General features: G+C 37.9%; 2 protein-coding genes, 2 long non-coding RNA genes and 1 pseudogene across 20 annotated transcripts; 4 read left to right on the forward strand and 1 right to left on the reverse strand.

Annotated features, from left to right (window-relative positions):
• LOC149640147 (uncharacterized) overlaps window positions 1-1,510 on the forward strand; it is a 2,566-nt pseudogene extending 1,056 nt beyond the window's left edge.
• A 22,001-nt stretch (window positions 1,511-23,511) lies between these two features.
• LOC149640148 (uncharacterized) lies at window positions 23,512-24,008 on the forward strand. The gene is made up of 3 exons (XR_016372197.1): window positions 23,512-23,607; window positions 23,691-23,839; window positions 23,938-24,008. It is a non-coding gene; the product is annotated as an uncharacterized LOC149640148 (long non-coding RNA).
• Window positions 24,009-24,317: 309 nt separating this feature from the next.
• On the forward strand, window positions 24,318-25,417 carry LOC149640149 (uncharacterized). Its single transcript, XM_089850644.1, has 2 exons — window positions 24,318-24,619; window positions 24,771-25,417. The coding sequence occupies exon 2, from the start codon at window positions 24,779-24,781 to the stop codon at window positions 25,415-25,417; it is 639 nt and encodes a 212-aa protein (XP_089706770.1). The 5' UTR covers window positions 24,318-24,619; window positions 24,771-24,778.
• A 39-nt stretch (window positions 25,418-25,456) lies between these two features.
• LOC149640150 (DNA nucleotidylexotransferase-like) lies at window positions 25,457-27,195 on the forward strand. The gene is made up of 5 exons (XM_089850645.1): window positions 25,457-25,503; window positions 25,632-25,723; window positions 25,880-26,494; window positions 26,648-27,061; window positions 27,137-27,195. The coding sequence occupies exons 1-5, from the start codon at window positions 25,457-25,459 to the stop codon at window positions 27,193-27,195; spliced, it is 1,227 nt and encodes a 408-aa protein (XP_089706771.1).
• Window positions 27,196-31,037: 3,842 nt separating this feature from the next.
• LOC149640151 (uncharacterized) lies at window positions 31,038-32,246 on the reverse strand. Of its 17 annotated transcripts, none has more exons than XR_016372257.1 (6): window positions 31,854-32,243; window positions 31,688-31,766; window positions 31,510-31,602; window positions 31,414-31,436; window positions 31,158-31,342; window positions 31,038-31,087 (listed from the first exon to the last, which is right to left on the reverse strand). It is a non-coding gene; the product is annotated as an uncharacterized LOC149640151 (long non-coding RNA). The 17 variants fall into 17 exon arrangements; XR_016372247.1 differs by lacking the exon at window positions 31,688-31,766 and having other exon boundaries at window positions 31,056-31,087; window positions 31,158-31,236; window positions 31,293-31,342; window positions 31,854-32,245; XR_016372260.1 differs by lacking the exon at window positions 31,688-31,766 and having other exon boundaries at window positions 31,510-31,605; window positions 31,854-32,246.
• Between the last annotated feature and the right edge of the window lie 39,843 nt (window positions 32,247-72,089).

A 72,089-nucleotide genomic window follows, 5' to 3' on the forward strand; every position in this document is an offset into this window, starting at 1 on the left:
CCCCAAAATTTGAAGCGGGCAAGAGGGGTACCCTTCACTTTAAACGTCAATATTAGCAAAGTTTCGAAAGATAATAGGAACAACTTTATTTTAAACGATTTAACTATTTGTAAAGTTATTTACTGGCGAATAAAATAATTAATATCATTTATATTTAATTAATTATTTAAGATAAACTTATTTCTATGAAATGACACAAGTGAGAGTTTATATAGAACGAGTAATGAAGATTGCATCCGAATCGAAACCCTACACGCACATCAAAGTTAATATAAAGCGAGTAGGATGATAAGATCTCTTACAAAACGATAACATTTCCTTTTTGCAGAATATTAAATGAAAATATTTTAAATATTTTTCGGCATTACGATTCTTTAAGTAGTTGTGTAGCTATAAAGCTCTGTTTCATCTCAATATTCCAAGAACATCTTTTGATATTAATATTTCAAATTTGGTGTTTACTTTTTAATTCAGCTTTACTACATTTATATATAGTGTAATCGCACTTTTTATGTTCATTAGATAATATGGGTGTTAATTCTTCATCTATCCACAAGTGTTGAAGCGATTGGATCTGTGAAATAAGATACCCTAGATTTAAACTAGAAATGACCTTGTTTCGCCTTCTCTTATAGGGGGTGTTAACGGTTCAGAGTGAGCCGAAAGTTAAATAAACCCTTCAGTGATACATTTAGGTCCTCATTAGAACTATTGAGGATACAAAGGAAATTGTTAAAGACCTTGGCAATATTTCGCCAATTTGAACTATGTATTTCCGGTTTTTCTCATGGGCTGGTGGACCTGTGTTTAGAAAGTAAATTCGTCTCGGCTCGGAGGGGTTTATTTTGGTTTCCCAACTTGTTATATTTTGCACCGAACCAAATTTAAAACTATTGGGGCAGTCTGAAAATTGTTACGCAGATGGCACTTTTAAAACAGTTCCTCCGTTATTTACTCAACTATATACCATACATGCCGCTATTTTTAATATTGTGACGCCATTAGTTTACGCTCTTTTACCTGATAAGAAGGAAACTACATATATCTTAAAAACCTGGATTCTAATTTGAATCCTAAAAGTGTTATGACAGATTTTGAACTTAGTGCCATTAACTCATTTCGAATCGCGTTTCCTGAAGCAGTAATGAAGGGGTGCTTCTTCCATCTTTCTCAATGCGTATACCGAAAGGTTCAGAGTTGCGGACTACAAAAGAAATACGAAACGGACGCTGACTTTGCACTCGCTATAAGGATGATACCAGCATTGGCTTTTATACCAGTAATTAAATTGCTTGAATCTTTTGAAACATTAGCATCTGACAGTAATTCTATGCCTGAAGAAGCTCAGCCTGTACTGGACTATTTTGAAGACGTTTGGATAGGGCGTCCAAATAGAAGAACTCGACGGCCTCCATTATTTCCCATGATCTATGGAATTGCTACGATCACGTTGTCAATGGAACGCCCAAAACAAACAATTCAGCAGAGGGATGGAATCGTGGGTTTTTGACATTAGTCGGTAGACATCACCCTTCAATTTGGAAGTTCATAGACGCTTTAAAGCACGAACAGAGTGTAAATGAAATCAAAATTGAGCAATATTTATCCGGTCAGAAACATCATTTGAGTAAAAAGAAATACAGGGATCTTAACGAAAGAATTGCGAGGGTTGTCATTGACTTTGAAAATCGTGACACAATTGATTATCTTCGCGGCCTAGCTCATAATTTTGCTTTTTAACATTTTTTAATAAACGATCTAAAACATTGGCGAACTTATTTTCTAGCGAACTGTTTATTTACTCTAACTATTTGTGTGCGTACTGTTTGTGTTGTCGAACTATTTGTGTGCGTACTGTTTGTGTTGTCGAACTATTTGTGTGCGTACTGTTTGTGTTGTCGAACTATTTGTGTGCGTACTGTTTGTGTTGTCGAACTATTTGTGTGCGTACTGTTTGTGTTGTCGAACTATTTGTGTGCGTACTGTTTGTGTTGTCGAACTATTTGTGTGCGTACTGTTTGTGTTGTCGAACTATTTGTGTGCGTACTGTTTGTGTTGTCGAACTATTTGTGTGCGTACTGTTTGTGTTGTCGAACTATTTGTGTGCGTACTGTTTGTGTTGTCGAACTATTTGTGTGCGTACTGTTTGTGTTGTCGAACTATTTGTGTGCGTACTGTTTGTGTTGTCGAACTATTTGTGTGCGTACTGTTTGTGTTGTCGAACTATTTGTGTGCGTACTGTTTGTGTTGTCGAACTATTTGTGTGCGTACTGTTTGTGTTGTCGAACTATTTGTGTGCGTACTGTTTGTGTTGTCGAACTATTTGTGTGCGTACTGTTTGTGTTGTCGAACTATTTGTGTGCGTACTGTTTGTGTTGTCGAACTATTTGTGTGCGTACTGTTTGTGTTGTCGAACTATTTGTGTGCGTACTGTTTGTGTTGTCGAACTATTTGTGTGCGTACTGTTTGTGTTGTCGAACTATTTGTGTGCGTACTGTTTGTGTTGTCGAACTATTTGTGTGCGTACTGTTTGTGTTGTCGAACTATTTGTGTGCGTACTGTTTGTGTTGTCGAACTATTTGTGTGCGTACTGTTTGTGTTGTCGAACTATTTGTGTGCGTACTGTTTGTGTTGTCGAACTATTTGTGTGCGTACTGTTTGTGTTGTCGAACTATTTGTGTGCGTACTGTTTGTGTTGTCGAACTATTTGTGTGCGTACTGTTTGTGTTGTCGAACTATTTGTTCGCGAACAAATGACGCGCGAACTATTGCTGGCGCACTATTGACGGGTTACCGTTTCGGCCGTGATGTCCGCAATAGGAATCGCTTCAGGCCATCTGGTGAAGCGATCGACGCACGTCAGACAGTAGGAGTACCCTTGCGAAGGAGGGAGAGGTCCCACTAAGTCGATGTGGATGTGTTCGAACCGTTGGCTGGGAACGTTGAAGGTACCGAGCGGGCTAGATGTGTGGCGGGTTATCTTAGAACGTTGGCAGGGCAAGCAGGTGCGCGACCAGGATGTGTAGTCGGCGCGCATGGAGGGTCAGACGAAACGGTGTCGAACGAGCTTGAGAGAGGCCCGAGCTCCCGGGTGGGAAAGGTTGTGCAGACTTTCAAAGACGCGGCGCCTGAGGTCGACAGGAACGTAGGGGCGAGCGAGACCGCCGGCTAGGTCACAGTAGAGAAAAATGTCTGGGGAACCTTCCACCGGAAACCGTTTCAAGTCCAGGCTGTGTGTGGTTGGCTGGGCGAGCAACGTTTGGAGCTTGGCATCCATTGCTTGAGAGGTGGGGAGCGCCGCGTGGTCGATGGCTGACGGCATTGAGATGGTGGCGATCCGGGACAGCGTGTCAGCGACAACGTTGTCAGCGCCTTGGATGTGGCGAAAATCGGTGGTGAATTGGGCCAAATAGTCCAGCTGGCGCCTCTGGCGGGGCGAAGCTTGTTCCGAGCTTTGCTTGAAGACGAAGGTAAGAGGCTTATGATCAGTGAATAAAACAAACGGCCTACCTTCCAACATGTGCCGGAAGTGTTTGACAGCTTCATAGGCGGCTGTGAGCTCATTGTCGTACGCGCTGTATGTTTGCTGTACGGGGAAAAACTTCCTGGAGTAAAAAGAAAGGGGCTGAAGTCCGTCGGGAGTGTGTTGCTGGAGTACGGCACCCATGGCAAAGTCAGAAGCATCGACCATGAGGGCGTAGGGGGCAGACGGCCGGGGATACGCTAAAGTTGAGGCGTTGGCCAGCTCCTGCTTGCAGCGTTTAAACGCCAGGCGGGCGTCCTCGGTCCAGGGAACAGGGCGTTTATCCTTCTTCGTAGAACCTTTGAGGAACTCGTTCAGGAGAGCTTGATTGTGAGCAGCATGAGGTAGAAACCTATGATAAAAATTTACAGAACACAGAAAACGTCTCAGTTCAAAGATAGTGGACGGTTCTGGGAAGTTCACGATCGCATCGACTTTCTCTGGCAGCGGGCGCAGTCCATCCGCGGAGACACTGTACCCGAGGAATTTCTCAACCGGTAAAACGAGGTGGCACTTAGACGCGTTTACTTTTCACCCGTATGTACGGAGGCGTTCAAAAATTTGGCGTAAGTGATCGAGGTGTTCGGCGTCGGTTTCGGACGCGACGATAAGGTCGTCAATGTACACCATGGCAAAGTCGAGTCCTCCCAACACCTGGTGCATATAGCGTTGAAAAGTATGCGCGGCATTGGAGAGACCGAAAGGCATCGCGGTAAATTCGAATAGCCCGAAAGGGGTAATGACCGCGGTTTTGGCAACGTCGTCCGGGTTAACAGGGATTTGATGATAGGCCCGTAAAAGGTCGATGACAGAAAAAATCTTCTTACCGTGGAGACGTTGCGTACAGTCCTGAATATGGGGAACGGATACCGATCCGGCACAGTCGAAGCGTTCAGGCAACGGTAATCGCCACAAGGGCGCCAATCCTTATCTCCCTTAGGAACCATGTGGAGAGGGCTGGCCCAAGGACTTTTGGACGGGCGGCAGATACCTTGGGAAACCATGTACTCGAACTCTAGTTTCGCGACCTTGCGTTGCTCAGGGGACAGGCGTCTCGCCTTTGAAACCACCGGTGGCCCTGTAGTTTGGATGAAATGGAGAACCTAGTGTTTTGGTGGTGATGCAGTGGCGGAATTCGGCGACGAGAGCTCCGGGAACTGCCTCAGGAGTTGTTCCCCGGGAGAGTTACCCTGAACAGCGGAGACCCGTGATGAATGACCGGAAAATACTGTGGCAGAAGCGGTGAGAGTCGTTAACCTGTCAATCAGACGTTTGTGTTTGACGTCGACGAGAAGTCCATATTTTCGGAGAAAGTCCGCGCCGATAATTGGTTTTGATACATCCGCTATAACGAACGGAAAAGGAAACGTGCGGCGTAAGTTAAGATCGAGCGTCATTGGTCGTTCGCCGTAGGTGTGGATAACTGTACCGTTAGCGGCAAATAGCTGAAGCTTCCCGGGTTGTCTGCGCGAGTCGTGAAAGGAGGGAGGGACGACAGAGATGTCTGCCCCGGTGTCGATCAGGAATCAGAGTCCTGTGGAGCGATCAGCGACTACGAGTATGGCTAACGTTTGGCCTTCGTCACTCGCAGCCTCGAGCGACGGCCGGGTTAGTTTCCCGAAAAGGAGCAGGGACCCTGGCACTTCTTGGCATCCGCCCCAAAGGTCCGGTGGTACCAGCAGTCTGTATAGGCTGTAGCGGAGCCGCTGGACTGCTGCGGAGTGTCCTTACCGGCAGATGCATGAGAACGAGAGTTGCGGCGGCGCGCAGTCGAAGAACGGTCTCGCGAACGGGAACGGCTAGTTTCGTTGAGCTGCAGGTGCCGGTCGAAAAGAGTAGCTAGTCTGTCCATTTGAGCCTGTAGGAGGGCAAAGGCATATGTGGGCGGGGAAAGGGCGATGGCGTTGATCCCCGGCGACGAACATGTGACTTCCGAGATTTTGTCGGCCATAGCTGCTAAAGTGGCCAAGTCCCCGGTGGTCACGGACAGGATCTGCTGTATACCTGCGTTGGCAGGCGCTGTAGCCATAGAGATTTAAGGAGGTCGTCCGGAACGCCGGATTGAGCGAGGTCTCTCATCTCGCGAAGGGGCTGAGACGGGCGGCGATCTCCGAGCTCGACCTCTTGCAAAAGTTTTTTTAGTCGTTGGGTTTCAGAATCCGCAAATTGAGCGATTAAGCGCGTTTTTAAAGCGACGAACTTGTCAGTAGTAGGCGGCGAAACGACGGGATCGCTGACCGACGAGAGAATATCGCTCTCCATTGCTGCCACCACACAATGAAATTTCGTATCGTCCGCCGAGATTCCGGAAGTAATGAATTGAGATTCGATTTGTACGAACCATAATGCCGGATTAGCTTTCCAGAAGGGAGGGCTTTGAAAGAAACGCGAGCGATAGCAGGACATACGCACCTGGTGGGGGAGTCCCAGGCATGTTGAGAACGCGAGCGGCGGACTAAAAAAAATGGCGTTGTCCTCATGGGTAGCGAACATAAAGGAAACCGAGGCTTCGCGAGGTACAGCGGGAAAAAGGCGACAGGCGGTAATTTTAGCGCGAACAAAGTCACGAGCTAAGCGAAAACGGGCGTACATTACCGCGGGATAAATACTGTCCGGTGTAGCGATCTTGGCCCCATAGAATACTGCGTTGAAATCGACGTCCGGGTCACCAATGAAGGGAATCGTAAGATCCCTCAAGTTATGTTATTTTATAGTTGGGTCGAGAATCAGTGGAGGCAGCATCATTAACATTAAAGAAAACTAATTAATTGTTTATTGAGCATACATGTTATTAATTATTAATGATTATTTTAAGGTAACAAAAGATTTCTTGGGCCACGCGGCGGGCCTAGGCTTACGAAAAACTCTGGTACGCGGAGCGTTTAAATTCCATGCTTACCAGTCGAGAGTCCGGGCGAGAGAGTTTTTTTAGAGGTGTGCGGTTAACCGTTTCAATCGAATAATTCGATCGAATACCGAACCGAATTATTCTATCCGGTATTCGATAAGCTTATTTTCACTATTCGATACGAATATCGAATACTGAACTGACTATTCGGTTAAAGTTCGACTACCAAGAATTTAGGTCCTTGGCACTACAGAGACCCACCTTATTTTAAAAATACCATCCCGATTTTAATTGTCTGAATTCAAAAACTACCAGCAAGTGCCAAGGAAAATTTTAAGAAATATTTGGCCACCAATGACTAGAGGTATTTTGAAATTTCGGAGCTTCTAAATATTTTTCTCCTTGCTTTGTACTAAATATTCGCGAGTATTAGGGTTACCACCCGGTTAATCGCGAATAGTTAAGCCTAGTATTCGCGAGTATTAGGGTTAAATATTCGCGAATACTAGGCTTAACTATTCGCGATTAATCGGTTAGAAAAAAAATTAAGCAAGGGCTAACTATTCGGTATTCGATTTGGAATAAATATTCGATTCGGTATTTGATAAGAAAAGCTTTTTAGTATTCGATAACAGGTTCGATACCCAAAAAGTGGTATTCGCACACCCCTAATTAATATATCATTCACATGCTAAAATAGGCAATCGTGTATGGCATGCACATGCCCTCATAGCTATCAGAAACGCGTGCGAAGAACGTACGTTATTATTTCAAGGGTCACCCTCTCCACCCTGTAATGATGGCTTTTGAATTGGGTACTTAATATTGTCCACGTTATATTCAAGGAGACGATTAACTGCTTACTCTGTTTTAAGAATCTCGTCTTCATTGTTAAAAATCTATATTGGTACATTTTTGATTTGGCTCGAGATTGGGTTGGGAATATCCGAAGTATTTTCTAAAATTCATTACCTAGATTTGGTTTTGCCACATTTCCTTCTTCAGTCTCTGTTGCGTTTGATCCGACGATCATGAGTTAGGAGAAATTTCGTAAATCATAAGTAAAATAATCGCAATAAGTATGACACTTCAAATATCCCTAATGCTAAATGCTTCCCTTTGGGAAGGTTTCTCCCGAGGGAATAAGAGGGTTCCAGGAAACTCTAAACTTTATTCTCCATGGCGCCTTAAAAATGGTCGCTTCTACGACAATGTTTGACAAAAAACATCGCTTTGGTGGAAATGATGTTTTTCTCAGAAACAGACCTTCGTTAACCTTTCTCATTTAGTGACATATTTTTTGTTGCGAGATGCTACTTAAGGTTGATTATCGGTTATATCTGGCATAAACATGTAGGCTAAAAATTGTACTGTGAATAAAATTGTTATAACTTAAGTTTAGGAAGCATTTTCCCGTCTCATGAATTTTTTAGTAAGTATATTTTCAATTTGATTAAATGTAAAACTTGTTACTAAACGCAAATTCAAGACATTGTCATTTTTGTTGAACATAATATTTATTGTGTACAACAATTATTTTGACCCTACCCCTTTGTTGAACATAAATAATTATAGTGTAATATAACTACTTTGACACTACCCCTATATTGAACTTTAATACTTATAGTGTAATATAACTATTTTGGCACTAACCCTTTATTGAACATAAATATTTATAGTGAACTATAACTATATTGACACTACCCTTTAATGAACATAAATATTTATAGTGAATTTTGACACTAACCCTTTAATGAACATAAATATTTATAATGTAATACACTTTTAAGCTTCTGAAACAGTATTTTATAGACTATCCCTTTAAACTGGCACTCCCCCTTTATTTTTCTAGCCTGGCTAGTGGTTTTATAAATTTTACCCCTGACGTCAATGGAAAACCCGAAGACCATGAACATCGTGAAGATGGACCCACGAGTGGTCCACCTGTTTGTGCGCGCAAATACAAACGCGCTCGCACTATAAAAAGGGTCCCCGACCTTTGTTTAAGAGGGGAGTCCCAAACCCCGCTTTTGGTTACTTCCTAGGCTAATTTAATGGACTTCTGGTTGTGGTAATATAAAGTTCCTTTTAAGCTAAAATCTGACGATAACGAAAGCGACAACCCCGGCCACTACTACTACTACTACGGCTCGGGTCAAACTAAGAGCCTATCGTATACTACGATATGGCTTAAAATCTCAAAGGTCACTTCTGTCATGCCTTTTTTAACGAGTCATGACATTTTTCGCCTTCGGTAGACAGCTAAACAGACGTAAGGGGAGTAGCTACACTTCTTGAAAAAGAAGGACTCGCCTTATGTTTCCACCATGAAGGGTACAACAAGAGCCTCCTTAGCAATTTCAGCCCGTCCAAACATTCCTGCCCGTCCAAACATTCCTGCCCGAACTTGATTCGAAATTCATGTATTAGCAGAAATTAAATCTTTGAGATTTTGAGAATAACTTGAGTTAATTTAATAATTCCAAAATTCATTAAAGTCATATTGCTCCTGGCAGGAATGTATGGAGGGGCTATAATGGCTTCCTTGATGGTGGAAACATAAGGCGAGTCCTTTTTTTTATAAGTGTTGAAAGATTACATATAAAGAAATACTTCTCAGAACCAATGACTTGTTATATTCATTCATTTCATGCGGAAATAATATGGGTATACACATTATTCATTACCAGTTATGCGAAGAAGGTCACACTCAACTCCGACGCCCCTTCCCCTATTTTCCCAATATAAAAAATTTTAAAATCACCAATGGTTCCAGTGTATGGGTCATCTGAGCCGTCGCAACACACTCAGCCAATAATACCATATAGTTCGAAACCATACGGTACATGACTCTCCGGACTTGCCCGCCAACCTTAACCTAACACTATAAAACATTCGTGTACATGAATGATTACGGTTGTGGCTTGACACTCGCTAGCGCCTGAAGGACCGATCACTCAGTGTAATCGGTGTACATTTGTAAGTCTTGGAAATTACATACAGAGAAACTGAAACACAAGAGTGATGCAGCCATTGGGATCTCTCTCTCTCTCTCGTCTAGAAGCACGGCTATAGGCAGTGCGAGTTTACTAGCCTCCTGCCTGTAGTGAATTTTGGAACCGTCTGGCGGTGACCCTTGGTGCTAAGGAGTATACCCCAATGGTGGCCTCGCCCCTGTGTGTTTTCCGAAATGGTCTTTAAGCGTGCTAAAATGATTACGCGTAATACGTAACCGGTGTACAAGTAACGCCAACAAGGTAGAAAGGGATGGTGACGTTACAAATGAATACTGAGTTATGACCAAGAAATTCTAAAGCACGGAGAGGGAAATTGCAGTGCAATCTTTTCTTCATAAAGGCGACAAATGTAGCATTTGGGTTAACGAAATTAAATGTGTAAATTCGCGCAACACCCTTGTTTAGCATCCACTATTAAATATCTACATTTTCCTTTCGAATTATGTCAAAGTTCGCTTGCTCTTTTTAGAAAGTCAGTAAAATATTTCAAATATTCAATATTGAACACTCAACACGTACTCCCTTCAAAATAATTAATTTCATGATAAAATGTTTTCGGGAAATGTAATTGTTCTTGAAAAAGCGTAGATATGTAATTTTTAAATTAATTTAGAGGGAATAGATCGATTAACAGTAAAATCCATTGAAGGAATTTAATATTGATTAAGGATTAAATGGATAAAAATAACTAAAACAATTACGATATCTGAACTTCAGTCAAATGATAAACCTCACACATATCGTTTGTTTTTTCGGCCTTGGTCCAAACCAAGACGTTTTTTATAATAATAACATATGCTTCTATCAAGGTCTTAGGAAATAAGAGGGAGTGGCAGCCCCGAGACTAGCGCCATGCTTTCAAAAATACCCATGAAAGTCCATCGATGATTGGCCGAAATTAACAAAAAAGTCGAGCGTGCCCCTCTCGAATTCAATATAAAAGGTCACCTTTTCAATTTTGATAATTCGATCTCCAATTTTCTCCAACGATGTAATCAATATTCAAAAAAGCTCAATACTTATCAGCGAGTCTTTATGAAATAAAGTTAGTTTAGTTTTATTTAGTTTAAACTAAAATCTGCATCAATAATTCCAGTTATCTTTAAACAGTGTAAGTTAAAGTCAAATTAACACGCCACAATTAACAAAATTAAACTGAAATAAGGACGTTCGTTCAATTCATCAAAGAATTTTGTTTCAGTCCTGAACACTGATATTGACGTTAGAGAGCTGCAGAGAACAAAATATCTGTGTCCGATCCGTTTCAATTCCGTAGCCATAAGATATTTTTTCCTTTTTCCGTTCCGTTTCCGAAACTCCTTCATTAGGTATTCCGTTTCCGAAACTCCTTCATTAGGTATTCCGTTTCCGTTCCGTTTCCACAAAATCGTTCATAAGCTTTTCCGTTTCCGTTCCGTTTCCATAAAATCGTTCATTAGCTTTTCCGTTTCCGTTCCGTTTCCATAAAATCGTTCATTAGCTTTTCCGTTTCCGTTCCGTTTCCATAAAATCGTTCATTAGCTTTTCCGTTTCCGTTCCGTTTCCATAAAATCGTTCATTAGCTTTTCCGTTTCCGTTCTGTTTCCGTTTTAATCCGGCGGAACGGAACGGACTCCGCGGAAAACGGAAAAAATTCCTTTCGGTGCAGCTCACAAGAGAGCTGCAGAGAACAAAAGATCTGTGTCCGATCCTATTCAATTCCTTAACCGTGTATAAAAAATGTGCGTGAGGAAATTTCTTTTCACGCTATAGGATAGGCAACTCCCTATCTCGAAGGACAGCTTATTCTGTACATACGCTGTTACAAGATCGGTTATCAGCACGCGCATTGCTAGGTCTCTATGTAACCTAGCTTTGTGCGCGCTGACAAGAGACGAAAAACCTCAGGCCTTAGATTCAAATACGTGCAGTTGGCTGTAGGCAATTTCACACGCATCGAAAACTAAGACCTTGAGGTCCTTACACTCGCGCTTAAAAAACTCGCGGATACATTAAATCCTGAAGTTTTTCGTCTCGTGACATCACATACAGAGTTAGGTTACATAGAGACCTAGCTTTGCGGTTGCTGAAAACCGATGCTGTAATAGAGTATATACAGAATTAGCTGTCGTTCGAGATAGGGAGTTGCCTATCCTGTAGAGTGAAAACTCCTCACGGGTATTCTTTATCCCTGCCTTAACCATTACACATTTTTTTCCTGTTTCCGTTCCGTTTCCATAAAATCGTTCATTAGCTCATCCGTTTCCGTTCCGTTTCCACAAATCCTTCATTAGCTCTTCCGTTTCCGATCCGTTTCCACAAAATCGTTCATTAGCTTTTCCGCTTCCGTTCCGTTTCCATAAAATCGTTCATTAGCTTTTCCGTTTCCGCCCCGTTTCCATAAAATCGTTCATTAGCTTTTCCGTTTCCGTTCTGTTTCCGTTTTAATCCGGCGGAACGGAACGGACTCCGCGGAAAACGGAAAAAATTCCTTTCGGTGCAGCTCACAAGAGAGCTGCAGAGAACAAAAGATCTGTGTCCGATCCTATTCAATTCCTTAACCGTGTATAAAAAATGTGCGTGAGGAAATTTCTTTTCACGCTATAGGATAGGCAACTCCCTATCTCGAAGGACAGCTTATTCTGTACATACGCTGTTACAAGATCGGTTATCAGCACGCGCATTGCTAGGTCTCTATGTAACCTAGCTTTGTGCGCGCTGACAAGAGACGAAAAACCTCAGGCCTTAGATTCAAATACGTGCAGTTGGCTGTAGGCAATTTCACACGCATCGAAAACTAAGGCCTTGAGGTCCTTACACTCGCGCTTAAAAAACTCGCGGATACATTAAATCCTGAAGTTTTTCGTCTCGTGACATCACATACAGAGTTAGGTTACATAGAGACCTAGCTTTGCGGTTGCTGAAAACCGATGCTGTAATAGAGTATATACAGAATTAGCTGTCGTTCGAGATAGGGAGTTGCCTATCCTGTAGAGTGAAAACTCCTCACGGGTATTCTTTATCCCTGCCTTAACCATTACACATTTTTTTCCTGTTTCCGTTCCGTTTCCATAAAATCGTTCATTAGCTCATCGGTTTCCGTTCCGTTTCCACAAATCCTTCATTAGCTCTTCCGTTTCCGATCCGTTTCCACAAAATCGTTCATTAGCTTTTCCGCTTCCGTTCCGTTTCCATAAAATCGTTCATTAGCTTTTCCGTTTCCGCCCCGTTTCCATAAAATCGTTCATTAGCTTTTCCGTTTCCGTTCTGTTTCCGTTTTAATCCGGCGGAACGGAACGGACTCAGCGGAAAACGGAAAAAATTCCTTTCGGTGCAGCTCACAAGAGAGCTGCAGAGAACAAAAGATCTGTGTCCGATCCTATTCAATTCCTTAACCGTGTATAAAAAATGTGCGTGAGGAAATTTCTTTTCACGCTATAGGATAGGCAACTCCCTATCTCGAAGGACAGCTTATTCTGTACATACGCTGTTACAAGATCGGTTATCAGCACGCGCATTGCTAGGTCTCTATGTAACCTAGCTTTGTGCGCGCTAACAAGAGACGAAAAACCTCAGGCCTTAGATTCAAATACGTGCAGTTGGCTGTAGGCAATTTCACACGCATCGAAAACTAAGGCCTTGAGGTCCTTACACTCGCGCTAAAAAAACTCGCGGATACATTAAATCCTGAAGTTTTTCGTCTCGTGACATCACATACAGAGTTAGGTTACATAGAGACCTAGCTTTGCGGTTGCTGAAAACCGATGCTGTAATAGAGTATATACAGAATTAGCTGTCGTTCGAGATAGGGAGTTGCCTATCCTGTAGAGTGAAAACTCCTCACGGGTATTCTTTATCCCTGCCTTAACCATAACACATTTTTTTCCTGTTTCCGTTCCGTTTCCATAAAATCGTTCATTAGCTCATCCGTTTCCGTTCCGTTTCCACAAATCCTTCATTAGCTCTTCCGTTTCCGATCCGTTTCCACAAAATCGTTCATTAGCTTTTCCGCTTCCGTTCCGTTTCCATAAAAACGTTCATTAGCTTTTCCGTTTCCGTTCCGTTTCCACAACTCCTTCATTAGCTCTTCCGTTTCCGTTATATAGATCTTTCTTTCTTCCGATTCCGTTTTAAGCCGGCGGAACGGAACGGACTCCGCGGAAAACGGAAAAAATTCCGTTCCGTGCAGCTCTCTAATTGACGTAACGTTCCAAAATTGCTCTCCCACAATTAAGCTCAAAGTGTGAAAAATAAGAAGAAATAATTTAAGAATAGAAATTATTATTATTTTTTCTTGAATATTTCCCTATTTGAAATTTCGAACTTGGTTTAATTGACTTGGTCAGGAAAAGAGGGAGGACAAAGTGGGCGTGGCATCCTACTCCTCCTAGTACAAATTTCCCCTTAAGACACATAATACTTGTCATTTCATGCTCAATGTTAATTTTATTTGATCAAACTAAGCTCGCAGACACACACATTCATCACCAGCTTTTGCAGGACCTGCCTGTTCACTTATTTCATCCCAATACCAAATTTAATGTTGAAATCATAATCTTCAATCCAACGTGATTAAACAATAGTACCTGCTCAAAGTATTTTTCTGTGGATGTAGGATGGACCTTTCTAAAATAAACAGAAGCCAAAACCGGGAAAAATCATGCACAACTTTGAAGTATTCAAAAAACATCCAGTGAATACTTTAAACTATTTACATGCCCTTCTGTAACTTTCTCTACTTGACAGATGCCCATTATAATCATTTTCCCAAGAACGGATTCATGCTGATGAGCATGAATCCGTTCTTGATTTTACCCGATCGTTATTTCTTCTAACTTAATACTCTACTTGTATCCGACAACCCGGAAACAGTTTGGGCACACCCCTACCCTCGGAATCCCCTACAAGCAATATTTGTTTACTCGAACCCGCACACCCTTATAAGGTAAATATTTGAAATTTTGAGAATAACTTAGATAATTTGAATCATTTCATAAATCCTTGCAGTCACAGTGTTCATGAATAATGATGGTAGGTGCCCATGAGGATGTTAATGTTACACTAACGGAAGCTGAAATGAGCGTCTTTGGTTTTGGGCAGACAGAAAAATTATGTCGGTATTTTTAATTTTTGTTTTAAAAGTGAAAGTATAGATATAAATAAGCAACGGCCAATAAGTTTCATAAAACCATAAATTGAAGTACACAAACGATAATAAGTTTTGTTTTCAGATATCGAATTTTCTTCGCAAAGTTTTGTAAGAATGATTCTGCACGCCATTTTAGCTATAAGTACGTAAATAAATTACCTTAAGCTAAACAAACTTTTACCGCAAAACCAATCAAACGTTACGATCTTTATATGCTTTGTAATATGAGGTTAACTATAGTATAGAATTCAACCTCAGAAAGGATAAAAATTCTCGTAGAAAACCGATTTTTCCCTGGCTAAACTTTCTAGTGACTAACTCTTCTAATGTTGGGTAGCAAAATTATTGATCAGATTCTCCGGGTTAATTTGTCGCTCAAGAATAAATATGTAACTCAATTTAGGTTATATAATTAAGTCAAACTTTGTTATCTACATCTATATAAATCAAAGTCCTGACTGACTGACAGACTGACTGATAATCAACGCCCAGCCCAAACCGCTTGCCCTAGAAGGCTGAATATTTGCAGGAACGTTACTCATAAGTAGTAGGCGCGTACTAAGAAAGATTTTTCCAATCCGCCGCCATCTTAAAAAATGGCGCCCAAAAATGTAAAAAATCTTCTCTATGCAGCAAAGTCCGCGCGTTTCAACCGATTTCGCAAATATTTAGTACAGATTTCCTTTAAACTATAGACGGGCTGAATGGTCTTTCGGGTTCTTTTGGTTGCCATCTTTTTAAATGGCGGCCAGAAATTAAAAAAAACCATTTTTATGGAATAATGTCCGCGTGAAAAGTAATAAAAAATGTCCCGACGGGCTGACGGGCAAGGCCGAGTGCCTTCGCTCCTAGGGTGCTACAAAAATGTTAGTCATCAGTAAAATCTACCCATTCTTTATGTCATTTTGATGGAAGTTCTTATTACACGCGAGCGACGCCGCGGGCAACAGCTAGTTTGTTTATATTGCAACATTATACATAATTTATGAAAGTGGAAAGTGGTTAACAGAAAGCGCAGATCACGGGATGCGAAGAGTCGCGTTACGCAATATCCGTATTGTATAACTGCGACTTACAACTAAAGAAACTCTGGATTAAAAATAGGAATGAAAGGCCAGTACCAAATTTTCTTATAATTCTGCTCAATGATTATCCCTTATGGATTAGAAGCTAAAATCGGTAATTTACCGGGTAAATTACCTATAAACCTGACGAACTACCCTAAGTTACCGTTGAATTACCGGGTAAATTTAGAGCTCGGCATTTTCTATCAATTATCCACAAATTGGTGGATAACCGATTGTTTATAAACTAATTAGTTGTGAATTATAGTACGATTTAACACGTAAGTTCTGTGGATAATTTTCGATTATAAATGGATAAAGATAAAATAACGTGGATAATGGATAGACAATGCCAAGCTCTAGGTAAATTTTAGATTAAAATTGTGGGAAATGTAATATTACCGAGGGGTCGGACGTTTTGGAAAAAGTGTACGGTATTTCGAAATCCAATTTGATTTAATCGGATTTCGTTGGATTTTATTTGATTTCGTCGGACTTTGTTTGAATTCAGAATTCGATAAAATCCAATGGATTTCGTCAAATTTTGAGATTTTTAAACAGATTTTGCGACATTTCAATTGATGTCGTTGAGTTTTAAGGTATTTCTCGTGATTTCGTCGGATTTTGAGATTTTTCTCGTGATTTCGTCGGATTTTGAGATTTTTCTCGTGAATTCGTCGGATTTTGTGATTTTTTGATTTTTTATTTCGTGAATTTTATAATGGATTTCGTGATTTCTTTAGTAATTTTGTTTTGGATTTTGTGATTTATTTAGTAATATTGTTTTGGATTTTGTGATTTCTTCGTCAATTTGTGATTTTTTACTAATTTTGTGATTTTTTATTGACTTTGTAATTCCTTTGCCGATTTCGTATTTTTTATGGGATTTCGAATTCAGCAAAGATACGTTGATTTATTTCCGATTTTCGGATTCTGTTATTGATTTCGGATTTCTTAAGTTGGATTTTGCGGGTAGCGTAGGGGATATCATGAAAAGTACCCCTCGAATATACCTTATGTAGTCTATTAAACCAGGTTAAATTGCTAGTACTTAATACCTTGTTCAGATGCTTTTAATGGGAAATTGCGGACAAACTGGACTCCGAAGTAAATTACTTTGCTAAAATATTTTTGACTATGCGGGCGCGAAAAATTGGAAATTTTTTGCTAATTTACAAACGATAAATTACATATTCACATAACTAAGATGAAAGAGGTACGTTTTGGTATCTGATAACGAAATCTCATCAAAACATTTTTTAAGAAACGCTTATTAAACAAAAAAAGGTTCCTTATTTGCCATTAACTATAAGTACCTTAAGTTAAACTAACTTTTATTGAAGAACCGAGGTAATTATCTTTAAATGTTATATAATATGAGGCTAACTATAGTAGAATTCAACCTCAGAAAGGGTAAAAATTCTCGTAGAAAACCCATTTTTTTCCTTGTTAATCTTTTGCGTGACAAACTCTTCTAATGTTAGTTAGCAAAATTACTGATCATATTCTCCGGGTTAAGTCACCGCTAAATAATAATTACGGAATTTCATTTAATTTCTGTAATTGAGTCAAGCTTTATGATTTCTTTACTTTGCTCCATTATATTTATAAACCCACGGTATAGTTTAAGAAAGTAGAGAGTGGTTAACAGAAAGCGCAGTTCACGGGATGCGTAAACAATTAAAGAACGAACGATACTCAAAATCAATCAAGTTAACTATCTTGTTAATGGCAGGAATGTATGGACTATGGAGGGGCTGGAATGGCTAAAGGGGTTCTTGTTTTTTAGAAGTGTAGCTCCTCCCCCTACGTTTGTTTAGCTGTCTACCGAAGGCGAAAGGTGTCATGACTCGTTAAAAAAGGCATGACAGAAGTGACCTTTGAGATTTTTTAAACTTAAATGCGCTGATTCGCCGCCGTTCGCGTTCATATTCGATTCTCTCATCCTAGGCAGAGGACCTAGGGTAGAGGTTGGAGAATTATAGCAGACAAGTTTTTTGGCAGCCAATGATTGAATGAATGAATGAAAAAAATTTAAATGGTAAATACGATTTTTTACGTCAGGCTATGACGTCACTAGCGTAAATTAAGCAACGCCAGTTGTTTCCAAGATCATTTCACGCCGATTAAGATTTGACCTTAGCCATTCCAACCCCTCCATACTTCCTCTTAATGGCAATTAAAAACCATTCGCGAACCGTTTCAGCACCGCGGGCACCAGAGAGAATTTATAATAGGGAGTGGAAGCTCTTGCCCTTGACAGCGCTAAATACAATGTAGCTCAAACAAGTAGGCTGCGACGTTGACAGGATAGACTCGCTGACTATGGCAGAACAATGAATAAAAACATTCTCAGGAGACTGCAAGGGCTAGAAAACGAACCGTCCAAAACAGGCGGTTTGGAGAGCGAGTTGGTTCTTTGCGTTGGCTGCAGAATAATGGTCAGAAGGAATATCAGTTTTGAAAAAGGCGTTGTAAATTGTACGATGGGTTTCGTAACTGGGTTCAAGAAGGACGAACATGGAAACGTTACTGGTATTTTCCAAAGAGTAGATCGCGAACCGAATAACGACGACGCTAACACTGACTTTTTAGTTGAGAAAATTTGCGTCAAATTTTTGCTCATGGCAAACATATACGTTAAACGCTCCCAGTTTCCCGTCATCCTGGCGTACGCTATTACGATACACAAAAGCCAAGGCATGAGTTTAAAATGCGCCATTATGGATTTGGGTCCGAATTTATTCGGAACGGGCATGGCGTATGTTGCTTTATCGAGAGTGACGTCCTTGGCCGAACTCCATCTATTACAGTTCGATCCGACTAAAATTAAGGCGGATGGACGAGCCATAATGGAATATAACAGGCTTCGCAAAAAAATATAGGCCAGATCTGCCTCTTTTGGAAATAACGGAGTCGAAAGAAAGTAGAGGTGGGAAAAGAAGTGCGCCTACACTATCTTAAAGCCTTTTAGAAGGCGAGGAAGAGAGATGTGCAGAAACACTGAAGAAGAAAAGGAAAGCCCAACAGAGTTCGGATAGTTTGCCCTTGAAGGGTTTAGCTAACGATGACCAAGTAACGTGCTATTCTAATAGCGTTTTGCAACTACTCTTATTAGTGCCGGAATTAAGAGAATTGGTTAAATCTTACAATGGATCATTCGTTGAAAAACCAGTTTTACGTTGCCTCCATAACACGACAAACGACATCGAGAGTTCTCAAGGAAGTTTCAGTCGTAAAGGGTTGGAACTGAGAATGGCTGTCGGAAATCATTTTACGCAAAACGATCAACAAGACGCCAGTGAATTTTTGATGGTGCTCTTGACGACACTAAGCCAAGAAATGGAAGGCGATTACTCTAAGGCTCTAAAAGATATTTTTGGTCAAAGTCGTGAAACGTTACCAAATGCCCCAAATGTCAAGTTGAGCAAAATTCTGAATTTTTTGTTAAAAGCAACATTTTCAATCTTCCACTAGAAAACCGAGATAAAATTGATTGGAAATCTCTAGAAAAAAGGATGAGATTAACAGAGGTGTCATGCCTATTTTGTAACAAGCCAAAAATACAAGAGCGCGATGTATTGATATCCAGCGGAAAGTACGTTTTTCTGTGTCTTCTCCGTGTCGATTACAAAGATGGTCATACAATTAAGATTTCGACCAAAATATCAAGTTTTGAAAATCAAAATGTCACTTTGAGCAAAGATGCTTTTTAAAACTAAAGGGGTAATTATTCATAAAGGTATATCGTTGGCCGAGGGACATTATGTGAGCTTTGTGAGAAAAGGTAAATGTCTTGGCCTCCAGTGATGTGGATTGTATTTGCGTTTGTGAAACCTGGGCTTTAGAAACCAGAGATGATGCAACTTTCAATTTACCTAACTAGTCTATACCGTAAGGATCGTCTTACCCGTACTGGGGGTGGAATCATGATGTTTTTTAAAAGTTCCCATACATGCCATGAAGTCCCTTTAACTATACAATACCCAGAATCCCTTTGGGTTGAACTTAAAACGTTTACTTCCCTAACACACCTCGGGATCAAACTAAAACTCTCTTTGCCGACTTAGAAAGTATTGCCACCTCTAAACTGAATTTAATTATTACCGGTGATTTTAACCTTCGGCACATTGACTGGGATACCCTATCTACCGTGAAACATGCCTCCCCTCAATGCTCAATTTAATAACCTTCTCACTACCTCGGCGCTAACGCAACATTTACGTTTTCCCACACGTATTCGGTCCTCCGCTTCAATACTCTTGATCTGGTTGCAATTATTCCGCAACTAAACGATCTCCCACCCCTTGGTGGTAGTGATCATCTGGTTATACGCACCTCCATTCCCTTACAGTGCTCAACTATACCTGGGCAACACTTTCGTCTCGACTACGACTATACCCGAGCGGATTACTCTGCCCTCAATCGTCTTCTAAGGGACGTAGATTGGTCACCTATGGATTGTTTACCTGGAACAGTCTTGGCTGTACTTTAAAGATTATCTTGTTCACAGTATTGACATTGCCGTTGCACTGTATTGCGCTCCTGTGTTTTATCGTTGAAGTATCACTTAAAAATAGGAATACTGAAGGCTTCAACTGCTTAAAGCTGAAGTCGAGGGTCGTTCTCAAAAGAAATTGTGATGAACACTGCCTCAGAAACAAGTTCCAAATTAGTCCAGGGAGAAGAAAATGAGTAGAAACCAGAGGAACTAGGTATAGTTTTACCAGAATATTTAAAGTCTTTGATTTTTCAAATGGAGCAATTAACTCCTGACGAAAATTCTCTCGTAACAATTAAAACCCTATCTAGGGCTATGATTGGTGGCTATATTGTGAAGATTGCCGAAGACAATAGAGTGCCAGGATTTTTTAGATAAACTAATTCAACCAACCTAAAATACGCCTTTATCAACCCTTATTTAGTCCCAGGATAGGGAGGGTTGAAATATTCATCAACGCTTCTTATAGCCTATCTTGCGATTATAAGAGTTCATTCAATGGTCACTGAAGTTGTTTCCTCCAAAAAATGCACTTAAATTACATCAATACAATTTATCCCCATGTTGCAAAGCCCTTACAATGGAAATGTGAAAATAGTGCATTATTAAAAAAATTATTAGCAAAATTCCTACGGCCGCTGTTAAAGGGACTCTAAACCGGTCGGCGGACCGTTGAATGTTTTTAAAAAAGTCCTTCGCCCTTTCTTTTGACGTCAGCTGCTGACGTAAAACGCGTCAAAAAGGAATAATTTCTTGCTAGTAAAGTGGTTTCTCACATACGGCCAATCTCTCCTGTGATTGGTTGTTAGCCCCCTTTCTATTCTCTCTATTGGAATAGCCTGTCCAGTCCGCACTCCAGTCGTGTTTCGTAGCAAAGTCTTAGTGAAATAATTAAAATGGAGACTGTTGCCGTGGTTAATAACCCAAAGCCAATGGAGTGGCGCGTTGTTAAACCAAAGTCGATTATACAAACAGCAAAGGTAATTATTTAAAAACAATTGTTTAATTTAGGCGTACAACTTTAATTTGCGCCTAGATTATGAAGATGCCCATCCCTTTCTTTGTGAAACTTTTGATGGAGTTTTGGAAAAGAGTCCAAAAATATCTTTCAACAAGGCGTTGAAAGATATTTCAAATATGGCAGACCAGGATAACCCCGAAAGACCATTATCATTAATGAATGATATGATGATATTGATACCTTGGACAATGTAATCATTCCATGAACATCTCCGCCTGATTGTCCGTTAGCGCCACCTGATCAAGGTGAAAGCCCTAGTTGGTGCAAATGTAGGAATTGTACCGAAATGCCTACCCCTATAGAAAGGGTATGCTGTGCGTCTAGACAAAAGTTGACTTAGAAAAATTACCCATTCAGATAATTTACTAATTACCTAAATTATTTTAGGGGACTTGGTTGTATTACATTACCTCCTGTCCGATTTGAGAAACTTATTCTCGATCGAGAAGCCCTCCATATCCAAATGGAATTATTATGCGGCTGGGGGAAATATACGGTAGGAAGCTGAACTCAATACACGCTATCGCTTCGCTGCTTACGCAGCTTTTAGTTCTTGGCACAATGGTCCCTTAGGAAGAGGGAACGGGAAAGTTGTCCCATCTTGTGCCGTTAATAAAATTAGAAATAGGTATCCTAGCGAGGATGGTATATATAAAGGATTTGGACTTGCAGATAGACCTGGTGGGAGTGTAGGTAAAGGTGTGGGAGGGTTGGTAGAGGTAGGGGACGAGGGACTCCTGGTGTGTAAGTTTTGTAATTCTCCGTTACTGTCAGGTTTTTCAAAACTGTTTTATTAAAACAAAACGTTGGGAAAAAACATTAACTGTTGGTCATTTCTTTCATTATTTTGCTACGTTCCTCTTCAGAAATGAAGGCAAATCATGCCCTAAACGGTGGTATAAATGACGTATATATCAGAAATTTAGTTTGTGAGAAATTAATTATTTTAGGTTTGTTGTACTCTAATGTTATTTCTATGGGCGTACACAAAAGTCAAAAAGTCATTTTTCTCGAAAATGGCTCGGTTTATATATATCAAAATTTGATAAAATATACTACAAATCATGCCCTAAACGGTGGTATAAATGACGTATCTATCAGAAATTTAGTTTGTGAGAACTTAATTATTTTAGGTTTGTTGTACGCTAATGTTATTTCTATGAGCGTACACAAAAGTCAAAAAGTCATTTTTCTCGAAAATGGCTCGGTTTATATATATCAAAATTTGATAAAATATACTACAAATCATGCCCAAAACGGTGGTATAAATGACGTATCTATCAGAAATTTAGTTTGTGAGAAATTAATTATTTTAGGTTTGTTGTACGCTAATGTTATTTCTATGGGCGTACACAAAAGTCAAAAAGTCATTTTTCTCGAAAATGGCTCTGTTTATATATATCAAAATTTGATAAAATATACTACCAATCATGCCCTATAAATGATGTATCAATCAGATATTTAATTCCTGAGAAATTAATTAATTTAGATTTGTTATACGCCAATGTTATTTCAATGGGTGTAAAAAGAAATAATTTAACTATTTCGCATCTTCATTCTTCCTTTAATTTAATTAAATTTGTCACTTTCCCTTAAAGGCATTAGGCGTATTTCTCTTTTGTTTTCAAGTGTGGGGTACGTTGAAGGTGTTTTTCACGTAATTTCAACGTGTGCTTTGGCATCTGCCACAAAGACGCAAAAGATCATCCCTGGCGTGGTTGAAAAAAATGTTTAGCCTCCTACAGAAGTTTTTGCGTAGTTATTTACTTTCTAATAACGTTTTGTCCCCATTTTTCACTTAAATTGTGTGGAATCCCACGATATTTTTAGTCATCCTGGTTAACTTTGGAACTCCCTTTTGGGTTAATCATTTATTGTAACTCCCTTCCAAAAAATTTCTTTTCGGCAATAAAATTGTCCCTGATATTGTCGTCATGCTTGAGAAAAATTGAATAGGATTTAAACAAAATCAAGAGAATTACTATGAATAAATATAATTATGTTATTTATTCTTCTAAGAATGTCTTAAGACTCTAGGCCTAGAATGATGCTAGGCTACCTCGAAACTTTTCTCTCCCTCAATTTTAATCTAAAACACCCATAAAAAGTGCGTGTATCAAAAAAAATCATTTCTGACTTCGAGCTGTTTTACAAGCTAATTAGGGGAACTTGGTGTTAGAATTTTCAAGGACATCTTAACTCTATCTGATTTTCATTTAAACTGAAATAATTGATTGATTATGGCAGATAATTTAATTTCATTGCGAAATTGCGGTTTTTAATACCCTTATTTTAAACCGAGACAGAAACAGACCAAGATAATAAATCATTAAATACTTCAAATAATCATAAAAATTGATAATTATTGTACACGACTTATATATTTATTTATTTATTTATTTATTTCTTTTTAAGATATACAAAGTTCAAGTGGAACATTCCACCACATGTAGACGTTGGTTTGTTTTCAGACGTTACACTGATTTTGCAAGACTTAATAAAAAAGTACTTAGGCTTCTACTATCTATAAATATTTAAATTTCTAAGTTATAAATAATTAAAATATTTGCTTTATTTTTGAAACGTAGCTCAAAACTTTATTCCCTAATTTAAAATTCACAATACCACCGTAAAGGTGGTTTGGTGATAATTTTGACACAGCATTTCTTAAAGATCGTGTGAACGGACTTCAATCTTTTGTAAATAGTCTAATGATGAATGAAGAAGTAATGAAAAGGTATTACATATTAATAATTAAAAAAATGTACTCTTTGATTTTAATTATGAGCTATTTTAATGTAGTTATTAATTTTATTTTAAATTTGTTTCGTATAGTCATCCTGTAAAGGAATTTTTTTGTATGGATGACCCACCTGGTCCTGATGATGGTTTCGAAGAAAGCAGGGTAATTAACCCTTATTTCTAATTATTTTTACCAATTATATTTAATTGAACAATTAAAACTGTCTGTTAATAGGCATTATGCGGAAGTTTAGAAGAAACCATAATTGAAATGCAGCGTATACGTAGGGAAAAAGATAAAGAGGTGGAACTTCTTAAAGGAGAAGTTTCCATGCTCAAAACTCAAATGAAAATGCTTGTGAAATCACTTAGGTATGTTCAATGTTCAGTTTTTATAATTTATAATTTTATTTATAATTCTTTTTCTTCCGATGTTTTAGAATGGACTGTACAATTACGTCGTCCGTTTTGAGTCGACTTCAGAAAGCTCAAGATATAAGCGCCTCTAGAGAAAGTATTTGCAGCTCCGAAGCTTCAGGGTGTAAAGTTTTTGCGTTTATCATGTTAACGCGCCTGGGCAAGAAGAGGGTGCTCCACCTTTATCCGAAGGGTAACAAACAAAAATATTTTAATATTTAATAGCTCTATAGCTTTGCGCGTGCTGACAATTGATATTGTATTTCAGCACGCGCATTCTTAGGATTAGGCTTAGCTAGTTTGTTGTGTAAAAGAACTATTCTGTGCATTTTACGGTTGCTGCTACCAAGCCTACCAGGTAAGTTCAATCTCTATTTAAATCAGTGTTTACTGTTATTGTCCAGTTTTGGCCACTTCATGACAAGCTCCAGTCATTTTTAGTCCTATTTTTTCCTATAAAAACACATTTTTTCTCCTATAAAATCCTATGTCTTTATTTCAAAATCTAGCCAACAAGATGGATAGACTAATCTCAATATCCGACAATTGTCCAGTTACACTACACTTTTACTACGAAGGAGGTGATTTAAGGAGGGGTGAACGAGACCACATAGAAATCAATTTAAACCGTCAAAGAGACGACCTACTGGAAGACCCTGACCCAGGAGAAGAGGACAATGAACCATTCGTGGAAAGGGAAGTATTGAACAATCCTCCAGCACGAGGAAGGCGGCCTGTGGGTAGAGCTAGGGCAGCTCATCAAAATGAACCATTCGTGGAAAGGGAAATATTAAGCAATCCTCCGGCACGAGGAAGGCGGCCTGTGGGTAGAGCTAGGGCAGCTCATCAAAATGAACCATTCGTGGAAAGGGAAATTTTAAACAATCCTCCGGCACGAGGAAGGCGGCCTGTGGGCAGACCAAGAGCGAATCATCAAAATGAAGAAGTATTAAACAATCCTCCAGCACGAGAAAGGAGGCCTGTGGGCAGACCAAGAGCGAATCATCAAAATGAAGAAGTATTAAACAATCCTCCAGCACGAGAAAGGAGGCCTGTGGGCAGACCAAGAGCGGAACAGGAAAATTTCCCAAGAAACATTGCAGAAAGAGTTCGCGTTCGAAATCCGCAAGGAGCCAACCAATTTAATTTACGCTGACCTTCAAAATTATCTTCCCAGAGGGCATAGACCTTGTCAATGTCCACGGTGGATCAATTTGAGAAAGTGACGGAGCACATTGTCCCGTCTTTTTTTCTTCACAATTTTCATAAACTTCACAAAAAAAATTTCTGTTGCCATGAATTCTATATTTCCCTAGGATATATTAATATTCATTTTAAATTTATATAATTTTAACTTTAAAAATTATTAGTTTACTCAGTAGTACACTCCGCCTGAACTTCAAACCAACTTTTATACTGGAAATTCAAAGTTTGCGTTCTCTCATTGGTCAATGCTTGACACGTGAGCGTGACGTCGTTTCTGTAACGAACGACATCTAACGGCGGATGAATATCGTTTACATTGTTTAGTATTTTGGCGGTAAATTTGTTTCTGATAAACATCGTGGTTTTTCGAAGTAAATAATTATGAATTCTAATGAAATTGATACAAAAAAAGGTATACTTTTATACATTATACTTTCAAAAATACAAAAATTACGGTTGCAATCAATAAAAAACTGCGCTATTAAGAATGGTTATAAGATAAGCGAAACTTTATCTGAAAATGTTACCCATGTACTGACTGAACTAGACTCTGAGAAATTGGCTTTGAAACAAATTATTGATTTAAAACACGATAGTAATATTGAAATACTCTCTCTAAAATGGTTTTTTGACAGCGTTAAATCACATACACCCCAAATAACTGAAAGTTACAAATTGAAACGTAAATTGTCAGATAGTGAAGCCATACCTTCAAAAATTATGAAGAGAAACCAGTATTTGTGTCAAAGGCCTACACTATTAAGCCACAAAAACGTAGATTTGGTTAAAGCTTTAGGCATTTTGGCTAAAGAAGCTGAATTACGTGATGACCCTGGAGATTACCCCAGAGCTTTAGCTTTTAGAAAAGCCTGTACAGCACTGAAACAATCTAAAAGAATAAACCATTCGGGAGATGTTACCAAAATCCATGATATTGGCCAACATTCCGCGCGAATCATAACAGATATAATAGAACACGGACATTGTGAAGAAGTTGAAAAAACTGCAAACTCTAATTGGTTCAAAAGTGTGACTGATTTAACATCAGTTTTTTGTGTGGGACCAAGCACCGCTAAAAAATGGTTCAGCCAAGGTTATGATACCTTGGAAAAAGTTAAAAATACGCCTAAATTATGGTAATCAAACTTAAGAATAGTATATGGCCTGGTTTTTCATTCAGACCTAAATTCTCCGGTGACCTTGAAAGAAGGTCAAAATATGAAAACTTTGGTGCAAAATCTTTTGCCAAACAATTGCTTAGTTGAAATAACTGGAGGTTTCCGTAGAGGAAAACCAGAAGGGCACGATCTTGATCTACTTATAACATCACCAAATGAGGGAAAAGAATCTGGCATCTTAGAAGATCTCTTATCAAAACTTAAAACAAAGGGAATAATCTTATATGGAGGGATTGAAAAACAAACCAACGCAAGCTCATCAAAATTAGGCCTAGGTTCTCGTAGTCGTAATATAATTGACAATTTTGACCAGTGTTTTACCATCATGAAGTACCGAGAAGAATATCCAGAAAACGATATTACTAGTCAAATTGTGGATTACGTTTCTTATAATGATATTGAAAATCTAGCTCAAAGTAAACGTTTGTGGAAAGCAAAAAGAGTGGATTTAGTCATTTGCCCTTATTCTCAATGGGCCTTTGCTTTATTAGGATGGACCGGCAACAAAATGTTCAACAGAAGCCTCAGAGATTATAGGCTGATAATGTAGCAGACGAGGGGGAAACCACTTGTGAAATCAGGTGTACAAAATTTTTGAAATCACGATTGAAGTCCATAAATAATTTTTGAAGTCTCTATAAATTTCAATATTTTATTGAAATCTCGGAAGTCTTACGAAGTCACTAGAGAATCCCTTGAAGTCTTAGGAAGTCACTAGAGAGTCCCTTGAAGTCTTAGGAAGTCACTAGAGAATCCCTTGAAGTCGTAGGAAGTCACTAGAGAATCCCTTGAAGTCTTAAGAAGTCACTAGAGAATCCCTTGAAGTCACTTGAAGTTCCTTGGAAATCTCTTGAAGTCCTGCGAAGTCATAAGTAATCCCTTCGAGATCTCTTGAAGTCTAATGAAGTCCATTGGAAATCTCTTGCAGTCAAATGAAGTCCTTGAAAAATCTTTTGAAGTCCAAGGAAATCATTTAAAAATGTCTGGAAGTCTACTGAAATTTCGTTTGAAATCTATTGAAGTCTCGTGAAGTCCCTAGAATATGAAATTTATTTTTTCCCTCCTTTCGTTTCTTAAAGAATAAATGAACATTCCTTCTAATTAACACAATACATATTAATAAAAAATGTCTTCGTGGACAAAGACTTGAAAAAGTAAATGATAAGAGAACAAAATGGAATGACCGAAGTAACAGATATTAAATTTTTCAGTTTAAAGACATGATTATAAAGCATCAATTATTTGAAAAAAAATACTTATCTTCGTTTTTTTCACCAAAATTGCATTGGCAGCATTGTTTTCGAAAGAAAGATTCATTCGATATATCCTTTTTGGTATTAACAGTTTTCGAATGAAAAGGATCAGAATAAATATCCGAGTACGGATATGGTTTATTTTTAAAGGTTCCTCTTTTCGAAATTAAAACGACTAAATGCAACCGAAGGAAGAAATTTTATCTTTCATCATGATTGACATTTTAAACGTCGCATTAGGGTGCTTTGGTTTTGCGCCTGCATTTATACGACCACGATTCGATTGGGTCCCATTTTTTGGGTCGACGATTTAAAATGTTTTATAAATCAATCATCAAAATTTGGATAAAAGATATTATTAACAAGAAACTTGAGTGCATGAGAACTGTTTTAAAAGTTGTGATTGAATTAGTTTGGTACGACTTCGACTTGCTATTTATGAGGAACACATTGTAGAGCAAACGTATAACACGAAACACGTAAATGGACACCGACAAAATGGTGGGCTGTGTATTTATTTCACTATTGGGTTTAGTTTCCAGTATTAAAACGTATCGTAGTTCAAATTAAAAGCTGCAATCCTTTTAAATATCACTAACGAGGAACTGTTTCTATCATGGACCACACTGGAAATCTAGCTGTAAATATAAACGATGTCGCATGTATCTGTTATATAGTAAAGCTTTGACACGAACCATTTTGAAAATAATGGAAAATTTCATGATACAAAATTTTTGAAGAAATGTAATTTTGGTGAAAAAAACGAAGATAAGTATTTTTTTTCAAATAATTGATGCTTTATAATCATGTCTTTAAACTGAAAAATTTAATATCTGTTACTTCGGTCATTCCATTTTGTTCTCTTATCATTTACTTTTTCAAGTCTTTGTCCACGAAGACATTTTTTATTAATATCTGTTCCTTCAGTCTTCATTTTAATTAAGATTGTTAAGAAACTGTTGCATTTTCAAAATCTGCACTAAGCACAAACATAAATATAGGGGAGCGTAAGCATAAGGGACCTAATATTGCTAGTTAGTTACTAATGGTTTCAGGTACCAGTTAATCAGTTATCACCAATGAGATTAATTTATCACTGAAAACATCAAATTTCCATACTAAAATTATTTTGGCCTTTCTTTATCCCCTGACTTTGAGTATTAAAATATTTAAAATAACTCTGAGGATTATCTAGAATGATTTCTACTGATATTTCAAATTCAGAAGAATCAGAGTCATCGTGTTGAGTCTTTCAGATGACTGGCTTGGACTTATGTTACTAGTTTTCGGTTTTCGTTGTAGCAGTCTAACCAAAGAGGGTAGAAAGAGGGGGAGTAGAAGGCTTGGCTGGAGTGTTCTCGCTTTGAAAGTTTACCTCTAAGCTTCCGGTGTGCGCGCGCATCTTTCTCTGCCCTCTTATTGGTTGAAATACGGTGAACCGGATATTAGGAGGAAAATATAACAAATAAATAAAAAAGAAAAGCGAGAACACCCAAAATGCCTTGCCAAAGCCGCTAGCTTCTACTCCCCCTCTTTCTACCCTCTTTAGTCTAACTGAGACAAAGTTTCTGCCTGCAAGCATAGCCCACTCGATCCGCGCTCATGGACGAAAGCTGCTCGCGCTATACATAGTTTACAGGCGTGGAGGATTCATACCATTTGCACAAGGAGACCTGGCAACTTAGAGTGTAAAATAGCAGACGATTTTACACTCTTTGTTGCTTGGTCTCCTTGTGTTAGTGGTAGGAATCCTCCACGCCTGTAAACTATGTATATAATAATAATTGACCTGGTCACGTCGTATGCTAAACCGTTGCCTACGCTATATCAAGGCCCGAGTACGCTCTTCTGGCTAGGGGGGACTTTTAAGGAACGCGACGCCTTGTTTTTTGCTCTTTTCTTTTCGCAGACGGCGCTCGTAGCAGTCCCATTTTAAGGGATCTTCCATTTATTTGAAATTGGAGGGAGCGTGCATAAATATGATGGGCCAAATTTTTTAATAAAAAATCACTATTTTCCAGCGTTTCAATGCTATTAATAATGCGTAAATATTCAAATATTCTAATATTTATAATATATTTTTATTATTATTAGAAAGATTTATAATAATGATAATTATTATTTTTATCAAAAACAGTAATTCAAAATATTCATTGTTATGTCATTGTTCATGATACAAACAAACCTGTTGAAAGTTTTTCATTTAAGAAGTAAACTTGTTGAAATTACCATTTTTTTTTTGTTCCGGAGGGGGGGCTCAAAAAAGCCTTACAGCTCCGTGAATAAATCAAGTAATTAAAAACCTAGAAACTGTCGCAGTTTGGACTTAAAAACAGGGAGAGATCTGACCTATTATTAATTATTTATTCACACTTAAAATCTTTCGAGATAGTGAATAAATAAATTAGTGTTTTTCTGATTGTAAGAAGATCATAAGTGTCGCGAGCATGATTGTGTAACAATGGCCTTAAATATTTTTCTAGAATGTCCCAAACTCCCATTCCCAATCGACGCCGAAACGGGCCGAAACCGCTGCCGCGTACAGCGTACACGCACGTACCCGATCCGTTCTCCCTTAAGCCCGCCGTAGCCCAGCTTCGCCGGGAGCTACTCGCCCGTCTCGTACCTTTACTCGCCTTTTCTAGCGCGGGAAAATAAGTATTTCAAATAATATGACGTCACACAGGTCCTGCTACAAGCGCTCCTGGTGGGAAAAAACGGCGACTTAAATTGTCAATTTTTCAATGGAAATTGGGTGCCGTACTCGGGCCTTGATATAGCGTAGGCAACGGTGAAATATTTATTACTTCTATTATTGCGACTTAATTCTAGACATTCTTGAACGAATCATCTTGTGAAAATTTTATAAGACAGGCTTCAGGTGCTGGGTTTTTTCTGCGCCAAATTTGCTTTTTAAATTTAAAAAAAATTAATTTCAACCTTTTTTCCCTCTCTTCAGAAATTTAATAATGATAGTGTGTTACATATTTATCCAAAATTTATATTAATTAATTAACACACTGTACATCCCTTTAATGGAATTAGTGATGGTGATAGTGTGATTGAATCTATCATTTATTTTACCAGCAAAAAACGTATCTTCGTAGCGGTAACCGTTGGCTGCTGGCACCAGTCTAGAAACCCTTCTGCGTAGTTTGAATTAATCTACTTTAAACATCAAAAATGTATCTAATTTAAACAAAAACCTTTATTCTAAATTATAGCGGTTATAAATAGTAATTAAAAACGTAACTGTTACCTAATAAAAATGATTGCAAGAGCCGGGATAAAAACATTGGTTGGTTTGTTGACAAGGTTTAGTGATCGTGTGATTTAATCTATCAATTATTTTACCACTTATTTAAACAAACAAAATGATCTACGCAGTGGTTACCGTTGGCGGTTGCACCAGACATAATCTCTGTAGCGTTTATCGTTGGCAATCTGGCCATTGTTTATTGTTTTCTTAGGTAACGTTAGAATGGGCGCAAAATAATTAATAATTCAATTGTTACCTAGTACAAATGATTGGAAGAACCTGAATTAAAAATATTGGTTGATTTGGTGACAGGGTTTAGTGATAGTGTGATTGAATCTATCATTTATTTTACCAGTAAAAAACGTATCTTCGTAGCGGTAACCGTTGCCTGACGGCACCAGTCGAGAAACCAGGGAACGAACCCTTGTGCGTAGTTTGCATTGATCTACTTTAAACAACAAAAATTGATTTAATTTAAACAAATTACCTAATTAGCGGCTATCGTTGGCCAATGGCACCAGGTGAAACACCTTAAAACGAACGCAACACGGCCAATTGGTCTCTAGTCTACAATAGTACAATCAGCCTGTCTTGAACTTTTGACCGAGGCTTAGTGAAATCAGTGAATTTAAAAATTATCGGCTAAATCTTAACTTTAAATTCTTTTGTATTAAATTATAATGAAGTTTAACTTACGAGAATAAAATAAAATTGGGACTGATTAACCCCTTCTTTTAGATGAAAAGTGGAAAAATTCGCCTTAAGCTCGTCCATAAACAGAGCGGACGACGCATTTAGTAAACAAAAAACTTCGCTATATTAGCGGTAAAACAGCGTAAGTCCAACAGTACGTTTCTCTATGATTTTAGCTAGGATTATACCACGTAAGTCCAACAGAATAAAAGGTCGTAAGTTTAAGTATGTGCTTAAAAGTACAAAAAGTAATACTTAATATTAATTGTTTTCAATAAAACTTCGAAAGGCACCAGAAAAATGTTCAACCTTTCATTTAAAACCATTTTCAGACCTATCGAATAAATAGTCTTCAAAAAATGGTCGAGACCATTTGGCTATCTCAGCAAACATTTCCCATGTTATTCCTATGGGAAAATTTCCCTTTTTTTGCCAAAATGTCTGAATTTTTTTATTGAAATGAAAACCACCCTTAGCAACTTTATTTTCTATAATAAAAACTAATGGAGGGATCTATTTGAAATTTTAACCACATATTAAGGGTCCGAATTTTAGTTCAGTGGATTTTTTTCGAAGCAGTAACCATGATAGGAAAAAAGTTACATCGAATCAAAAAACCACCCTTATACATTAAACGCAGTATGAGGTCTTATCTAAGAGAGCAACCGCTCTCTCAGAATACCAGTGCTAAGTTAACTTTACGAAATTCTTTCGTATTTCACTTTTAAAATTTGCGGTCAAGCAAAAGAGCTTATCAAGTTAGTCAAAGAATTCGAAAAAGGTTTGCAGGTTTTTTTTTATTTTTTATTTATTTATTATTATTGAAATCTCTGAGAAATTTCTTCTTCAACAACTATTTTCAATTCGGGTTTTGAGTCACACGTATAGAAAGTATAGCCAAGGAAATAGAGGGGGAAGGTATTATAACGGCGCAGACCGATCTCTTTCTCACACGCTTCTGCCAGCAACCAGACGTCACGTGATCCGCTAAGAGGGACATTCTCGCACCCGACGTCAGCGCCATATTATTCGCTATCCATACTTGCTTTCGGTTGCTCTGCGCCTTTAGTTATTATTTATTTATTGGAATTTTTTTCGGGAAACATCCGAGTTTTTTCATAACTAATGGCTAACAAAGTAACCGATGACGAAGAAGAGATAAAAGTAAGTTTTAAAACATCATTGTCATAAATAAACACATTCATTGAAGGTAGAGTGAAAAGTAAAACCAAGTGATTTTTTTGTCGATCCATCTACTGGTTATTTGTAAAACATAAAAGAAATATCTCTGAATGATTTTAAAAACAGAACAATTTACTCGTTTAAACGCTTCACCTACGAGCAATCTCGCAAACAAATTTCAGTGGTACTCACATAGGGTTCTAAATCAGTAAATTACTATGGTAATTTCGAGGGTAATTTACCAGGGTAACTGTAATTTACGATATTCTTTGGTAAATTACGAAAATGGTAATTACTGTTGTAATTTACCAGGGTAACTGTAATTTACGATATTCTCTGGTAAATTACGAAAACGGTAATTACTGTTGAAATTTACCACCGAATTCTTTATCTTTCGCTTAGAAAATGGTTTAAAAGCTCCATGTTTTAAATCGTGCTTCACTGGAAAATTTTCCTCTACCCGCGCATGCGTACTTGAGTAAGTCATACAAGCGTGGGAAAAGGAAATGCTATAAAAAGTATTATAGCTAAGTTCAAGTCGCGGTCTAAGTGGTATTTTTCATTATTTAGCGTTATTTAGCTGATAAACGACCAATAAAACTTATTTTTGAATTTTGGTAAATTACCTTATTTATCACTTTACAAAATTACCGTAATTTTCGAACCTACATCCACGATATTATGCCGCGCACAACGTTTATCCGAAGGGTTGGACAGTCAGGGAGTCAGGTTTACAATTAAGTTGTGAGAATCGATTCAAGGCAATCACTGCAGTACTTGAATAATGGAGTTGTTGTAAATGATGGTATCCAATGACCACGGGAATCTTGTGCGAAACCGAATTTGGCAAGGAATCGGACGGATACATTGTTTTGCACGTTTTTTGCTCGACATAGACTAAGACACAGAATCTTAGTCAACTAGAAATCAGGGTGTTACACGATTAGTCTACGGTGCAATTTCTAATTTAGTAATGAAATCTCAATTTCTTTACATTTAAAAAAAATTCGGATACTTCATGGATGTTCTATGTAATGATAGATTTTATAGCTAGTACAAAAATTTATAGAAAAAATGGATTTTTCTTTCCACCCTCCCTTCATAGAGTTTGTAATTTTCTGAGTCATACCTTGAAACTATATTGTCCGAGAAAAGAAACCCTCGCCAAAATATTTATTAATCTCTTCTCCATTGAAAAATATAAATTTTTAAATCTCACTCTATTGTAACCTACCTATACCTCGATTCCTGCGGTTCTGTTGGTCTAAATTATTCTATTTCTTTCAGGCTGAACCTATTCTTGATAATAGGTTTTGGAACATTTTAAGAAGTGACATGGGGGTTGAAATCCCTATTTATTTAAAAAATTTGATGAAAATGATGGGGTTTGACAATCCGTATTCTATTAAAACCATGACTTCTCAAAACATAAGTGAAATGGAAGCCTTCGCGAGGGATGAAATGAAAGATTATTTGGATCCAAATGCAAACCTTGAACATCATTACGGAATGTATTCAAAGATGACTCAAAAGTTCAGAATCCTGCCCGGCCATAAAAATCTTTTGCAAGGCATACAAAAGTATGTCGAGGGAAAGGAAGACAATTATTTTATGAAGTTCGACCTACTAGGTCATAAGTCCCAATTGTCTAATCAGAAAAACATCAAAAATCCTTCTCAAAAGTCACATCAAGATGGAAAATGTTTAGGCGAAATTGTACCATCGGATTCAAATGCCGAAACCTCAAAATTTGACTCTAAAAAAGAAGAATTGAAACTTCGAAACTTGCTTGTCAATAGAGTGAAAACTCAGTTCCTAACAGACAATGAAAATTTCCAACGTTTTTCGAAAATTGATTTAACAATAATTGAGCTTTCGCCTAAAAATCTAGTTGGAAGTGTGATATGCCCAGTTTGCGACGCGAGCGTTAAAATTTCGACATCTGTAAATAAAAACAGCGGAAGCACGCGATGGATTATATCAAATTATCCAAGACACATCAAAACTCATTTCACCTCAAAGGATTCCAAAACAAAAGACAAATTCCAGAAAACTACCAATATTTTAGAACATTTTCTCGTAAGAAATAGCAAACCTGATGGGTCATCAGCAGCTGAAAACAATGAAAATACCTCAGACTCGGAAACTCCCAAAATAGATGTCAATACCATACCTTCTTCCTCATTGAAAAGGAAGGCCAACTGTCCTTTACAGTTAAAAGATGATCAAGGGGACGAAGAGACAAAACAAAATAACCCCAATTCGGGGGAAGTAAACGATGGCGTGGCCTAGGGAACAGCCATGTCATTCCTGAACCGTCAAAGATCCCGAACAGGAAGTGGAAGCAGCCAAAGTATAGTCGGTCGGCGCGAATAAAACGCAAATTAGACTATTTGTGCCATAGTCAACCTTTAATTACTAATTACACAAAAGTTGTTAATAATGTTGAAAATTTAATTGAACAAAACCCTGAACTGAAGCAAGGCTTCACTAAATACATAGAAACTCATCACGAGACTACAACAGATACGACACTTGAAAGCGTAAATCTAAGTACCTTTCTTTCAACTTTAATGACAACCGCCAAATCCAATTGCAAAAGAAAAAATGGAGGACGACGTTACGATGGAGCGATGAAACTCTTTTTTACTTACCTCTTTTTGATCGGTGGTCGGCTAGCTTATGAAACAATGCAGAAGAACCTAAATGTACCGTCACTAACCAAAGTACAAAGGTGTATCAGCGATAAAGGACCGAATATTGTGGAAGGAAAGCTACGAATGATGGAGCTTAAAGCTTTTTTGGATGACAAAAACCTCGCACCAAAAATTTGGCTAAGCGAAGACGCTACACGAATAACGGGAAGAATCGAATACGACGTTAAAACTAACCAACTTGTCGGATTAGTTCCATCTATAAATAATGAGACTGGTCTTCCATATTTGCTCTCTTATCCGGCTGAATCGGCAAGCCAGATTGAAAGCCACGTTGTAAATCATGCCCCTGCGTCCCTATTATTTTAACAGTGGGGTGGCGTAGCGGTTAGCGCTTTCGCCTCGCAGCAAGAGGATCCCGGGTTCGATCCCGAACTGTGGCACCGGGTGAAAATCTGGGAACAAATCCTTCTGCGTAGAGTTTGCAAGTTCTCTCCCCGCTTGTTAAAAGGAGTTTTCCTCCGCGGTCTAACCCGGTTTCTCCTTTCCATCAAAAACTTGCTGAGGTTAACGGTAATAGTTAGTATAGGGCGCTGTAGGTTAGCTGTGGCATAGGGGCTAGCCACCACCCCTCTATGCAATGTAAAGGGACCCACCTGTAAACAAGCCATAGGCTTAGTGTGGACATCCCTTCTTAGACAAAGCCTAGATTATTATTATTATTACTAGCTTATGTAATTATGGCTCAGCCTATTGAACCTAAGGCACCCTCGTTCTGCTTATGCGTCTATGGTACTGATAACAAGTTCAAAGCCGCGGATGTTATATCAAGATGGCAAACTATCATTGAGAGCGCCCATGAACATGGGATAGAAGTGCTTGGAGTGTCATCAGACGGAGATAGTCGACTAATTAAAGCCATGCGATTTACAACTAAGCTTGCCCAGAAGACTGAGGACAAAGGAAGAGAATGGTTTTATATGGACATTAATGTTCGTTTTGCCTGCGTTCAAGATACAGTTCACATCGGAACAAAATTTAGGACAAGGTTGCTGAAAAAATCCTCTGTTTTGCCATGCGGAAGTAAAATCGTGTCGTTAACACACCTTAATGTTCTATTAAATAAGTTCCCCAAAGACCAACATTTCCTTTCCAAGAGTGATCTTGAACCAAAGGACAAAATGAATTTCCGAGCAGTGGAAAAAATGTGCTCACAAAGGGTCATTGATCTTCTGAAAAATGTGCCAGGAAGTGAAGGGACCATGCAATACCTTTTGCTAATGAAAAAATCCTTAGACCCATTTTTGAAGAAAGAAATGTCACCATCGGAAAGAATCTATGACATCTGGTATGTAGTTTTCTTTGTACGTATCTGGAGGTCATGGATTATAGAACACGATGAATACAAGCTAAAAGACAACTTTATTACTGAAAATCTTTATATATGTTTGGAACTCAACGCTCATGCTTTACTGATATTAATAGAAAAATTTAGAGATTCCAAAAATGTGGACTGTTTCTTACCTTGGCTATTTAGCAGTCAAACGTGCGAAAGTTTTTTCAGGGCAATGCGCTCAATGTCGAGCACATTCTCGACTGTGGTAAATTTTAGTTTGCTAGACATTTTGCATAAAGTGAAAAGAATTGAGATGCAATCAGACATAGTAAGCAAATGCAGTGAAAATAATTTCAAATTTCCTCGTAACACAGCAAATGCCTCTTTAGTTAAACAAACAGCTTTACCAAGCTACACTGAAATAAACCAATTCGTCCTCAGAGCCCAGTCAACAGCCGTGGCAGATGCAGCTAAATTTGGGATGGTTCACCGTAGAAAAACACCATTTTGTATGCTAAAACCAGTGTTTTTCATAGAAAACCAAAACATCAACGGAAACGTTTCGAATCATAATGATGATGATGATTCCAGCAGTGACAGCGAGATAAGCACCATTCAGACTGACAAATATAATTGTACATTGGAAGCGTTGGAAGGAGCTTCGCACATAGGACAAGATTTATGTCTTATATTAAATTCTGGTGGGTCTGATTTAAAGGACTACTCCAGCGAAATTGATGTAAACTGTCTCACAAAAGACAGTCGTTTTGTTCCACTAAGAACTAAAACCGGAAAAGTGGTAATTGTCAGGAAGACATCTCTTTGTTGGTTGCTACGAGCTACCGAAAATCACCTGAGTAGCGATCGTCTTCAACGTGTGTCGCAAGAAACCAACTGGAACCACTCTAACGAAGGCTCTTCACTCGCTATGCAAGATGGATATACGAAGCCTATTCGCAAAGACGTTGTTAACATAGGCGAATGGGTTGTGTGCCGAAAAGACAGTGGTTCAGGTTGTTTAATTGGCTTAATCTTAGAATTTTCTTATCTCAGCGGTAATGTGAAAAGTAGAGAATTTTCTCAAACTTTCGCGCCGGTTAAAGCCCCCAGAAAAAATGCTAAAGGCCTAGGAATACTGTGCAATTGGTATGACTTCAATAATCATGGGCAATTAGTATCAGTGGATATGTTTGCACATGGCTTTTACAGCATTGAACATTATTTGTGTACTATTAAAAGTCCCAAATTTACAAATGGCCATTTGTGCGTGAGCAAAGACGTTATCTTAGCCATTAGAAATATAATTAGTACAAAGGAAGGAAGAAGGAAAACGCGTAATAAAACTTAAAAAAAGTTCTGAGCCAAATATTTCTGTAAATATTATAAGTTATAATAAAAATGTTGCAAAAAGTTTAAGCTCCATCTGATCACTCTTTGTTGTTGTCAATCCTCAGTAAAACCAATGCCGACTCAATTTATAAATTGAGTCGGCATTAGTAAAACACGACTACAGTGACGCAGTTTGACGAAGTCTCGAGAAAAATAGAAATTGGCATTATATTGCCCCTTCAAGTCTATAAATTGTATTGAAGTCACTTGAAATCTATAAATTATATTGAAGTCACTTGAAATCTATAAATTATATTGAAGTCACTTGAAATCTTTAAAAATTATATTGAAGTCACTTGAAGTCTTTATAAATTATACTGAAGTCACTTGGAAGTCTTTATAAATTGTATTGAAGTCACTTGAAGTCATATGAAATCAACTACAGTTAGTGAAGTCTTTGAAGTCAAATGAAGTCTATGATAATTCAATTGAAGTCAAATGAAGTCTATGATAATTCAATTGAAGTCATTTGAAATCTGAAATCTGGTGTACAAAATTTTCTTAGTGGTTTCCCCCTCGGTAGCAGATGCTAGCTTTAGTACCAAAAATGAACGTTTGGATCGCCAGCATCATGTACTACTTTCTAAAGACCTATGACGTCAAGAAGCTTTTCTCTGATTGGTTAGTTCCTGTAGAAGGTTGAGCAGAGAGTAGTTTTCTTCTCAGTTTACATGTCGTCGACAGTGAACCAAAAGCAGGGAATTATTAATGAAGTATACTTTTTACCTCTCCGTGTGACGTAGTCCATGAGAGGTTCTGTAACGGCCGTGTCTGTCTGTGTGTCTGTCTGTCTGTGTGTGTGTCTGTCTGTCCGTTGTTACACCCACGTGACCGCGTTCGCAGTTTGCGTATCGGAGCAAACGTGTTCGCCATTTCCGAACTGCTTTCACAGTCACGGAAATGGCTCCTCTACTTGAGTTCTCACACCACCAATCTTCTGGTCTTTGTCCATACCACACGGACACTAGTCTGTTCTTACTGGCTGCTAATCACCACCATCTTCTGGTCTTCGTCCATTCCACGTGGACACCAGTCTGTACATACTGGCTTCTAATCACCACCATCTTCTGTTCTTTGTCAAGACCACATTGACACCCGTCTGCACTTACACTGCCTTCTAACACCACCATCCACTGGTCTTCCGTCTATTCCACATAGACACCAATCTGTATCATTGGCTTCTACTCCATTATCATCGTTTGGTTTTAGGATATACGCGGCGATCAGCTAGGGTTACGAGAAACGTCTAGCCTCCCTAAGGTAGGATCGCTACCAAAGGTTTTCGCATTTGCGGTTTTTCCTTACTATTATAATGGAAACGAATCGTATATATACCCCAAAATTTGTAGAAAGCGGGAAGAGGGGTACCCTTCACTTTAAACGTCAATATTAGCAAAGTTTGAGAAGATAATAAGTATAACTTTATTTTAAACGATTTAACTATTATTAATGTTAATTATTGAAGATTAAAATAATTAAAAATAATTATATTTATTTAAATATTAAAGATAAACCTCTCGTGCAAAGAGAGAGATTATCATTGCCTCCTATATCTATCAAGGCCCGTGCATTGTGATATATTTCATTCATTGCATAAACATAAGCGAGATTGTTTTGGGAAAAAACTACTGCTTCCACTAATGGGTTTATACTCCTTGTTACTGTTGTATAGAGTAATCATGATAAAAGCTTAAAAAATTACGAGAGGACAGACCTTTTTTATCCTCATTCAAAAATATTTTTTGGTGCTAAGACTGCTTTAAAAAATCCAAACGGTTAGGCATTGGTAAAAAAGACAAATGATATTTTTCAAATCTTATGAGATAACGCCCACCTAGTTGAAAATTGCCGTTTTTTATCCGCGGGAGCCATTCCTTATGAGAATTTCGATGCTAGTAGGTTGTCAATTAAACTACCGGTATATTATTGTTGTTGGAAATTGGATATTAAGTCAAATTAAGTGGTTGTAAAGAGCCAGCAGGTTTTTGCCACTTCTTTTTGTGAGTATTTGATTTTTATATGTAAAATGGAGGAAGATAATGTTGAGAGTAAGGATGAAATGCGGAAGCGCAAAGCGCGGGAAAGGATGAGGGCAAAAGGTCGACGTTTTCATTGGATACTTAAGGTTATATAATCTTCTCGACACGGAGAGGTAATATTTTGGTTTTCCCGACTTGTTGTTTTTATATCTATAGGCTTTTGGTAATATTAAAGTATAGCTGATTGTTTGTTATAAATACCACCACTATCATTATATCCTAATACCTCACATTCTGTTAAATTCTATTCGCCTTTGGTATAACAGACAACGGCATACAAATAACTCTAAATCGTCAATACTCTGGGTTAAATTGTTTTAGCTTCATGAAGGTATTAGAGTACACGCTGGGGTGTAAAATGGATGCTAGAGAATACAGACTGTTGCGCTCCGGGCCATTCGGCATGCGATAAATGAAATTGGGGTTTGTCTTTCGTTTCAACTTGGCCGCTCTCCTTGGCGTAAGCGTTAATTACAACCGCCAAAAAGACCCTGTAATTAGAAGACTGTTTTCCGCATGCTGTATTATAAACCACACCCCCTTTTCCCTACAACTTGCTTCTTTCAGTCAGGGTGGGTTAGTTATTCGAGAACAGTCACTGTGTGGTTTTCTCCATTCTTTAGCTGAACCAAGAAGTGATATCTATGGTTTATTAGGGAGAAGGTGTAAGATGCCTAAGTATTCGCCGGGGGCCTTAGTCCCAGTCCCCATTTTTAAAATACAAAAAAGGAGGCCGGGCCATTTCGCCTCTTCTCAGTCGACAGTAATTTTCGAACTCATTAGCGTCGCGCTGACGTGAGTTTTCAAGGACCAATGATATTCTGGTTGGAAATTAGAGGCATGGATTAACTCCGTCCGGACCTACGTTTGGACTGGAGATAAAGAGCTAGAAATGTGGCGGCGAATTTTTACCTTCTCCCTAGTAAACTAGATATCACTTCTTGGCTGAACCAAAAGGTAAAAATAATACGCCTCCAAGGGACCGACTTTTGTTAGCAACAATAGTTCAAGATGAAACGTTTCACTGAAAGAATTAAAACTACAGAAGGTAATTATAAGAGAATCATGACAGTTGATATATCCGTGCAATCATGAAGGAAAAAGGGATGGAGTGGCACCCCTATTCCTATAACGTTGCCTCTGTACCCCCACCTATGGAACGGCCCCGTAGTTCTCCCAGCATCCTCAGCGTTTAGGTAGGGTTGCACAGTACCGAATCGTAAAAATAGGGTCTAGCAGGGTGGGAAATAAGAATTATTTTTAAACTGGACATTTGGCCAGCGACACCCCCCCCTGGCCTGGAATAAATAAACTGGTCCATGAGCAATGACCAGGGCACGTCGTCTGCTAAACTAAATAAATGGATAAATACTATATTTGAATTAATGTCTGGACTTTGGTTACCCTTGAATTTTCTTAGTGGTCACGTGGCCCACTGAACCACCTCCTCCAATTTAATTTTTAAACTGGTCATTTGCCCTGTGCCACCGCCTTATTTCCCACGCTCGAGTCTAGTTCTCTTACAAATACAATGGAGCTACGCGGCAGTACTTCACAATCGCCTACCAAAGGGTAGGGGCGTGCGCGAGGGATTCTGGGAGAGTTACGGTGCCGCAGGTTGACCGTCATCATTTCCAATCAATCTCACCTCATTTATCCCTCACCTCAAATTGTCTCCTCTTCTCTGATTGGCTGAAGAGCTTCTGTCGTCATTGTGGGGTTTAAAGTCGCAAGGGAGCGCGTGTAGAAAAAATTTAAAGTTCATAATTTAATTTTCATTCTTTTAATAAAATTTCATGAAGTGGTGACACGAAATCAAGCTATTCACAGTGTAGTACTAACGTAAGGGAATAGTTAGTGGCGTCATCTAGGGACCTTTTTTTTCGTGTATTAGATTTTTCGCTGTGTTATGGCGCAAAGTTTCAGTGTATTTTTGAGGTTGTCGACTTGGTTGAACTCTGGTTAACGTCCTGGACCAATATGGCTCCATTCTTTAATTATTAATTTCCGTAAACACATAATATCCTCCATTGTATTTTCTACCTTGAAGTTGTATTATTAACTTGTGATTGCAGACTTCATAAGTTCACATTTGAAGCAAAGACCTGATCTCGGAACGTTCAACATTGTCCTCATCTAATAGCTAACCCACCTGTTAAATTTTTGGTACTCAATTTTATCCTTCAGAAATATGAACTAGGCCTACTCATTTTTGGTTCAAAATGTTAACTTCGTTAAGGTGACAGAACATTAATCAGAAAGTTGAAATAAGATGAGGAATTTTTGAAATGGCAATTGCGTATAAAATTGCGAATGAAATTTAAATGAAAGTACTTTATATTAAGACAGTATTTTTTTAACGAAGTGTTAAAAAATTAAGCAACACAAGTAGTTTCGCGTCTGGAAAGATGGGTCAAGGTTTTTTTTTTGAAAAAATAATTTTATTGTGTTAATTTAAGTAGCTTTATTAAACTATAATCTTGTTTAACCGCAGGAATGGTTACTGGCGTAGATTAATGGACAGTAACGCGGTGACAAACGTGTAGATTCTTTACGTTAATATTTAAATATATTACGAATTGGTAATATTATAGCACGCCTCGTGCTGCCATCTTTAAAAAGGACAATCCAACTTGCAATTATAGAAAATTAATTTGCCTCCTAATAAGGGTTCGAAAATGACGGTAATTTTAGAAAGTGGAAAATTACGCCGTAACGAAAAATTCAAAAATGAATTATATTGATCGTTTATAAGCTAAATAATGAAAAAATCAGTTGAACACAGCTATACTTTTGGTAGAATAGTATTTTACATTATTTAAACCCAGAGTTTTGATGTTTGCAGCTCAAAAAACTTTTGAATAGCAATATCTACTTTCTTCTTCTTAAGGCCTTTTCAGACGATCCAACTTTTTGACTCAGCTTGATGGGTCAACTCGAGTTGATCCAACTAGTTGGATCGTGTGAATAAAAGCATTATGAGTTGAGTCACCAAAAAAGTTGGCTTGGAAAAATTGGATCACTGATCCAATTTTTGCTGACTCAACTTTTTGATTTCATGTCTTCAGCCAATCAAAATGCATTACAGAAAAAGCCTTTTTCGCGGGTTATTTCGTAAGTGCCAAGGTAGAGGGCGCTTAAAAAGTTCCATTTGGCGGTAAAAGTTTAGTCGTGTGAAAAGGAAGTATTTACTACACTTTTCCCTTCAAAAGTTGGGCAAGTTGATACAACTTTTTGACCCATCGAGCTGAGTCAAAAAGTTGGATCGTCTGAAAGAGCCTTTACTCATTTTGAGAAGATGGATCTTTTAGACCCTTTTGCAAGAGAAATAAATGAGAATTTGGTGGTAAATTACCACGGTATGACCAGGGTAATTACCGTTTTCGTAATTTACCTGAGAAAATCGTAAATTACAGTTACCCTGGTAAATTACCATGTAAATTACCGTGTAAATTACCATGGTAATTTACTCATAACCAAAAATATCCTGTTTTCCATTCATTTCCACTTCCCTTTAAATAGGGCGGTTTGTTATAATTCATTTTATTTAAAGTAAGATCTATGTTTCTTTAAGAGAGTGTCTATTCACTTTCTTGACAACTTTGAGAAGAAAAACGCGACGGACGTAAACATCAAAAGGCAACAGCCATTTTTAAAGAGAGTACCAAGCAAATCGATGAACAATTCCTTAAGACAACGAGTCACTTCAATATTGGCTTGTAAGATTGGTTGGGCTAAACTTACCAATCTAACATGTGAATTTGTGACATCAGAATTCTGGTGAAATAATTAAGAGATGGTTTAAAGTTGTGATAACCTGACTTCTCTTTTAACCTCTCTGTGACGATGACGTCACGGAGAGGTATTACACTGGACGTGTCTGTCAGTGTGTCTGTCACCGCGTTCGCAGTAGGGAAATCGGAGCAAACGTGTTCGCAGAAAGCAATTTTTGGCTTCTACTCCTTTCGTTAGGATTAACAAGTTGGGAAACCAAATTAAACCTCTCCGAGTCGAGACGTTTATCTTAAATAATTCATTAAATATAACTAATTTTAATTATTTTTTCGCCAGTTATTTACCTAAATATTAGTTAAGACGTTTTAAGAAACGTGTTTCCTAAAATCATTTTAAATAAAGTTATTATTGATGTTTGAATTCTAGCGTATGCCTCTTTAATAACCTTTGTAAAAGGGTATATAAAGCGATTGGTTCAAACTTCACAGTAAATGAGAAGAAAATCCGCAGCCATTGGGAGGCTCGACGTTTCTCGTACCCTGGATAGACAGAGTTACAATTCAAACGGGCTTACGATGAAACACATTGTTTTCGTCAAGGACGTTTATCAAAACGTGACGGCGCCATCTGTGAGCCTCTAGCGAAATTAATTACAACGTTTACTCGCTTATTTGCGATCAGAAACATAGTTATGATTTTTATTTCATCTATTTTTAGATTAAAAAGGACTTGAGTTTTTATTACTTAACTCGCGTATTTTATTTAACACGTTTAAAAAATATCTTGACAGCTTGTTACACAACAGATTATTGCAGCAGACGGTAATAAAAGAGTTCTTCAAGTGATTAATAGGTGGCGCCACCCGAATTTGATAAACATTCATGCAAATTACAAAACGTGTAACGCGAAACGTAGATCTCGAGATCCCTCGTTGTGACTTTAGGTTTAATACATGTATTCTATCTCATTGCACCAAGATCCAGATATAGCATACACGTTTACTATGATTTGCCAACTGCGAACGCGGTGACAGACGGACAATACCACTCCGTGACGTCATAGTCACTCGGAGAGGTATCAATCAGGGTTCGAGTAATTGAGCAAACGTAATGACTCGAAAGTGTTTGATGCAGGTGCGAAGAAATTTCAAAACAAACCCCAGAGTGAAATACCTAGACAAAGCGATGAGGCCGACAAAAGATGTAAGATCTTCATAAGCTATATCGAATTTCGTGATTACCAACAGAAACCCGGCTAATCTATCATGTTAAACCCCGGGCTAACACGATTACACATTTAATTTCACATTTTTATCCAGACGATTTATTTTTGTCGATAAAAAAACTCGAAAAAGGCGAGTGATAAGCTAGTCTAAGATCCTAATGAACGACAAATAAGAAATATTACCAATCAAATAAAAATAATATAGGTAAATATAATTAATTATTTTCCAACAAGTACGTTTAGGAATTAATTATTTTCCCACAAATACATTTAGTAATTATTTATTTTCTCACAAATTCTACAGGGCCGGTAGGCCCTTGTAGATATGACTTGATACTCTTTTGTAACGTTAAAGCAAAATTCACATGCTTTTACCTATTTTCCTATGGAGATTAACATGGGGTTTTTCGTAATATTTAACCACCTCTAACTGAAAAACTAGAGCGAAGTTACTTTTCGGAATACTCTTAATTTAACAATTAAGTATTCAGGGTGTGCTTTCGGCTAGTGTAATCAGAAAAAGTTTAGTCTAAGTATGTTAATTTTAGTTAATTACGGAAGTACGGCTCTTGAGTTAAACGTCAGGTTAACCTATTAGCGCGCTGATACCCATTTCTTCATTTTTCAAGCAGATTGAGAACAAGGGAGGGCTTAGCTTTGTGCCTAATAACAAGTTAAGTTGACATTTTCAGTTTGCTTCATTCTGTGGAAGTTGAACCATGGAGCCTGAATCTTAAGAAGATACAGGCTCCATGGTTGAACTTGTTTTTGAGCAGTCGACGCTTGTTTAGTGTTTAACCGTGCTTGAACAACTTTGTCTGGATTTTCTTACTAACTATAACACCCATAGAAACAAATACTTTGTTATCAGGTCGAATTTTCGTCTAAAAAAGTAATTCAGGTAAATAATTACAGTTAATAGAGGTTTTTAAATCGTTTGAAATAAGTTTTTCGACGTTCTTTAAGCTTACCGAACACGTATCAATTTTCGCTAAAATTGACGGTTTTTTCGTTCATTTTAGTTGATATCAACTAAATTGAGGATCAATATTGATGGTTGACCGCAGTAGACGCAAGTCTACTGCGGTCGACATCAACTTCGATTGATGAGGCAACTAGCCAATTAGGAATCGTCTAATCACGTGCTTAGATGCTGAGGCAGCAATATGGCGAACTCTTTATGCGCAATAACTCGTAGTTTTGTTTGATATTAGTATAAAAATATGGGGAAAAATTAAAAAGGTATAACCAAGAAGTCCAAGAATGAGTGGAAGGAGCACGAGAAGATAGTTGTAGATTTTTATATGAGTTCATAAATATTGTAGATAAAAAATATAGCGCGTGTTGGATGCCAGCAAGACTTGGCTATTGGATAGTTAGATCTTGTGCTCTATATACATATTTTTCAGTACATATCCAAATGCTTGTAAATAATATCACAATATTTAGATCATATGCCACTTTGGGATCGAAAGTATGAAGGTCATTTTAATAGTTTTAAAACAGACTACTTTAGGAAACTTAGTTCGATTGCTAGGGCTAGATGGCTAGGACCAGGCGTATACAGGTACCACAAATGATTTAACTTATCTTTATAGTGTGCATGACATATAAAGCCTAATATTATCGTATGGCCATCTCAACAAACAGCATCAATATTGATAAGGTTGAGGACTGTGTTTTCGCGCTACTTATCAACGTCAACTACCAATGTGATTGACATTGGCCAAAATGGTTGATACGTGTTCGGTCAGCTTTACGGTCAAAGCTAAGTAAGTCTCTGCAAAGACTGTAATATAGTCTTTATAGTGTCTTTCCTTTTTAAAGATTATTAAAAAAGCTAATTTCCAGCTCCTTTTTGGAATTCTGTTGTTTGTAGTCTGCTTCCTTTCCTGCTAGAAACATATCCTAAACCTAGATTTTACCGTATTTACACAGTATTTATCGTTGGCGCTTCCAATTTGAAGGATGTTACGTAATTTTTTTAAACTATTTGTTACCAACAGTGGATTGTTTAAACCATAAATATAAGTAGAAGAAGAGAATTTATTTTGCACGGACAAATTAATAAAACAATGCCGTTTACTTAAGACATAGGAACAATGTTTGTCCCATGTGGTTTCTTTTAGTAGGTAGCGCTTTTTTCATGGACTGGAAAAATATTATATAGGCATAACAAAGGTTAGGGTAAAGATTCTATAGAAAAGAAAACTTCTCAGTACCAATGATATTTATATTTATATTCTTTTCCTTCGGAATTAATACATAAACCACCCCATTCTAAACGAGTTATGCGAAGGAGGGCACACTAAAGCTCGCCCCTTCCTAAATTTTCTTAGTATATAAAATTTTGAAATCATCAGTGCTTGCAGTGTATGGGTCATCAGAGCCGTCTCAAAACACGCGGTCAGATCCAAATCTTTCCACATTGTAAACGGTACGTGACTCTCTGGACTTGCCTGCCAACCTTAATAATCTATGACTCGAAAACATATTCGTTTACATGAAGGAGGTTTATTATGACTTGACACCCTCTAGCGCCGGTCACTAAGTGTGATCGGTGTACACGGCGGTACATTTGAAAGTGATTTCGCGTTATCTTAAATCGTTACCCTTGACAGTGCTAAAATTATTACGCGTGATCTATGAACAAGAAGCGCCTACAATGTAGCAAGAAATGGCGGCATTTCAAATTTTGGATGAGTTATGATCAAGAAACTCTAGTACGGCGGCGAAAGTTCCTTGATAGTGATATCCAAGGTTAAATGCATAAATTCGCGCATCACTCTAATTTTTCCATTCGCTATAAAAAAATTTACATTTTCTTTTCGAATTATGTCAAAGATTGTTTGCTCTTTTTAGGGAGTCAGCAAAATATTTCAAATATTCATTATTGATCCCTCAATACGAAATCCCTTCAAAATAATTTCATGATAAAATGTTATCGGAGAATGGAATTGTTCTTGAAAAAACGTAGATATGCAATTTTTTTAATAAATTTAGAGGGAATAAATCGATTAACAGAAAAATCAGTTGATAGAAATAAATTGTGATTAAGGATTAAATTAATAATAATAATAATTAAAGAAAAATTGCAATATCTGAAACTTCAGTCAATTGAAAAACCTCACTAATATCATTTGTTTTTTCGGCCTTGGTTCAAACCAAGACATTTTTGTATAATACATTTAGTATTTATTTATTTTCCCACAAATACAATTAGTAATTATTTATTTTGCCACAAATACATTTAGTAATTATTTATTTTGCCACAAATACATTTAGTAATTATTTATTTTGCCACAAAAACATTTAGTAATTATTTATTTTGCCACAAATATATTTAGTAATTATTTATTTTGCCACAAATACATTTAGTTATTATTTATTTTCCCACAAATACATTTAGTAATTATTTATTTTGCCAAAAAAAAAGTAATTATTTATTTTGCCACAAAAACATTTATTAATCATTTATTTTGCCACAAATACATTTAGTAATTATTTATTTTGCCACAAATACATTTAGTTATTATTTATTTTCCCACAAATACATTTAGTAATTATTTATTTTGCCACAAATACATTTAGTAGTTATTTATTTTGCCACAAATACATTTAGTAATTATTTATTTTGCCACAAATACATTTAGGAATTATTTATTTTCCCACAAATACATTAAGTAATTATTTATTTTCACACAAATACATTAAGTAATTATTTATTTTGCCACAAATACATTTAGTAATTATTTATTTTCACACAAATACATTTAGTAATTATTTATTTTCCCACAAATACATTTAGTAATAATTTACTTTCCCACAAACACATTTACAAATTATTTATTTTCCCACAAATGCATTTAGTAATTATTTACTTTCCCACAAACACATTGAGTAATTATATATTTTCCCACAAATACATTTAGTAATTATTTATTATCCCATAAACACATTTAGTAATTATTTATTTTCCTATAAACACATTTAGTAATTATTTATTTTCCCACAAACACATTTAGTAATTATTTATTTTCCCACAAACACATTTAGTAATTATTTATATTCGCACAAACACATTTAGTAATTATTTATTTTCCCACAAATACATTTAGTAATTATTCATTTTCCCACAAACACATTTAGTAATTATTTATTTTCCCACAAATACATTTAGTAATTATTCATTTTCCCACAAATACATTTAGTAATTATTTAGTTTCCCACAGAAACATTTAGCAATTATTTATTTTCCATTTATTTCTTAGAATACATCAATAAATATCTGTGTAGTAATTTTTATATCTCGTTAACAAATTCATACGCGTATATTCGATTTAAGAGTCATTGCGGTTTTACAAAAATATTAGTAATTCCAATATTCTAAGTAATTTTAGAATATTACTTTGGATTCCCTAATTGGAACGCACTATCACTAGGTCATGCTAATTTTTTCAAATTATGAAAAAGACTGCTTTCATTCGCCGACAGAAGAATTTGTTTACGGTTACAATTATTTTGTTTCACTTAGAACTTTGGTCAGTTGGAGTATTTGTCTAAGATCGCGTTAGCCATTTACACGCCATTATAGTTACGCCAGTTTCCAAGTGTCACTTATTTAAATAAACTTGGTTTCATCCGCGAACGACAATAAATGAAGTAGGCCCTAGCTTAGTATCACCAAAAGTGGATGAGGAAAAAGTTTGAAAGTGGCCAAAAGTCGCGAGGCGTCAGAGGTTCGCCATGATTGGCCGTTGAATTGGCTTAGCTATATTAGGCTTATTCACTCCCTAAAAGTAGGCTTTGTGCTAGTTCGCGGTTACCGTCGTCCGCTATTGTGTATGCTAAATTGAATTTGGTCGAATGCGGCCTCGCTGCATGTCTTAAAATTTGTAATCTTTGCTCACGGGTGGTGTACAATTTTGATGTGTGATTTAACCATGAAGATACCTATGCTTTGTGCAAATAAATACTAGTCTGAACCAACTCGTAGCCATGTCTTTGTTCGGAACGGAATCGTTTTAAATCAGTTTCCGGTTTAAAGTTCCATTGCGAGGGGTTACATTCCGAACAATTTTCGTTTGATTTTAGTGATGTGCAGTGGTGTTCAAAACTGGAATCTTGTCAGTATCTCGACGGTGAAGACGAAAGAAGCGACTCCAAGCATTGCCGCCCACAATCGGAACTTCGCTTCAATTTCCTTGAACCCGAGTACTTTGACTTCATTCTCAGCCGTCGAATGTTGTGGTTCCAATTCGATGTGAAAGTCTCTCTCGAACACGCGGTGAAATGCTGTGATTTGGCCGGTTTCCACGAAAGACCGCAATCTGCAATCGTGAATGGGTGAGATGCTTTAATTTATCATTTCAGTAACTTAAATCAGGTTGCAAAATTTGTCCGCGTGATTAACGTTGACTTTATTTGATAGTTTCAAGGTACACACGACACTTTTGGCCGGGACTTGAAAAATGATGTTCCCCAAAGATTTCAAGTGACAATATGAAGAGTTGACGATAATTATACCGATTTCGAATAAAATACGCGAGTTACTAAATGAATTCGGGTGGATTTCAAGGGCGCGTAGCGAAATGAACATTTAACAAAAACCCTCATTTAAAGCGTGTTTCGCGATTTTCACGCTTCTCACTTGGACTTTGTTGACAGCGGATTACCAAATGAGCAATTGATTGGTTTAGCGGTGTTATGAAAATAGTCTATGGGATCAATCGGCAGTTGGAAGTGGAACTGCTATAAAATTCCATAAAACTACGCATCGGTTCCACGAGCAATAACGTAACGCGATACGGAGCTCTTGAACTCGCCATTATGTGCTCGAGAGTAGTTGTATAATAATTAGCATTTTTCCAGCGTTATAAGTCAATGCGCGTGAACGCCAGTTAAGGCATAGAATTATGGAAGAAGACTCAAGTAGCACGAAAACGCAGACTATTCGTGCATTAAGAAAGTTAACGAACCTTTGGTTGATGTTCTTCAGAGCTTTAGGATTCATTGTTGCATTGTTAACTGGGAGCACAACCGGTTGTTGCAAGTACTTGGCCGAACCAAGATGAAAATGCAATAGTTTCAGCTTTGGCTCATCGAAGCGCGTTAACAAGCCCATCTGTAAAGTTGGCAAATCTGCAAACCATATTTGCTTTCCTGACTGTAAATCTCTCGGTTTAAGCTCATTGTCTTTCGCTCGCTGATGCCACAGAGTTTTCATTTCATCGTCAGTCTGTTAGAATTGAAATGTTAATAATGGACTTTAGGAATGAGATTAAAGTGTTCAAAAATCTCCACCGATTGTTTAACACGTTCTTCTATTAACTCAGAAATGATAACTTTGGCGTCGGGTACTTTCAATAAATCCGGTATTCCGTTAATGTTTTGTCTCTTCTGAGACGAGAAATTGGCTTTCAAGACTCCGTTGAACAAATTGACGAAAACCACCATTATCAAGAGATAAACTCCAACGCTGAATCGAATCGCCAGTGACGAAGGAATATCTAAGCCTGCACCGACACAAACCAAAAGAACAAGATTGAGTGGTTGAAGGCACTGTTCATTTACTTCACTTTGTTGGACGTGTGGGTGTGTCTGTGTTCATTGTTACATCGAAGGGGAGCGCGTTCGCGGTTTGCAAATTAAAGTAAACATGTTTGCAAATTTCAAACCCGGTTTTTAGCCACATCATATGATGAACATCTACGATGTGGGTTTTAATTTGACCTGGCCTGTTGTTGGCGGTGAAGGTGGTGGCGGCGTCGTGAAAGAGAACTGCCTTAGACAGTATAAAATTTTTCGTTCGTCATTGTAGGGAGAGTGAATGGGAGATAATTGTGGTGAGGTAATATTTTTCCTTCGTGTATTTTAAAAGGATGGGGATTATGATAGATAGGTTAAGCCATATACTCTCCCTTAAAAATTCCTCTCACCCGTAGACAATAAGAGTTTGACAGCTCCCCTCTTTCAACATTCAAAGAAATCGAGGGAAATTTTGAAAGCAAAAGCAAGTATTTTAGGCCTGTGCGAGTCCAGTTTTTTGGGCTTCGAGTCGAGTCTCGAGCCCTAAAAAAAGCTCTTATAGAATCTCGAGTCGAGTCTTTTAACTGGTATCGAGTCCTCGAGTCCTAAAGGCAGCTTCAAAACTACGTCTCAAGCCCAGTGTCGAGTACTGATAAATTATATCAAGTCCCAGTCGAGTCCTAATAAATTATTTTATGTCAAAATCAAGGCTAAATATTTTTATATCTTTAATTTTTTACTCTTTCTTTGTTCAAATATCACAGCTTGGATACAAAAAGTAACAAACGTCAATAAACATAATTTTAGCTTTGGTTTGGGTTTGTTCTAGCTGACGTCAAATTTTTGTCCTATCAACTGTCTACTCTAAAATCTAAATCGGTAAAACCCCACTAGATACCGTGCTTTACTTGAAATTCCGGGTCACCGAGTTCAGGTTAAATACATGGATAAAGGATGAGCGTGAGGAAATTTGTTTTCGCACTAGAGGGTTGGCAACTCCCTATCTATTCGATATATACTTTGATGCAGCTTCGGTTGTCAGCACGGGAAAGCTAGGCCACTATGTAATGTAGATTTGTGCGTGCTGGCAAGAGACGAAAGAAAAATAAATTCTTTATCCATGGTAAATATTTTTGGACTTGATATGGTGTTAAACCTCGGTTCGAGTCCTCCTCGAGTCCAGTAGTGATGATTTTTGAGGACTCGAAACTGTTCTCAAGTCCTAAAATTTTGATTTTCAAGTCTCGAGTCGAGTACTCGACTCGAGACTCGATCGAGTACTCGACTCGAGACTCGATCGAGTACTCGCCTTTGATCGAGTACTCGCACAGGCCTAATATTACTATCCTAAAATCTGGAAAAAAGGAAAGGAAAGCCATATTACTCGGATTTTGGTTAGGTGAAAACCGTTTTATATGGGGTATATACATTCTAGTGTCGTTAAGGATTAGATTTAAGACACATTTTTAAAATTTCGTTCATATTTCTCGTCATCCTGAAGATTTTTTATTACGGCTAATACCTTGACAATGACCACACAATGCCCAGCAAGCTAATCCAGATCGTCTACATTCACAGTTTTTTTATACAAGATGTTCTGCAGACTGCAGGTACAAATAATGAGTGTTATAAGTTCATCTGATGCCGGAAGGAGAATGATGTGAATGGGTCTTCCCCACTGTTCGGGATTAAATCGTTTCCTAGCTATTGTTGGACTTGAAGATACGCTCGGAAAAAATGCAGTTTTGCGGCGTCGGTTGTTGGATGAAGCTTGGGTAGATCAAACGAGGACTTGACAGTATTTGTGGCAACAGTTCCATTATACGTGTAATATCTACATAGTTGAAGCTCGGACTTGTCAATTATCACCCTAAAAAAAGCGAAAAGAAATCTCTCTTTGTCAGCAGCTATGGCTTCCTTAGACGCAATATGGTCATTAAAAAAGCGCAGCAAATTTGTAAGATGTTTCTTATCTGTCATTACTTTAAACCACGCCTTATCATAACCACACCCAATTACGGCACATAAATGAAAGAAGTGTTCTCTTAACCTTTTTAACTCAAAGGACTTGTCGTGGCGGAGGGGATCTGAGTTCGGTGTGACGGTTCGGGAGTTCCTTGCCCCATTCCGTGAAGGTTTTGCCCGGCCGCTTCGCCCCCGCTATTGGCAACCCTCTAGGGGTCGCGGATACACTATTTGTTTGGGCCGTATGGCACTGTTGTGCTTGGAGAGAACTCCCCCGTCCCCTAAAGTCTTCTGCTGCCTTAACCCTTCCCTGTCACCGACCACCTCCTGACTGGGCTCGCCGCTGACGGTGTCCAGCTTCTGTCACCTGCTCAAATGGCGTTTGTCGGGCCCGCTGGCCGATCCCGTGTGCCATGACGGTGGTTCCGCAGGTTCAATTTGGAATATGATGGGGAGGGGCGCTGGCAAGGCCCCCAGCTAGGTGTGGCGTTTAGTCAAGGGTTCTTACATGCAATTATTATGACAAAATCTTCAGGATGACGATGAATATGAATAAAATGTTAGAGATTTGTCTAAAATTTAATCTTAAACAACACTAGAATGCATACACCCCATATTAAATCATATCCTCTAATCAACATGTTGAGACTAACAGCAATGAATAACTTTTCTTTCTTTCAGAATTTAGGGCAATGATTTTCGTGTACCCATTTTTAAAGATAGCGTCGATAATTTCGACTTCAAGATATCCATTTTTCGTTGTTTATTACGTTAATGAAAATCATCTATTCAAAATAGGAATTTCAAAAAGATTTATATATTTGAAATAGATTTAGCATTTCCAGTAGTCATTTTCGAAGATGGCGCCCAAACTATCAGTAGCACGTCTTCAATATTCAAGCATGATTTTTAGACGGTCTTCAACATAATTATAACCAATTTTCATAATTTTTAAACCATATACTGTATCTATATGACATTGATGGCGGCCATTTTCCAACATGGCGGCCAGACTATCTGATTAATGGCTTCAATATTTTACTATGAGGTTTACACAGCTCTGATTGTAATACCTATCAATTATCATAATTTTCCAACAACATGGTGAAATATACTGTACCTAGCATTAACGGTGGCCATTTTCCAATATGGCGACCAAACTATTGAACACAGAGCTGTAAACTTTGGCCATGATGTTCATGTGGTTCCAATCATAATGTGTACCAATTTTCATAATTTTTGAAGAAGAACGTGGAATACATTGTAGCTGGCATTCCCGGCGGCCATTTTCCAAGATGGCGGCGAAAGCTCGTGCTCTACAGCAGGGGACTTTTAGTATATTTTTTTGTTGGGTCGAAAACAACACATGTACCAATTTTCATCTTTATGTTCAAATGTTCTAGGTCAAACCCTAAAAGTCCTGGGCTACTAGACATCACTTGAGAAACAGGCCCAATTATCCCTTCCAATTTTGCATTAAAAGATTCTAATTTAGAAAGGTACGTGCATTATTTTACATTCACTGGTCTAGTCATGAGATGGAAGTTTTTCCCGCTCGTTTGTGAGAAATCTGATGCAACTAACCACTTGATAATTTCTTAAAGTTTTCCCCCTTCCTCAGTCTCTCAGCCTCTCTCTCGTTGTGGTGGGAGTTAAGAATTATGGCTATCAGTGTTAAAAGCGCTTACAATACGTCTCTTATGCCACTCCTCCCGGATACTATCAACCAAAACAATCTTGCAAATTCCTTACACAGTGGCCTATTTGCTCAATAAACTCGGGAACTTTCGCTCTTTACCTCTCCGAGTCACGTATGCATGTTGTTGACCTAAATCTTTCCAAAACAAAGTAAAAATTTTTATTGTCTACCTCTAAATCGAGAATGTGAAGCGCGGGGGAAGGTCATTGATGAAATCCCGTACGCTACCCGCGAAATCGAACTAAAGAAATCGGAAATCAATGCTAATTTCGAAATCCCATAAAAAAATCCGAAATCAGGAACGAAATCACAATATCAGTAAAAAAAAGACAAAATCAACAAAGAAATCACGAAATCAACAACAAAATCATGAAATCAAAAGCGAAATCAAAAAATCAGTAAAGAAATCGTGAAATCCAATACGAAATCCCGTACACCTTTTCCAAAACGTCCGACCCCTCAAGTATTTCATTCTTTTGGTATTTTTGCACGACCTGATCATCATTAATGTACTTCCTTTAAATAGAAGTTGTAGATGAACTTAATTTTGGGACGTTGTTAGTTTAGGAATATTTCAAACAACAGAGTGATGAAAGAGGCGAAGAATCCGAAGAGCAGATACGAAAAATTACCAAAAAGGCGAGCACCTTGATGACTACGAATGCATCTGGTGTTTCCGTTTTCTAGCAAGAATGCAGTTTCGGTTTCAAAAGAAGGGTTTAAATCGACGAAACGATCACCCTCGATCAATTGACGCACTCTGAACAATAAATCATTAATTAAAGATGGTAGCGGCTTAATTCCCTTATGTGATTTACGCTTACCGAATGAATGCTGGCATTCTTTATTACGCTAGTCCTTTTCTGGTAACACGAATCTGGATATGTTTTTACCCGCTTCCTTACTTCCTCAAATGCGGGGTTAGTCAATGATTTTATCTACAAATGAGAATTATGGCGAGAGGTAACTTGCTGGCAAAGCAATACTTCACCATTGACCATTTTTAATTTACATACAGAGAAACCAATACACAGGGGCGAGGCCGCCAATGGTGTTTTCTCCCTCTCGCCAAGTAGCACCGCCTAGAGGTAGTGCGAGTTGGTTAACCTACAACCTGTAGTGAACGCGAGCTCCATCTGGCGTTGATTCTTGGAGCGAGGGAGAATACCCCAATGGCGTCCTCTTCACTGTGTTGGTTTCTCTGTATGTAATTTACGAAATGGTCTATTGCCATTAGCAGTGAGCGCGTATAAGGAGAGTCAAAGAAGGATAGGGGAAGGTAACTATAACGGCACATTCCGATCTGTTCAGCACATGCGCAATCGGCGCAACAGAGAGGTGTGTTTACGACCAGTACGGGTCACGTGACGACTGGATCCTTGGCTGTGCGCCGAGGTAGATGCGCGCGAGAGAGAGGGAGAGATTAACTACTTTATTTTTGAAGTAGAGCTGAAAATGTTTACAATTACATGGGTTGCTTTCGCACAGTTTACCGATCAGTTAATTGATTACAATTGTTGTCATTATATTTTTAAAATGGTTAAGCTATAATTTACAATACGTGTAAAATTTAGAAATTTAAAATAGGTGTATAATGTATATAAAAATAAGACAAAGACTTAATTAGTATTCGAAGCGAATAGGTGAAAGTTCAGTATAGCCGCGTTTACACGAGACACTTTGGAACCGTTTTAGACTGTTTTGGAAAGGCCTACCACTTGTTAAAAATAATATTTGCATTTTCTCGTGAAAGATCTCTGGTTTTATCAGCTTAATATTATTTTTTGTACATTCCAAAACGGCTTAAAACAGTTTCAAAATGTCTCGTGTAAAGGCGGCTTATGTTTACAGAGTCACTCACAACTGATGTGGCTACTTCGTTAATTAATGTCCTTTGCAGGTTAAATTTTCGAACAAAATCAACAAAAAAATTTGATATCGTTCCGCGCGATCCTACGTATAGGCCGATAGTTTCCCACTCTATCACGTCAGGGTACTTATCGCGGAAATACGCGTGCGTTGACACGGTCTGCCTGATCCAATTGTTGCTCGAATCGTACCGTAGGGTCGAGAGAGAGTGTGAGAGAGAGATGCCGTTATGGTTATTGTTATTATTATTGAAGGGGGCTCACGCCCTAGCACCCAAAGACATATTGTGCAACCTCACATTCAGGCCTTGAATAGGGCCGTAGCCGCAGCGTAGCGAAGAATTCGCTCCACCGTAATAGAGGAGACCCGCAGTGTGTGAATCAAATGTTCTAGTCTAAGCGAGGCGAAGCAGTCGCACTCGCAAAGTCCGTGAGCGGATGTTTCTTCCTTCTCCTGACACGACCTACAGAGAGGGTCGTCGGCAAGACCCATCAGATGGAGGTGCGTATTAAGCCGACAGCCTAATATCCCATCTGCTGAGCGAAATTAGGTCTCTAGCGCGATACCTGCAGGGGCCATTGACTAACTGTTTTGTCTGTCTATGGCCCTCCATGTTATGCCAGAGCTGGTTTTGTAGGACCGTCAGCCTGTCATGCAGACTCCGTTTGACATACCCGTAGGGGATGGGGACGGCCGGCGCCGGCCCCAAGAGCTTGGCCTCCGCGCCCCTTTTTGAAAATCTATCGGCTAGCTCATTGCCATAATATCCGCTATGCCCTGTCACCCAGTACAACAGAACCCTGTTGCAGGACGCCAGTCGCGCTAGCAGATCAGGGCAGCTGCGCACTAGTTGAGAGGTAATCTGACTCTGGTTCACCGCATTCAAGGCGGCCTGACTGTCAGAGTAAATTCTCTCAGTCCGTCCGGTATACCCTTTGTTAAAGGGATAGAATCGATCTTTTGACTACTAATGAAAAGCTTTCATTTTTTTTAAATCAGATAGAACCTAAAATTACGTTTTCAAAAATATATAGATATTGATAGTTTTAATAACTTAACTATTTTTAATTAATTTTTAAAAGTATTAGTTTCGGCGCCGCTCCGATCACTGCCCCCTCTACAGGCGTTTTCGAAAAAACTAAATTACTCCCGCGACTTTCCTCTCGCTCGGAGGTACAGTAGATTTACTCCTAAAAGTAGTTTTCATACTATTCTGCATTTTCGCCAAATTAATATAATTCATTTCGATACGGGGATGCTTTGAAAGTTATAAAGGAAGGTAAATAGTTTCACTGTAATTTTGGTGTTCATAGTAATAGTTTTACTATGTTTATTTACAATTAAAAATATGTTAAAGCTTAGATTAGGGCCATTAGGCTAAAATATGGCCATATCATTATTATACATGGAAGCTAAGCCTTTGCCAAAATAGCGCAAAAATGTGGTGTTTTGGACACTACCTGTAACAATTTTGACAAATCTCTATCATCCTTACTCTACAACGTAACCGAGAGTTAAGAGAACAAAGGATAATAAACATCAAGAATCAGAATTATGTTTACAAAGGTCTTCTCAAATATGCGCCGCTTCCCCCGTGATAGTGAAAGTGAAAAGCTACTATACAGTGGTCTAGAGCTCCCTTCATTCTCCTATTTCCAAACAACCAATGAATCAAGAGACATTTGCAACGACATAGTGTGAAAAACAAGTTGGGCGGTATTTCGCGGCTAGTTTGAATTTCAAAATATCTAACGTACTTTTCTTAATTTTAAACGTTTTAATTCGATTTTTTTGGCACACATAATTTTAGGCACATTTTTTACCTAAAACTGCCCTAATCTTGTACTAGTCGGAAAACATTGAACCTATCCCTTTAATACAGTAATCTGCGCATTAACAGATCGCGGCAATTTACGCCTGGAACACACTAGCAAATGTGCCCAGACAAGCTGAAAAACCAACCTTTGTGGCTTGGGAGTAATAGCCGGTACCAGCGCCGGAGTCAGTCATGGAACCATCAGTGAACCAAATAGTTTCACCCCCAGTGCCAAGAGGCAGCAGGTTAGTCCACTTGGCCTGACTGGGAAAGTGGATGCTGAATGGCTTAGTGAAATCAAAACTCGTAACGGTTTTGTCAGAGCACATAGTTAACGACGGCTCGAGTGCGTCGTACTCCCGGAAGAGCTTCTTATGGCTGTAATTTCAAAGTCTTGGAACCCAACAGCCATTAATGTGGAACCTGTAGGCCCCCATGACACCCTCCTCCTCAATGAAAAGATGAAGAGGAAGCATGTCAAGGAGCACCTCCAGGGATGCAGTTGGGGTCGATCTCATGGCTCCCGTAACACCGATGCAGGCAAGCCTTTGAAGCTTGCGCAGGGCAGCCTGCACCGTCTTGAGGCGGACCCTTGTCCACCAAACAAGTGCCCCGTAGGATAATATGGGTCTGATGATCCCAGTATAGAGCCAGTGTACAGCCTTGGGGTTGAGGACCCAAGTTTGGCCGACAGAGCTCCTGGTCCTCCAGAAATGCATTTTGGCCTTCTTGATGCACCGATCAAGATGCGGCTTCCATGTGAGTCTGCCGTTATGGTTACCTTCCCCTTCCTTCTTTGACTCTCCTTCTTATAAGTGCTCACTGCCTATGGCAATAGAACATTTCGGAAATTACATACAGAGAAACCAACACACAGAGACGAGGACGCCATTGTGGTATTGTCCCTCGCTCCAAAAAGCAACACCAACCAGAACCTGAGTTCACTACAAGCGGAAGATAACCAACTCGCACTGCGTCTACCGGTGCTTCTTGGCGATAGGGGGCATATTTCCCCTTCCGATAATATCAGAAGGGGATAATCGAAGAAGGTATTCTCCTAGTACTTCAGTTATGTAACGTCTTTCTTCCCAGGCTAACCCTTTAAGTTTGCTTTTCTGCTCATCAAACTTCAGATGGGCATCGAACTGTGAGGTGAATTCTATAATTATTTGGTGCTAAATCCCCAACAATCAACCCGCAAACCTCGTCTTAGGGTGGGACAAAAAATTCACACGCGCGTCTTGGCAAATAGTTAAGCGCTAATTGATTAATGATGAGGGAACTATTTATCGTGTATGCGATTCGGTTTAGTAACCTTGCTCCAAATATTTCGATGATGGGAAGAATGACGTTACACTTACTCCGGTTTGTTGTACACTTCTCTCGAAGGGAAGTATTACATACTTCTGATAATATTAACCTGAATTAAACTGAGAGCAGCGGAGCCCTTTCTCAACAGAGGTATTGCAGAGGGAAAGCGAAATATATCGTCTATAGTGTCGAAAGGCGGGGCTTCCGATTAGCAGGAAATCTATGACGTTATTTCCGAAGATACGAACACTAATAAAATGAATGATGCCATTCACCAGATTCGTGACTAATCTAAGTATACCGAGGACAAAAGAAAAAAAATTCCAGTCCCTCCCCCCACCCTAAAAAACCTAGGGGTTTTATTGAGTTTTACCCTACATAAAAAAAACTTAATAAAACTTATACCTAAGATCTTCAATTTTCATGACTTTCAATATTAGAATAATTTCATTTTAAAGATGGTGTGAGATATGTTTCACATTCAAAAGTATTAATAATAATTTATTTTTTATGAAACATTTTAAGACTTTTTTAACCAAGCATTGACTTTTGAAAGGCAGTTTCTGCAATTCACTTGACTGGAAAAGATAAAAACCGAAAACCCAATAGAACCCGGTGGGCTGTGTTTTTTAAAATAAAACCCATGTTTTTTCGAACCCTGGGAAAAAACTATTGAATTGCACCAAGTATAAAATGAAAGGTTTTGAAATTTTCATAAACAACACGTGAAAACAATGAAATCGTATAAACTTACATTTCGAAATGGTGCTCTATAGTAAACGTCCATTATATCTTCATTCGTTTTTCAATAGTTAAAGAGTATTCGCTCGACGTTTTTGATTTACTTACCATATGTTCTTATTTTCTGGGTCTTATTCGTGGGCCCGGGGGAAATTGAAGTAATCGAGGGACCCAACACACAGAAGGTGCGGGCCCAGGGGAAACTGACCAAATTTTCTACCCAACCCTTCACAGCAATGTTTAGTTTTTCTCTCTATTCCCTGATATCTCTATTTCATCAGAGACCAGTCTTTCGTCACTGCTTATATTATCTTGTCTGCTCTTTCGATTCCATTTTTAAATAACGATATTTAGAATACAATTCTGGATTCAAAGTTTTCATGAAGTCCTCAAATAGTTTATTTCTAGTTACTTTAAATATTAAATATTAACTGTTCAACAAAAGTAAAAATATTGGTTGGGTTTCGATCCTTTTACAGAGTCGAAAAATATGTGTTTATTATGAGACAATAGAATAGTGTGAGACAGTTTATTTTAACCTTAGCGTGAAAGATTAAATAAATAAGAATGCGGCGATATAGAATTGCCTTCGACACAGAATAAGTTGAAAAACATATTTACTTCAGGGAGGGGAAACAAAACCGAGTTCTGCCTTATTATTTTATGCTTAATAGGTTTAATAAATTTGCATGAGTAAATGTGGTAGCGTGTCAAACAAATTAAGTTTAGGCCACGGTTTAAAACATTTCCTAATGTTCTGAAACAAAAAATAACAGAAATAATAGTCATTCCGTCCATTAAGTGCACACATAGCGTTAGTCATAATTCAGGGTCGAAACAGTATAGATTGCTACAAAAGTTACCCAAGTCGTTGCTTATCAAATAGAACGTTTTTGACTCGAGTGTACACCTGAGGTTAGGCGTTTTTGGCAGTGTATTAGTAGCCATTTTTGGAGACGTCGATGGTATAATATTTCGCACGCCAATACCATACCGGCTATTAAGTGAACATACAACATGAAATTAAACAATGTTGATAGTTGTTCGAGTTTAAATGGTGTCGCCTCCTCGTAATTTGTCACTTTTTCACATTTTTGGTAGTTTAACAGTTTCTTATTGATGTTACGGACGATGATGGCTTGCTCGTGAAGTCTGAGTATGCTAGATTAAAAAAAATACTGTTTGAAAATTTCACGCCCAGCATTTGTTCAAAAAGAGAAGTTCATATCCCGCCTCGAATTACAAAGATGTAAAGCTTTGTTTAACTTAGGGTAACTTTTTGAATTTCCTCTGGTATTAAAAACCAACAAACAAAAAGAAACCTTCGATTAGTTTTGTTTTGACAAAGGGTCTGACATCAACTATTTAGCCTATCTTCTAGCATACGGAGCGATTTTTTCTGTTCTCGCTTGTTCAGAACCTTTCAGACACACTTAGGTTTCTATGAACTTCTTTGAGATCGACCAAAAGTCTATAAAACCCCATGGCGTCCGAGATTTCATAAAAACAGTTGTTTGGGAAAGAGCAGACTTTAACTCGAGTTTAGAACAATTCTTAGCCCTACAGTTTGCCTTACCTATTAAATACAGCTAGATCATCATACACTAACCTAACATAACCTTACCTGACCTAATATTGTTGAGGTTAAAATAAAAAAAACTAACCAAACAAAATAATATTGGGGTTCAAATAACAAAACCTACACCATCATAAACGACTTTGGTTTGTACTGCTCTTTAGGGAACTGCTATTTGTAACGGTACGTCGTGTTTACGAGAACCACTATGTAGGGTTCCGTGGTTATGAGGAGCGCTATTATGGGATCATCTCCTACGGGAATTGCTTATATGAGAGCTTCCTGGCAATTTCAAAGACAAAAAATAAATGTCCATCTAGGGAAAATATGTAAGAAATTATGGGGTGGGGCTAGCATCGCGGTGTTTGGCTGTCTAAAGCCAAAAGAGTATGATTGAATGTACTTCGGGTGTCATTAATTCCTGATTCAAATAGTAATTATGTTGCTTAATATCTGGAATTTCACGCTTCCACTTGACCTTACCAGTCGTTAATTCGGCTGTATAATTCTTTAGGAAAATCTCTTCGTGCGAGGAAAACCAGCAACATTGAAAAGTAGGATTCCTTTGAGAAATTGAATTTTCTTTTTCCAGTAAAACTTCCGCATAAAGGCGACATGATCGTTTTAAGAATAGTCTTAGAGTATAAAACTGCTGATTCTCCGGACCAAACTTCATCGTATAATTCACGATCTGATAGCTCTTTTGCAGTAAGGTATTTGTTAACCATCGATTCGTCCAGCCGTTTCACAAGATCATATTTGCCCATTTTTTGAAACTCCTGTGTAAGTATTTTCATTAGCTTTCAAGTATATTGTTTAATTTTTGTATTATACCAGCAGCAACAGAACTGACGTTGGTTCTAAGGACAATTTTGTTACTTTTCGGGCAATTATTTTTAAAAAGGTGGGGTTATCAACAAACGTTTTCAACAATTCTTAACCCAACAGTTTGCCATACCTATTAACAGAAATATATTACTTTACACGAAGTTCACTTCTCCCTACCTCGCGCCGGCCATCGTCTATGAAGTATTTTTACAGGCTAGAAACGGTACCGTTCCTCCCGAACAGCGAAGCAGACAGGTGAAAATAAAAACACTAGCGTCGCGTAGTGAGAAAAATGTGCTTTTCTTACAATCGTATCATGGTTGTATCTTATGCAGCGGCTTCTCACTTGCGCAAAATACAGTTGAATCCCGCCGTTTCTAGGAAACGTCAGATTATCTTGGCAGTGGCCATTTATGACAGTTCTCTCTCGACAGGAAAATTTTTTCTCTTCGCGACTAGCGCGCGTCGGGAGGGGGAAAAAATTCACGCCTCTTCACTGTTGCAAAGTTTTTTTTTTCGGGTTTTCTCTTCATAGATGATGTCCACGGTACTAACCATTATTGAAGTGAACTTCGTGTAAGGTAATATATTTCTGCTATTAAGTACAACCAAATAATCATAGGCTAACCTAGCCTAACCTTACCTAACCTAATACTATTGGGGTTTTATTAACCAAAATAAACTGACCTAATACTATTGGGGTTCAAATAACCGAACCTAAACTGACCTACTGCTATTGGGGTTCAAATAACTGACCTAATACTAAAGGTGTTCAAATAACCTAACCTAAACCGACCTAACTCTATTGGAGCTCAAATAATCGAACCAAATGACTTAATACTATTGGAGTACAAATAACCGAACCTAAACTGACCCAATACTAAAGGGATTCAAATGAACGAACCTAAACTGACCTAACATTATTGGGGTTCGAATAACCGAACCAAAACTGACCGAGTACTATTAGGTTCAAATAACCAAACCTACAGCATCATAAACGACTATCGTTTTCTTTAGGGAACTGCAGTAACAGTACACCGCGTTTACGAGAACCATGCACTGTACAGATAACTGCCGTAACGGGCTAACTGCTAATACGGGAACCACTTTATGAGGGCATCCCAAACTGTCTATTTGAAATAGTCCTGACAAATTCACAGCCTAGTAGCTAATGTAGTTTGGGCTGTGAGTTGATTATCAGTTAGCGAGGACTTCTTAAAAATAATTAAGGACTTCTTAAAAATAATTATATCTTACACTCTTGTAAATTTTGTGATCGTCTCCCCTTCTGGCCCTAATAACGGTGTTTACAACCTTCGACAAATCTTCCAAATTATTAATAACATTCACTTCCGTTTCCTTTATAATCGATGACTTTATAGATCCAGAAAGCGCTTTCATCAAAACCATTATGGAGAAAATCCAACAGATAATTACAAGGCGAATATGTCGAAATGAATGACCAGGATTTGGAACGCCTACAACCAAAAATAAATTTATGAGAATTAGAAATGATTCATTACCGTGATTTTAGGCTCTTTATGAGCATATCAACGTGGTTTATAAACCATTCTATAACAAATTTTAGTGGTTTCACTTTTCAGAAACCAATTTTTGTTGTTCACGTCTCATCATCCTTTGCCTAAAACACATTTCTACACAAGGCGGGAAAGCAATATAAACCCCTTAGAGTCGAGACGCAATGAAGAGTTTGTTCTTAAATAATTAAGTAAATATAATATATATTAGTTATTTTAATCGCCATTAATTTACCTAAATTCTGGTTAAATCGTTACAAAAAAATCTTATTCCTAAAATGATTTTAAGCATAGCTAATGTTGACGATTGAATTCAAGCGCATGCTTCTTTAACAAATTTTGGAAATTTAGAGTATATTAGGCCGTTGATTCATAATAAATGCTAAGCAAAACCCACAATTGCGTGAACCTTTGGTAGAAGCCCTTCCATTGGGAGGCTAACCCTAACCGATCGCAGCGTAGTTCTTAATCCTAACGATGATAATGGAGTAGATTTAGCTAATGTTGCTTTCTACGAACACTTTTGCTTCAATTTACCAACAGCAAACGCGGTGACTGACACATACACAGTAACAGCCACATCCAGTGTAATACCTCTCCGTGACGTTATCGTCCTTCGGAGAGGTAAAAACCTAGTTTATTATCACTTAAAGACAATCTAATGTAAAATCTAAACCTTGATAAACCGATATTATAATGTTTTAACTCTAAAATGAACTGCGTAATACGAAAAACAGTAAAACATATTATTAAAGCTTACTTTGCTGGAAAGTATTCATTAATTGAATATACGATACATTCAGGAAATGTTCTAAGAAAGAGATCTTCTTTCTTGATTTAGGCCTACTACTTAGGAGATACGAGTTCGCAGCGGCAACGAGTGAACAAAACGCGAAGGCAAAAATGAAAGACAACCATATCTAAAAAAAAGGAAATTCAGATACAACCTTTTTATGTTCAAGATCTGGCCCCATTATCAAAATTATTGCTGTACCTTTACAATCAAGGCAAACAAGATTAAAAGAGAGTGCATTATGATATTTAGGGTGTACCATGTAGCAGCCAGCAGTTCCCGGAAGAGCAGTTCTCGAAATAGCAAACTGAGGTTCTTAAAAATAACAGTTTTGAAAGATTCGTTTCTCATATCCTGGTTCTACTGCTCTTCAGGGAATTGCTGTAATGGGTTAATTGCGTTTTCGGGAAACTTTATCATTTTCCTCTAGCGGACGAAATTAACTCTTTTTCGACGGATTTGGGGCTTTCAAAGATATTTTTAGTTGTACTCGCTCTGACGTAGACCTAAGACGATTAATGGCATTTCAGTTATTTAAATTAGCCTTTGGGATAATTATTTCCGTCGCAAAACAGGCGAGTATTTTGGAAGTGTATTTTAGAAATATGAAGTGCTTTTATAGTTGTGCAACCTTTTCAAATACCTCATTCTCCAAGACTTCGAAAAATCTATGGAAGTGCGTGAAACCCACAAAGTAACTAGATGATAAAATTCGTGTGTTTATTAGTCCAACTGGATTTGTCGGCCAAAAAACTTCGTTTCTTCTCGGATTCAGGTACACACTTGACAGGAAAATATCTGTCTTCTATAATAAAATGTTAATAAATACGACTTTATTCAAACAGATCAGGTTTTTTACGGAATTTTAGAAATTATTTAAGTTGGCTGACATAATTGCTTGTGGTTTATGGTGAAAATAGATTTTCCGCCAAAATTAGTATAATAACAAATAAAAGTGGTATCCTTAAAGAAATTATGTTACTTCAGTGAGCACGTATAAGAAGGAGGTTGGAGAAAACAAATTCTCCGTCAGACCCCCCCCTTTCAAAACCGCCACCGAGCTGTGGCTCGGTATCAGGAGACCGCACATGTGCAATCGGAGCAACAGAGAGAGAGAGAGAAAATAAGATGGCCCAAGGGCTAGGACTTAATACGAATTTTTCACGGCTCACGTGGTTCCCCATATAGTTGACCTCCCTAAGGTAATATTAAAATAAATCGTACAACTAAAAAACATTTCTTAAACACAATCGTGTATCCCCTTAATTTCTAATAACGTCACATTTCAATTATTATGAATGATACTAAATTGTGCACCCCACTAAAGTATAATTTTTTAAAACCATACGAATCAAATAATGTATCTAAAACAAAATCCTGGGAGGCTATTCTCTAAGGTCCTTTTGGAGGAATTTCGATCCGAATCTTTTCATTCGGAGTCAATTTCTCCGAATGAAAATAAAACGTATTCTGTAAGCACCTTATCCTAATCATACGGTGATAACCTCTCCGAATCAATCGGCGGTCGTAAGAGACGGCCGAATCGGGCATTCGGAGTTTTTACCGCCTCTCTTCCCTCCATCAATCTTAGATTCGCGGAACTTTCGCCGGAGTTTTGGCTGCGGTTCATATTTTTATTTAGTATGGCTGCTTTGTTTTTAAAACTCAAGCTTCATCGTTTGCGATTTGAACATGGTAATCGCATTGCCCGTCGCGATTTACGAGTTCAAAGGGTTTTTCGAGACTAAAAATCAAGCGTGGGCAAAATTTTAGGTTAAAGCGGGAAATGGCTTTAGGCCTTGGCGGGCCTTGGCGAAATCTACAAGGTAGAATGGTAGATCGACGGCTTTTTGGTAGATTTAAAGGTAAAAAAACGTCGTTGAATTTATCCTACATTTAAGGGATAATTTCGCGAGATCCAATTACTTAACACAGATTTAATTGTTCATTTTAATATTTTTTCTACCAGGGCTTGTAAGTTAGAGCCACCTATTTTTGACCAATTGCATCAATTATTAATGATTGCTAGATTAAATTTGGTTATTTCGTTTAGCATCTATTTAAATTATTAAATTTTGGTAGGTGTGTGACCATTGATAGAAGGCTAATGATCTACATTAATGAATTTATCATAATCTCACGAGATCCACACAATTGGATTATAATTTGCGATTAATTAACGTTGTTATTCTAGGTTCTCATTGCCTCATATTAACCCTACTAAAACTTGCGCTAAGTTTCATTCAAAATTCGACGTATATTAACTGTTGTTTAGCGTGTTCTTTAATACCATTTTAAAAGAATATTATGAAGCAATTTAAAAATAAATAATTTTTTATCAAAAATAAATAAATAAATAAAAAAGGAAAAAAAGCACTTGTTTCTATCTTAAAAGAAATCGAAAAAGAGAAAATATGTTTTGTATTGAATGTGTTCCCAATACAAAGACCATTTCCCAAAATTTCCACTCCTTGGGAAAAACCAAAGTTTCCAACCCTACAATTTGAAAGCGCGCCAAATAAAATTGTCCAATAAAGAAAAAGTGGGCGTGAAAAAGTACCACGTGGCTTAAGAGGAAGTGACGTCCATTTGGATTGAGAGAAAACTTTCGAAGTATCCGAATGACGATAAGGATTGGGGTTAGAGAACACGGTTTGTTCGGTCCACTCCGAATGAGCCCGATCCGAATCATAAGGATTCGGAGTGATCCGAATGATTTTCGATTTTTAGAGAATAGCCTCCCTGATATCGAATCGGCTTGCAACTTAATTTTACCTCGAGAAATTTGTAGCTTGGCAGTGGGTTCTGGTACCATGGCCCTTCTCAATTATGACGCAAAATGCTCCAAAATCGATGATTGATTCTAATGAAATGCGTGTGTTAGTTCTAACCATAGACATTATAACCCTATTAAGAACCTAGACAAACTATTGCGAGGAGGGTCTCGCGACATTCTGTTTCGAAAATTTCCATCCCACCCCTTCGCGTGTGTGATCGGGTTTTTGATACGTGATGCCCCTATCGGCGAGCGAAGGAGCTATTCAATTTGAACAAAAAATAAATACCGTAATGTTTCATCTTGCAAATGTTTTAATTTTCTGTTAGTTCTCTTTATTCTACAAACACTTTTCCTTTCATTAATTAATACGGAAATTAATAAAAATTAATTAAATATGAAACGTCCCAGTCGGGATTTGAACCCGCGTTGTCTCCCTCCCAAGTACTCACCGCCTTCGAAGCTGCTTAACTTCGTCTTCGAGTGTTAACATGGGGTTAGTAATATTTTAGTTTACCTCGCCGCATGTAGATGCCGCTACAAGAAACTCACCCTATCACACACGCGAAGGGACGCTTCCATTGAACCCGAATCAAAGCTGAAAATTCAACTGTTCCTCTTGTATCTCTATGGTTCTAACTGCTACGAAATGTAGGCTTTTATGCTTTTATATAATTAAGAAGACTATATCAATAAAAATAAATAAAACCAATAATTGTACTAGTAATCGGGTATTTAGTTAAGTCTTGTCTTATGGCAAGAAAATAAGTTGTTTACTTACTGCAGGACGTGAAATAACAAACTTTCCAAAATATTCTTTAAAAAATGTCAATCTTTTGGGTACTGGATAATTTAGCTAGTTTTATGATTATGACCCGAATTCTCTCGTTTCAGATTGCAAAACGATATACATGTTCCGTTCTCATGCACGAGTACAAAACGCGCTACAATCAAGTACAGGTTTTGCACTTTGAACGAGTATTTAAGCATAAAATTATATACATTTATATACATACTTCATAAGTATCATAATAACGCAATAAGTATAAAGTTCACATTGCAGTAATGTTAAATTTCATTAAAGAAAATTTGATTTGTTTTCGTGATCACGGATATATATATATAATTTTAAAAGTAGGAATGGAGAACAGAGTAAGTAATGTGGGCACGCGTCAAAGTCCCGGACCCCCTTCCATGGTTCTTTACCGGGCTATGTGTCGGACAAAGTAAATACTAATGGTTCCCCATTCCTACTTATAAAATTAAATCTATCCCTGTTTTCATTTAATCGGGAAATAATAAGCTAATTTTAATCATTGTGTTGTCATTTTTTCTACGTATCTAGGCGGGCTTTGAGGGAGGAGCTAAACTAATCATTATGTTCGATAAATTTTGGACACTGCGCGTTGAACATTGCGCCACAACTGATCTAGCGTTGCTTGCTACATCACCGTCATGTGGGCTCGCGACTTTATTAACCATGCGCTAGGGATATAAGCAGACGAACAACCAATGAAATTGCGTCAGAATTAGGATGTGTACTCAAGCTCCACCCACCAAACTAACATGGACGATATGGGCCACATTGATTCGTATTATCTTATGGATTATTGATGTTATAGATAAGAATTTTGCGTGAAAACGGGAAATATAAAAAATGAGCGTGTTCTGTTCTAAAGCCAAATTACTCTTTACATATTAGCTCTGCCTCACCAATGCCTAGTTCCTGTCAACAAATAACAAACTGGCTTGGCAGAAATCATCTTTAACTCAGAACACAAAAATTGCTGAAGTTCATACATACTGTTGCCATGTTACTTATATGTACGTGTGCCATGGGTATTTTTGTTACTATTTCATTGATAATCGATAAATTTCCCAAAAACATAGAATAGATGATTCTTAAAACTGTCCGCGGTTTGTCATAAAGGTTCGAACAGCCGTACGTACCGAAAAGATCGGGTATGTGATAGATTTTTACGCTCACCCCATCTAACCATACTAAAAACGTAGGGCTACGACAAACAGGGGCCGAGATATTAAGCAAAATGTTCGTAAACTTGGTATCGTCTCACTTTTGGTATTATGTTACTTATGATTTTTAACACCGAACTTTGGAGGCTCGTAACTCTTGTTCTATTAGAGATACGGCGATCTCCTTTGGATATGTTACAGTCCTTTTCGCTCCCCATACAAGGATACTATAAACTTGAGGCTACCTAAATATCTTCGTCAACTTATGTTAGTGTCTCACTTATTGTTATTAGGTTACTTTTGGTTTTTTTAGTAAACTTTGCAGGCTCGTAACTCTGTTTCTACCAGAGATACGGGGATGTCCTTTGAGTAAGTTATAGTCCAATTTGTCCCCCTTCCAACCATACTAAAAACGTAGGGCTACGACAAACAGGGGCCAAGTAATTAAGCAAGGCTCGTAAGTCTGGTTCTACTAGAAGTGCTATAGCCCATTCGATAGGTATTTAAAAGCAGATTACTCTGTTGGTAAAGGAGTTAGGGCGAGCGAGTTTCAACGATGTGTACTTTTGGTTTCTATATATACAGGGTGGCTTCGGTATTTGTGGCCAATAGCTTCTATGGGATAGTATTATTCCACTGAAAATAGTATGTTTCCTACCATATTGTGTTCCAGGATTGATAACGTGAATAATAGATATGTAATGCAATAGACTGCTGTAATCGAAATGTTTAACGTATTGCCTACAGTTTAAAGGGAGGGTGAAGTAGAAAATCAAGTGATTTTTTTATCGATTCTTCTACTAATTATAAGACCAGTCTGCATAGTCAAACATTCAGGAAATACTTCCGAATGATTTTAAAATTCAAATTAGGTTCATATTTTAAGGATAATTTTAAAGAAGGTCCTCCGACTAATCGCGTAATGCCTTGCCTTTTTATTAACAAATTTCTCGTGGCACGCTCCATGTCTCGCGCCATGATTATCACGTCGCGCGCGAATTTTATCAAATCTCGTGATAAATTTCATTCAACACGTAACATGCCACGAGAATTTTAATAATAAAAAGGCAGGACGTTACGTGATTGGCCGGAGGACCTTCTTTAAAATTATCCTTAAAATCAGAACCTAATTTGAATTTTAAAATCATTCGGAAGTATTTCCTGGATGTTTGACTATGCAGACTGGTCTTATAATTAGTAGAAAAATCGATAAAAAATCGCTTGATTTTCTACTTCACCCTCCCTTTAAGCTGTAGGCAATACGTT

Source organism: Phalangium opilio, unplaced genomic scaffold (genome assembly GCF_054372755.1).
Source record: "Phalangium opilio isolate 3A_F unplaced genomic scaffold, DU_Popi_V2 ptg000093l_1, whole genome shotgun sequence".
NCBI lineage: Eukaryota > Metazoa > Arthropoda > Arachnida > Opiliones > Phalangiidae > Phalangium > Phalangium opilio.

What these genes read in the sequence shown, in the direction of transcription:
- LOC149640149 (XM_089850644.1), top strand. Translation starts at nt 24,779, where the DNA reads ATGGATAGACTAATCTCAATATCCGACAATTGTCCAGTTACACTACAC.
- LOC149640150 (XM_089850645.1), top strand. Translation starts at nt 25,457, where the DNA reads ATGTCCACGGTGGATCAATTTGAGAAAGTGACGGAGCACATTGTCCC. An exon ending in AAACTCTAATTGGTTCAAAA is followed by an intron (nt 26,495 to 26,647) that starts GTGTGACTGATT and finishes TTTTTCATTCAG; the next exon opens with ACCTAAATTCTCCGGTGACC. An exon ending in TATTGAAAATCTAGCTCAAA is followed by an intron (nt 27,062 to 27,136) that starts GTAAACGTTTGT and finishes TTGCTTTATTAG; the next exon opens with GATGGACCGGCAACAAAATG.